The sequence below is a fragment of the Hordeum vulgare genome, chromosome 4H (assembly GCF_904849725.1).
Source record: "Hordeum vulgare subsp. vulgare chromosome 4H, MorexV3_pseudomolecules_assembly, whole genome shotgun sequence".
In the NCBI taxonomy this organism is placed as follows: Eukaryota; Viridiplantae; Streptophyta; class Magnoliopsida; order Poales; family Poaceae; genus Hordeum; species Hordeum vulgare.
Genome location: NC_058521.1, coordinates 165,499,038 through 165,571,126, shown reverse-complemented (window position 1 = coordinate 165,571,126; position 72,089 = coordinate 165,499,038).

Here is a 72,089-nt window from a genome sequence, read left to right as displayed (position 1 = left end):
CGTTCCTTTTGCAGAAAGAGCAACACCAAAAGGCAGCAGAAAGCGATGAGTCGTCACAGCCGTCGGCGAGGCCCAAGTGGGACACCCCATTCAACCGGGCCCTGAACATACTGAAAAATGTCCCGGTGGATAAGCCGTCATCCTATGGACGTGTGCACGGCGTCAGAGATGGCGCTTCGTGGAAGACGTGCTACCCCAGGGGGCCAGAGGATAGAAGGAAGAGACGATTGGTCGTCACTTGGGAGAACATCGACGAGAAGGTCGCGATTGCGGTCAATAAGACCAAAGATGAGACCGAAGAAGAGTTGGTCGACGTAGTAACTGGGTTGGTCACTGACGCGGTGGCCAGCTTGATTCCGGCAATTTTCAATTGGTCAAAGAGGAATCCAAATGCACGGCCAGAGGACTACCCAATTCCCAGCTTTGGCACAAGAAACTCGGCGAACACCACAGCACCAACGCCTTCCCAAGGAACTGCAAAAAGGTCCCATTCCTGTTCATAGCAGCCCGACCTCCGTCTCTGGCACGCTCGGCCGGCCTTCCTAGCTGGCTGAGCTCGATGCCCTCACGGTAATTACACGTCATACCTTTTTCACTAGCATGTCTATAATATTCGGTCTTAGTTGCCTTTTAGATGTTTGATGTCGCAGACATGTCTCCTTCGTAAGCCGACGACACCCCGTGCACCCTACTTTACGACATGAAGGGCCAGGGGTGGCTATGGGAAAGGAAACCATCGTGAAGCCGCAAGACCACATGTTCCACAACCGACAGATGCCCGATGGCATCTTCAAGGTTAACGTGACCAGTGTCTTAAAGGGCTTCGAGAATTTTCCTCCTCCGATACCAGCCGGTGAAGACGAGAACACTATGCTTATTGGCGGATGCAAGAACTGGTTCTTGACTTGGCCGAAGTCTCTTATTCGTCTCGAGGAGCCAAGTATCACGCTAACGCCAAGTTCTCAAGAAGGTATGAACACCACCCCACCTTCTAAATTACCTGCACCTGTCGTGGCGGATGATGGTAGCATACGGCGCGAGGGAGAGCCTCCATTAGTGCCAGATCATGTCTCCCCCGCTGTCGAAGAAACGAATGTTGATGATGACACGAGGGATGATGATGAGTACCCGAACCGGTATTTCAATACCGCCTATGATGGATTGATGGCTCAGGACGCCGAAGACTCAAGATATGACCGTGGAGATGATGACTTGATGTTGCCTGATTTGCCGGAGCCGGAACTTCCTAAGGCAGAATGCAAAAAGTATCTCTTCAAGCCATCCTCGCAGGAGACGCCTCCAGATGCCGCCTCTACCCAGCAACCCCCCGAGGCCCGTCCACTGTTTAGCCTGAGGACACTTGGGGTGGTGGTTAGGGAAGGTATGGTGGGCTCACTACCGCCACCCCCAAGAAGCAAAGGAAGAGACCGACCAAGAGACCTAAAGGCGCCATAGGTGCTTCAAGCACCCAGCTGCCTCTCAAGCCCCTGGTGGTAGACACAATACGTGTCCAAGGTAAGCCACGTGTCCACATTGCCGGCGAGCCGATCCTACCTGCCAAAGCGCTAGATCACATACTGAACAATGATCTAAAGAGACCTCATGAAGACGTGCTGGCCAGAGAGAAAAACCTTCTCGCCGCGAAACATCCAGGATACCCACTTTACATGGCTCATGTGTCGGGTGGGAAGATGTACGTCGATATCTGTCCCACGAATCAGTTTCTCCTACGATTTGACTACATCTACAACATGTTCCACATGACCAAGATGGATTTACAGTTCATCCGCATGTATGCGCTGTATCTTGATGACCCACAAGTATAGGGGATCAATCGTAGTCCTTTCGATAAGTAAGAGTGTCGAACCCAACAAGGAGCAGAAGGATCAGACAAGTGGTTTTCAGCAAGGTAAAATCTGCAGGCACTGAAATTGTCGGTAACAAGTGATTGTGTGGTGAGATGATTCGTAGCAAGCAACAAGTAAAAAAGTAGCAACGGTGCAGAAAAGTGGCCCAATCCCTTTTGTAGAAAGGGACAAGCCTGGACAAAGTCTTATAGGAGGAAAATCGCTCCCGAGGACACACGGGAATTTCTGTCATGCTAGTTTCATCATGTTCATATGATTCGCGTTCGTTACTTTGATAGTTTGATATGTGGGTGGACAAGCGCTTGGGTACTGCCTTTACTTGGACAAGCATCCACGTATGATTAACTCCTCTCGGAAGCATCCGCAACTACGAAAGAAGAATTAATACAAAGTCTAACCATAGTAATAACTAGTGGATCCAAATCAGCCCCTTACGAAGCAACGCATAAACTAGGGTTTAAGCTTCTGTCACTCTAGCAACCCATCATCTACTTAGTACTTCCCAATGCCTTCCTCTAGGCCCAAATAATGGTGAAGTGTTATGTAGTCGACGTTCATATAACACCACTAGAGGAAAAACAACATAGAACATATCAAAATACCGAACGAATACCAAATTCACATGACTACTATTAGCATGACTTATCCCATGTCCTCAGGAACAAAAGTAACTACTCAGAAAGCATAATCGTAATCATGAACAGAGCGGTAATGAGTAGCATCAAGGATCTGAACATAAACTCTTCCACCAAGTAATCCAACTAGCCTCAACTACAAAGAGTAATCAACACTACTAGCAACCTTACAAGTACCAATTAGAGTCACGAGACGGAGATTAGTTACAAGAGATGAACTAGGGTTTGGAGATGAGATGGTCCTGATGAAGATGTTGATGGTGACGAGTCCCCTCGGATGAGAGGAGTGTTGGTGATGATGATGGCGATGATTTCCCCCTCCGGGAGGGAAGTTTCCCCGGCAGGATCGTCCTGCCGGAGCTCTAGATTGGTTCTGCTCAAGTTTCGCCTCGTGGCGGCGGCGAAACCACGAAAAAGCTCCTCCCTGATTTTTTCCTGGACGAAACCGTTCATATAGCAAAAGAGGGGGGCTAGTGGGCCAGTGGGCTGCCCACAAGCCCCCATGGCGTGGCCTAGGGGGGTGGCCGCGCCGTGTAGGCTTTTGGGCACCCCCTGGTGCCCCTCTGGCACTTCTTTGGCCCCGTATTTTTGATAAATCAGGAAAAAATCCCCGTTGATTTTCACGGCGTTTGGAGTTGCGCAGAATAGGTATCTCGACTTTGCTCCACTTTTAGGCTGGAATTCCAGTTGTCGGTATTCTCCCTCTTCATGTAAACCTTGCAAAATAAGAGAGAAAAGGCATAAGAATTTTACCGTGAAGTGAAATAACAGCCAAAGAAGCGATAAATATCAACATGAAAACATTATGCAAAATGGACGTATCAACTCCCCCAAGCTTAGACCTCGCTTGTCCTCAAGCGAAAGCCTAGCTCAATAAATATGTCCACATGTTTAGGGAGAGAGGTGTCGACAAAACAAGATACGAACATGCATGCATCATGATCAAGATCAGAACAGCAATACCAACATATAATCTCTCATGCTAAAGTGATAATTTCTTCACAAAGTAAAGCCTGGATCAAGAACCTTACTTAGAAGTAACAACCTATAGACTTTAGTCATTGAAGCAATTGCAATTTATCACAACATCAGAAAGAGTCAAATAAGAGCTTGTAAAGCAAATCCACATACTCAATCATTCTTTCGTTCTCTACAATTGCTACAACTCTCGTGGTACTCATGAGATCAAAGTTTCAGCTGGACACAGAGAAAGATAGGGGCTTATAGTTTTGCCTCCGAACTGCTTACCTCAAGGGTAATGTCAACAATAATAATTCATGAATACTTACCTCCAAGTTGACATATGAATATAGATCTTTTCCAAGCATATGACGTTAGCCAAGATAAAGGCGAAATAAGGAATGGGTGAAGATCACCATGACTCTTTCAGGGGCAAGAAGTAAACGTACAAGATAGGCCCTTCGCAGAGGGAAGCAGAGGTTGTCATGCGCTTTTGAGGTTTGGATGCGTGTCCTCTTAGTGCGGAGGAATGTCACTTTATATTGCCCCCTGCGATAAAGAACTTTATTATGCAATCTATCGCTTTTATGTCTTCCTCATCACAGGTTCGTGTACAACTTATTTTCCACACACTAATAGATCATACATGTTAGAGAGCAATTTTTATTGCTTGCACCGATGACAACTTACTTGAGGGATCTTATTCAATCCATAGGTAGGTATGGTGGACACTCATGGCAAAACTGGGTTGATGGTTTATGGATGCAAAAGTAGTATCTCTACTTGGTGCGGGAGTTTTGGCTAATATGAGGTGGAAGCAATCGTCACATGCTAAGGGATCTCTAATCATATAACATTGTTCAGAGCCAAGCAAACACAATTCATTATGCTGTCTTCCTTGTCCAAGATCTACTTCTAGGCATGCAATAGTTTGGTGAGTGTTCACAATCATAGATGGTGTTAGAAATGATATATTTATATGTGAACCTCTCCTTCTTTATCACTTCCTAGTAATTGCAACAATGACCAAGGTCTACGTTTGCCGACCCTCAACAAGTTTCAATCCTCATTCTTTTTATATGTGAATCCATCACTTCCCATAAGATCATTACATGATCTTTGATGCTTTTGTTCTATTCTCACTCTTTTGATCATGGAAAGAGGCAAAGCCCTTCAACTAAGACACTCTTTATTATATGGCTCACGAGCAAGAATACATCGGGGATGACACAAAACAAAACTCAAGACTAAAAAACTAAGACTTTTAAACTACTAGAGAAAGAGGAAACTGAAAAGGAAAACTAAAACAAAGGTAAAGGCAAAATATGTGATGGTGATACGATACCGGGGCAATTCCCCCAAGATTGGCACAAGCCAAGGGGATTGCCCATACCAATGCCCAGTTGTCTTCCTTTGGTGGTGATGGTGGAGTTGTTGCAGTCTTTGACTCCAAGAGGGCCATTAATCTTTGATTTATGCCTTGGGAATCTGCGATATGTTTTTCCAGCAAAACAACTTCACGAGTGAGACAAGTATTGCGAGCACGAGTTGTTTCACAAAACCTCAAGAGTTCAATCAAAGATGGAGACAATAGGTGGAGGTAGGGTTGGAGGAAATCCACTTCTTCAACTTCTTCCTTGTTGAGCATAGATTGCACTTCGTTCCATGCCTGATCCTTCTCCTTAGCTTTGTCCTTGGTTTCTTTAGGTATCCTTTCCTTAGCCTCCATGACCTCCATCCTTTTTAGATCAGCATGAACTTCTCCATATATTTGACGGAGGTGGTTCTCCCCCACAGATTCCTGGGATGACATCTTGACCTAGATCTGCGGTAGAAAACATGCTCGAAACAAAAAACAGAGGAAATCTGCGTGATGCAGGGGTCAGACCAAACGAGAGTATATATAATGATTTTTTTCAGACCAGAACATCAGGGGGCTTGTGGGCCAAGCCAGGAGGGCTACAGGGAGCCCACAAGCCCCCCATCCGCCACCAGGGGGGCGGCAGTGGGCAGACATGTGGTCTCCTTGGCGCCCCCTGACCTAGATCTTTCGCCTATATATTCCCTAAAATACAGAAAAAAAATCAAGGGATCCACAAAAATACTTCTCCGCCGCCGCAAGCTTCAGTTTCCGCGAGATCTCATCTAGAGACCCTTCCCAGTGACCTGCCGGAGGGGACTTTCGAGTTGGAGGGCTTCTACATCAACATCATCGCCCTTCCAAGGACTCGTGAGTAGTTCACTTCAGACCTACGGGTCCGTGGTTAGTAGCTAGATGGCTTCTTCTCTCTCTTGGATCTTCAATACAAAGTTCTCCATGATCTTCATGGAGATCTATCCGATGTAATCTTCTTTGGCGGTATGTTTGTCGAGACCCGATGAATTGTGGATTTGTGATCACATTATCTATGATATATATTTGAGTCTTTGCCGATTTCTTATATGCATGATTTAATATCCTTGTAAGTCTCAGCGAGTCTTGGGTTTTGTTTGTCCAACTAGATCTATGATTCTTGCAATGGGAGAAGTGCTTGGTTTTGGGTTCTTACCGTGTGGTGACCTTTGCCAGTGACAGTAGGGGCAACAAGGCACACATCGCGTAGTTTCCATCAAGGGTAACAAGGTGGTCTCTGTCGTAGATATGAGATTGTCCATCTACATCATGTCAGCTTGCTTAAGGCGTTACTCTGTTCCTTTGGACTTAATAAACTAGATGCATGCTGGATAGCGGGCTACGTGTGGAGTAATAGTAGTAGATGCATAAAGTATGGGTCTACTTGTCTTGGACGTGATGCCTATAGATATAATCATTGACATAGATGACGTCGCAACTTTGCGCGGTTCTATCAGTTGCTCGACAGTAATTTGTTCACCCACCGTATACTTGCTTTCGTGAGAGAAGCCACTAGTAACGATACGGGCCCCCCGGGTCTATTCATACCTACCGTTTCCACTTTTTCTTTTACTTTGCTTTGTTACTTTCTTGCTTTCAGTTCTCACTTGGCGAACAATCTATAAGGGATTGGCAACCCCTTCATAGCGTTGGGAGCAAACTTTTCGTGTTTGTGCTGGCACTTGAGATACTCCTTCACTGGATCGATACCTTGGTTCTCAAAACTGAGGGAAATACTTACCACCGCTGCGCTACATCACCCTTTCCGCTTCGACGGAACAGCAACGCAAGGCTCCAAGGCCACGGGGGAAATCCTTTGCATATTTGCCTAGGAAGTCCCTTAAGGCGTAGCCGTAGCAAAAGGATTCCTGGTGCCGTCAACACACTTATTTATGGCGCCGTTGGAAGGTCTTTTGTTGTAGTAGCAGAAGTATTTCTGGCACCGTTGCCGGGGAGGGAGAGATCTATCCAAGTAGGTCTCACAAGCTCATCTCTTGCATTAACCTTTTCTGCCAGTTGCCTCTTCTTTTCCTCTCCCCCACTTCACATTTGCCGTTTTCATTTGCCTTTTTCGTTTGCCTTTTTCGTTCGCCTTTTCGTTCGCCCCTTTTCTCGCTTGCTTTCTGTTCGCTTTGTGTGCCATGTGCCTTCAATATGCTTGCATCTTCACTTGCTGAAAATCTAGTGATATGGATCCTCATCCACTTGCTAATCTCTTTAAGAGATCCAATTATGTTGATCCAATTGCTAGAGAGTTGAGTGCACTTGACTATCTTTATGGAGTTTTGCTTGAGATGTGTGAATCTAAAAATTGTGAGGAAGAAATTTATGAAGTGATTCACGAGGGCTCCTTGGATGAAAAAAATGATTGCAATGGTTTCACTACAAATTTTATTAGTGACAATCATGCAAAAAATATGCAAAACCCTAAGCTTGGGGATGCTAGTTTTGCTATGTCCACTACTTGTTGCAATAATCATGATTGGGGTGATGATCTTTCTTATGATCTTGAAAATTTGTTCAAACCTCATGACGAATATGATATTTGCAATAATATTGAAAATGGGTTTGGAGAAGTCATGACTTTAGTTGATGATAATCCCACTATTTTTGAAGAGCGTCAACTTTGCATGCATGTGGATCATGAAAATAATATCCTAGGGGATAGCTATATTGTTGAATTTGAATATGATCCCACATGTAATTGCTATGAGAGAGGAAAATATTTTGGCAGAAACTTTCATGTTACCAAATTACCTCTCGTTATGTTGGGATTGGTATTGTCTCTTTCTTCTTCCTTGCATTTGGTAACTATTGGTTGTTTTGCCAATTTGTTCTCCTATAAAATGCCTATGCATAGGAAGTATGTTAGACTCAGATGTGATTTTCACATGCTTTATGATGCTCTCGTTGTGCTTCAATTCTTGTCTTTTGTGTGAGCATCACCTTATGCCTAGCTAAGGGCGTTAAACAATAACGCTTGTTGGGAGGCAACCCAACGAATCTATCCTTTTTCTTTCTGTTTTGTGTTTTCCACACTTTCATAATTCTGTTATGATTGTGTCTTTTGTGTTTCTTTTTGCGTTTGTGCCAAGAAAAACCGTTATGATTAGTCTTGGGGATGATCTTTTGGTCATGCTGGAAAAGACAGAAACTTTCTGCTCACGAAAAGAATTGTCATTTTATTTCTGTAAGAGCTTTTGAGTTGATTCTTTTTGCTGCTGATTTCAACGCAAATTCTTCAGATTGTCGTAAGTTTTCAGAATTTTTGAAGTACCAGAATTATACTAAATATACAGATTGCTACAGAATGGTCTGCTGTTAACAGATTCTGTTTTTGTTGTGTTGGTTGCTTATTTTGATGAAACTATGGATAGTATCGGGGGGTATTACCCATGGAACATTGAAAATACAGTAACCCAACATCATCATAAGTAGAATTTAAGTTTGCTACAGTACCTAAGGAAGTGGTGGTTTTCTTTCTTATAGTAATGTTATCACGAGTTTCTGTTCAAGTTTCGTGTTGTGAAGTTTTAAAGTTTTGGGTGAAGTTCTTATGGACAAAGAGATAAAGAGTGGCAAGAGCTCAAGCTTGAGGATGCCCAAGGCACCCCAAGAGATTCAAGGATGCCGTAAAATCCTAAGCTTGCGGATGCCCCGGGAAGGCATACCCTCTCTCGTCTTCAATCCATCGGTAACGTTACTTGGGGCTATATTTTTATTCACCACATGTTATGTGTTTTTTCTTGGAGCGTCTTGTATCGTAGGAGTCTTTTATTTTTTTTGTGTCACAATCATCCTTTCTGCACACCTAGAGAGAGAGACATGCACTCACCGTGATTTTGTCCAGCCTCACTTATATCTTTTGGTAGACAATTCAGCTCACATGTGCTTCACTTATATCTTTTGAGCTAGATACTTTTGCTCTATGTGCTTCACTTATATCTTTTAGAGCGCAGCGATGCATGGCTTGGTAGTTGATCTATGCTTTGAAAGTAGTCTCAAAAGGGGTAGTTATCCAAAGGGATACGAAAACTTCCACCTTCATGTGCATTGAATAGTTAGAGAAGTTTGATTCATCTCAATTAGTTTTGAGTTGTGGTTATGGTAATATTGAAGTTATGCTAGTAAGGTGTTGTGGATCTAGAAATACTTGTGTTGAAGTTAGTGATTCCTGTAGCATGCACGTATGGTGAACCGCTATGTGATGAAATCTGAGCATGATTAGTCTATTGATTGTCATCCTTTGCGTGGCGGTCGGGATCGCGCGATGGTTTTTACCTACCAACCCTTCCCCTAGGAATATGCGTTGAATGCTTTGTTTCGATTACTAATAAAACTTTTGCAACAAGTATATGAGTTCTTCATGACTAATTTTGAGTCCATGGTTTAGATGCACTTTCACATTCCACCATCACTATCTTCTTAGTGCCGTGCAACTTTCGCCGGTGCACAAAACCCACCATTAGCCTCCCTCAAAACAGCCACCATACCTACCTACTATGGATTTTTCAAAGTCATTCCGAGATATATTGCCATGCAACTACCACCATGACATGTGCCATCACGTCTACATTTCCATTGCATGATCGTAAGATAGCTAGCATGATGTTTCCACTAATGTCTATGCCATGCTAGATCATTGCCACGGTACACTACCAAAGGCATTCCATATAGAGTCATCGTTGCTCTAAGTTTTGAGTTGAAAGTGTGATGATCATCATTGATGGAGCATTGTCCCATGTGAGGAAATAAAAGAGGCCAAAGAAGCCCACCAAAAAAAAGAGGCCAAGGAGCCCACCAAAAAAAATGAGAGAAAAACACAGAAGGGACAATGTTACCACTTTTCCACACTTGTGCATATTACGCACCATGATCTTCATGATTGAGAGTCTCTCGTTTTGTCACCATCATATAGCTAGTGGGAAATTTTCATTATATAACTTGGTTGTATATTCCAATGATAGGCTTCCTCAAAATTGCGTTAGGTCTTCGTGAGCAAGCAAGTTGGATGCACACCCACTAGTTTTCTTTAAGAGCTTTCACATACACTTAGCTCTAGTGCATCATTTGTATAGCAATCCCTACTCATTCACATTGATATCTGTTGATGAGCATCTCCACAGCTCATTGATATGCCTAGTTAATGTGACCATCTTCTCCTTGTTTTGTCTTGCAACCTCCACCAGACTCCACACCATCTATAGTGCAAAAACCATGGCTCACGCTCATGTATTGCGTGAGAGTTGAAAAGGTTTGAGAAAGTAAAGGTGTGAATCAATTACTTGGCCAATACCGGGGTTGTGCATGATTTAAATTCGTTGTGCAATGATGATAGAGCATAGCCAGACTATATGCTTTTGTAGGGATAACTTTCTTTTGGCCTTGTTATTTTGAAAGTTCATGATTACCTTGCTAGTTTGCTTGAATTATTATTGTTTCCACGTCAATAGCAAACTATTGTTTTGAATCTAATGGATCTGAACATTCACGTCACATAAGAGGATTACAAACGACATCTATGCTAGGTAGCATGAAAGCATCAAAAATTCATTCTTTATCACTTCCCTACTCGAGGACTAGCAGGAGTTAAGCTTGGGGATGCTTGATACGTCTCAAACGTATCTATAATTTTTGATGGTTTCATGTTGTTATCTTGTCATCTTTGAATGTTTTATGTACCTTTTAGATCTTTTCTGGGACTAACTTATTAATTCAGTGCGAAGTGCCAGTTCCTGTTTTTTCTGTATTTTTGGCTCTTTTCAGAGTCCAAACGGAATAAATTCCCCGAAATGATTTTTTCCCGAATGAAAGAAGATCACGGGGCTTGTGGGCCAAGCCAGGAGGGCTACAGGGAGCCCACAAGCCCCCCATCCGCTACCAGGGGGCGGCAATGGGCAGACGTGTGGCCTCCCTGGCGCCCCCTTGACCTAGATCTTTCGCCTATATATTCCCTAAAATACAGAAAAAAAATCAAGGGATCCACAAAAATACTTTTCCGCCGCCGCAAGCTTCCGTTTGTGTGATCTAGTAGCTAGATGGCTTCTTCTCTCTCTTGGATCTTCAATACAAAGTTCTCCATGATCTTCATGGAGATCTATCCGATGTAATCTTCCTTGGCGGTGTTCTTGTCGAGATCCGATGAATTGTGGATTTGTGATCAGATTATCTATGATATATATTTGAGTCTTTGCTGATTTCATATATGCATGATTTGATATCCTTGTAAGTCTCTCCCAGTCTTGGGTTTTGTTTAGCCAACGAGATCTATGATTCTTGCAATGGGAGAAGTGCTTGGTTTTGGGTTCTTACCGTGTGGTGACCTTTCCCAGTGACAGTAGGGGCAGCAAGGCACACATCGTGTAGTTGCCATCAAGGGTAACAAGGTGGGCTCTATCGTAGATATGAGATTGTCCATCTACATCATGACATCTTGCTTAAGGCGTTACTCTGTTCCTTTGGACTTAATACACTAGATGCATGTTGGATAGCGGTCGACGTGTGGAGTAATAGTAGTAGATGCAGAAAGTATCGGTCTACTTGTTTTGGACGTGATGCCTATAGATATAATCATTGCAAGAGATGACGTCACGACTTTGCGCGGTTCTATCAATTGCTCGACAGTAATTTGTTCACACACCGTCTACTTGCTTTCATGAGAGAAGCCACTAGTAAACGCTACGGCCCCCGGGTCTATTCACACCTATTGTTTCCACTTTCGCTTTTAATTTGCTTTGTTACTTTGTTGCTTTTAGTTCTCACTTGGCGAACAATCTATATGGGATTGACAACCCCTTCATAGCGTTGGGAGCAAGCTTTTTGTGTTTGTGCAGGCACTTGAGATACTCCTTCACTGGATCGATACCTTTGTTCTCAAAACTGAGGGAAATACTTATCACCGCTGTGCTACATCACCCTTTCCGCTTCCAGGGAACACCAACGCAAGGCTCCAAGGCCAGGGGAAATCCTTTGCATATTTGCCTAGGAAGTCCCTTAAGGCGCAACCGTAGCAGAAGGATTCCTGGTGCCGTCAACACACCTATTTCTGGCGCCGTTGGAAGGTCTTTTGTTGCAGTAGCACCCCTCTGGCACTTCTTCGGCCCAGTATTTTTGATAAATCAGGAAAAAAAAATCCCCGTTGATTTTCACGGCGTTTGGAGTTGCGCAGAATAGGTATCTCAACTTTGCTCCACTTTCAGGCTAGAATTCTAGTTGCCGGTATTCTCCCTCTTCATGTAAACCTTGCAAAATAAGAGAGAAAGGCATAAGAATTGTACTGTGAAGTGAAATAACAGCCAAAGAAGCGATAAATATCAACATGAAAACATGATGCAAAATGGACGTATCATATCTCAACTCCATCATCAATATGGAGAGCATCACATATATGTGCGTCGCGGACCCATACTATATGCACGAGGACTTCTTGGGAGTTTGCAAAGAGCACCGTGACTATGCGAGCAAGTACCTGAACGATTTCATGATCGCTAATAAGGACAAGGAAGCGATTCTCTTGCCTTATCATCCCTCCTAAGTCATCCGCGCATATCCTTTCGTACATGTTTCATTCCTTTGCAAGCATGGAGGCTAATTTGAGGTGTACTTAATTTGCACAACGGGGGTGGCGCCGTCCTCATCATTATCTACTCCCATGCTATCTACTCCCGTGCTATCTACTTGGACTCGACGAAGAACCTCAAGAAAAAGGATGACACGCACGTAAAGAGTGTTCTCGACTCTGCCCTGTGGACCTTCAGCCTGACTAGTGGATATATCAAGGTGAGAAAGACCAGGAATAAAGCACCGGCTTTCGGCCATAAGACCGAGTTCTACTGCATCCAGCAACCAAACAACAGTATGACTGATGGATTCCACCTCATGCATCAGTTGATGGAGTTCAGAAGGGATAATCAATGCCTTCGCATGTCAGCTACTACCGAAGATGCCGAGATTGTCAGTTGGGCCACAAGCATAGGAACGACACTGGATCATCGAACCCGAGCTGAGTTTTATCACCTACAGTGTGACCTAGCCCAAGTGATCATGAAGCAAGTCATCGAACCAACAGGGAAGTTCTACAATGGGGCAATCACGCGGATTGATGTCCGAGCACTGCTAGTCGCTCAGCGTCTGGACATGAACCCTTTCATGAAGCTCGGGTGCGTCCTCGCTGACTATGAAGATTGGGACGAGGACCTGAACGATGGATTTTCAATGAAAAGGTGATGTAACTAAACCGTGGTCCTGAACTAGCGTGCCTTATCACTACTGTCTTTCTATGGCAAAACTTTGAAATTATGCACGGCGAAACTATGAGATGTAACTAAACCGTGGTCCTGAACTAGCGTAGATCGTTCTAGTTAATTAGTTTGGGTATGAGGACCTTCGTCATTTATGTTTACTATTGGTTGCTTTTATTTTGGTAATCATGCCTCTTTGTTTTCTTAAGTACATTATGTTGCATATTATCGTTCAAATCAAAAACTCACGATTGAGGTACCTATATCTGAGATGGTGAAGCACTACTACGTCATGTATGTTGGGAGGGTTCTAGGAGTCTATGACCACTGACTAGCCGCTCAGGCCCAGGTGCACAGGTACCCAGGTCCTACCCACAGAGGGTTTGACACCAGAGCTGAAGCGGAAAGTAGTTACTTCAGGTGGACACTCCAGCATGAGCACGGGCGAGATCGTCGGTACTACATAGTCGCGCTCTTCCTCATGCTCATTGCTCTTCTCTTGTACATCATGTTGTAGATAGAGATTATGAAACTTATGGGTGTGCCATGACCATGCAGTTGCACTTATTCGAGACATGACATGATCGCACTTATGTATCGCTATTTTTGAGATTATGTGATGATATTTTGTGTTGAATGATGATGGTATGACGAGACTATTGTATGTCTATGATATGTGTGAATGGTGTATGTTTAATATGATGTGATGAAACTATTGTATAGAATCTGTATAAGTACATCACAAATACGTAGAGGGTGCAAAGCTGTGAAAGCAGCACAATTTAGCAGTAGTGCTGGTAAATACTTACCAGTAGCGCTGATGCTACTATGGGCAAACGCTACTACTATACTTAGCAGTAGCGCTGGGAAGGCAAGCGCTACTAATAATACTACTTACCAGTAGCGATGTCCATACCTGCGCTACTACTAGGATTTAGCTGTAGCGCGATAGCAGTAGCGCTCGACCCAGCACTACTGCTATGCATATTTCTAGCGCTACCAGTAGGGTTTTCCCTAGTAGTGAGCCCCCTTGTGCGCTTCTTTTGTTCGCTTTTCGAGAAGTGAGGACCCCCGCCTGCCTGTGGAGCGTGTTGCAGATTCGCCCGCCACACACTGGGGCTTGCTCCGCACCACTGCGTACGCGCTTCAACGTCTGGGGGAGGAGCTTGCCAGTCACGAGGCCCGCCGGGAAGGTGAACGCCAGTACCTTACGTCGGGGTGGCGCCAGCTTGAAGTCGCCATGAACCTCGGCCGTCTGCAGCGGGAGCGCGCCCGTGTAGAGGCAGAGGCATCCCTTGTTGTGGTGGTAGAAGCCCGCGAGCGCGCCCTTGCTGAGGCTCTCGAGGCTGATTGTCAAAGCAGGGCCTCCGAGGACTACCGCAAGGAGCTATGCGCCCTCATCGCCCGCCTCGAAGCGCAAGCTCCACCAACGGTTCCCCATGGGGCCCACCGGCGGAATCCTTCCTTGTCGGTCCTTGAGAATCTGCCGACTCGCTGGTGCCTGAAGGAGTGGAGCATTGTTTGGAGCAGGAGTGTTTAGAGAAGCGGGAGCGCGTGTTGTCACTTGCCGAGGAGTCCCTTGCCTCTCGCGAGGCGAAGCTTGAGGAGGAGGTAGACATGAGGGTGGCAAAGGCCCAACATTCCCTTCTCCTTGATTATTCCACGAAGTTGAGGCTCCAGGAATCCCGCTTCCTTAGGCACCGTGACTGCCTACAAAATGAGATCAACGCCCTTTGGAGGAGGTTGGATCAGGAAATGGAAAGCCGGCAGGCCGCGCTGGATGCGCAGGCCATTGCCGAGGGTAAGCTCTCGAACATCTGCAAACAAGTGAAAGGTGCATCTTCCTTCGTTGGAGAGGCTTCCGAAGAGGCCGCCCATGCTCGTAGCCTCCAACTTGAACGCTCCAAGATGTTCCAGTCCCTTGAACGGAGGGCTTCCCGCACCAAGGGAGACATGTGTGAAGAAGGCGTTTCTGGTCCCCTCATTCCCGACGACTCCGGGTACTTGGGCTTTTTCAGCCGCGGTGTGGAGCGTATTGAGGCGAGCGCTGGGAAGGCCCTTGCGTTACCGGAGGAGAAGAGACGCGACCTTTTAGGCCAGGCTGCCTCGGACGTCTTCAGTCATCTTCTTCGCCTTGACCCTGATTTCGACTTCGCTTCAGTGTTGGATCCGGTGCCAGATACGATCCGCGCTGGCTTGGCTGAGTAGGTCGAGGTTCACGTGGAAGACCTGGTGGCAAGGCTTGCTCCAGAGGGCCGCGGCATGGACCCCGATGAATACGTGCCGCGATGATCCTCAACCATGCACTCCTGATAGGTTCATGTGTTAAGCTTAGCATCAGCTAGGTCGTGTCGGGTGGGTACCTTTTGACATGTTTCCTGGTGTCGAGGTACGCCTGTCGCTTCTATTCTGGCCGTGATCGTTGCCAGCCTGAGATGTTGCAATGTTAATGTTTTGTCCTGCGAGAGTGGGCTCGTTCGCATGTCTTCTTATTGCTTTTGGGGTGGTTTGAAGACCCTTTCGGCACTCTGTGTCTGCAGGTCCTGGTCCCGCACATCTCTCTACGGTTATGTGGTGCAACCCGTTTCCAAGGATACTCCTCACGGGGCAAAGCCCCGACGCCCTGGGGGTGGCATTGTCACCAGTGGGGCCCCTGAGGTGTGCTGCTGAGGATCCCCCTTTGACACACAAGCCGCTCTATGTCATCAGGCCCCAGTCCCGCACGTATCCGTGCCACCAAGTCTTCGCCGATAGCAACGAGTGGCATTATGACCGGTAAGGCTCCTGAGGTGGCACCCAGAAGCCTCCTTTCTGGCGCTCGAGCGATTGCGCATTCCACACCTTTTTGGGATTGCCCCGGAAGGACCGAAGTTCCCTAAGGTTCCCGCGAAATATCAATCAAAGCAAAGGGAAAAGGGAACACGAGTCCAACGAGATGAGAGAACACAAAAACGAAATCCCCACCCTCCTTTTCTTTTCAAAACGTCAAACTAGGGAACTCGTGAGCCATTGACAGATCAGGATACAACAGAAAAGGAAATGCCTTAGAGGGCCTCAACTTAAAACACAATCAAGGAATGAGAAGAAACCGCGTCCAGCATCCTAGCTATTCATCGCCTCCGTCTCCCCCCACCGCTGAGCATAGGGCTTCCACTAGGCATGGGGTGGACCCGTTCCGCGTCCTCGAGGGGCCCTGGGCATATACAACCTCGGCTCGTTATTACGTGAGAGTGTCACGGTGGGGGTGTAAGTTGGAGGTTGCGAGGACACTTTGGCCTCGCGAGTGTCCCTACCCCCGAGGCATTAGGCGCGTGATTTCGGAAGTCATTTGGGGACTCTGTTGATTCCTTCGTCTTCTCCACTAGGTGTGGTGTGGACCCCTTCCGCGTCCTCGGGGGGCCCTGGGCGTGTACAACCTCGGCTCATTATTACATGAGAGTGTCAGGGGATGAACTAGGTTCCGGAATAATTGTAGGACGATGCAGAGTTGATGCAGTGGTAGCGCTGGGGCGTTGTGGAGCTGCGCCGAGGTGCTACGGGTTGCTGCGGAGCCCGGGGATGCTTTGAGGGCTCCATGCCTCATGGGCGTGCGCCCCGCTTGTGGTCCCTAGGCTGGTAGCGTCACCCACCCCGAGCGAGCCCCCAAGCGTGGGTGGATCCACCTGCACCCATCAGTCGGAAGACTCGCCCAGGCGGCGGGTGCGGGATCCCAAGGTTGATGACCCAGCACGCCTTGCTGGAGCCCCCGGGATTCCGTGGCCGATACCCTGGGCCACGCCCCCAGGCCGGTTTGGCCCAGCCTAAGGGCAGCGACGGGTATCCGAACACATGCTGGTAATCTAATGAAGCCTGCACCGGCGACATGGGCTTGTGTTCCACCCTCCATCCCCAAGTGAGCATCGCGTGCCCAGGGGGCGGGAGAGGGTATACCACTGCGGCCCCCAGGTTGGGTTCGTCTTACCCGGGAACATGGGCGTATGTTCCACACTCCGTCCCAGGCTGGGGCCCCTCGACCTGGACATGAGGGTGCATCCACCTTGTCCAAGGGGAGAGGTCCCGGGTCCTGATAACCCACAAGTATTGGTGATCAATTGTAGCCTTTCTCGATAAGTAAGAGTGTCGAACCCAACAAAGAGCTAAAGGCAGGACAAATATTCCGTCAAGTTCTATCGACCACCGATACAACTCAACGCACACTTTACGTTCGCTTTACCTAGAACAAGTATGAAACTACAAGTACTTTGTAGGTGTGAAAGCATAGGTTTGCAAGAAAATAAAGAACACGTAAATAAAAACTAGGGGCTGTTAGATAAAGAAACAATTACGTTAGTTTAACGAGTGTGCAAAAAGTGGTGGTAGGAGTTGCGGAATTGTCCCTAAGCAATTGAGTACGTTACTAGATCGATAGCAAGTTTTATGTGGGAGAGGCCACTGCTAGCATGTCATCCCCTACTTGGAATTCTATGCACTTATGATTTGAACTATTAGCAAGCATCCGCAACTACTAACGTTCATTAAGGTAAAACCCAACCATAGCAATAAGATATATTGGTCCCCCTTCAATCTCGTATGCAACAATTTCTATGCTAGGCTGAAGCTTATGTCACCCTTGCCCTCCAATACATAGTCCTATCAACATACTACTAACCCTATGGTGTGATCCACGCGCACTCTCATATGATGGGCAACAAAGGACAGCAACATAACCACAAGCAAATTAAACCAACCATAGCAATTCATCAATCACCGATAGGACAACGAAAATCTACTCAAACATCATAGGATGGCAACACATCATTGGATAATAATATGAAGCATAAAGCACCATGTTCAAGTAGAGGGTACAGCGGTTTGCGGGAGAGTGGACCGCTGAATATAGATGGGGGAAGGTGATGGAGGTGTTGGTGAAGATGACGGAGGTGTTGGTGTAGATCGCCGTCACACGGTGATGTCCCAGGCGGCGTTCCGGCGCCGCCGGGAGAGAGGGGGAGAGAGCCCCCCTTCTTATTCTTCTTCCTTGACCTCCTCCCTATATGGGAGAAGGGTTTCCCCTCTGGTCCATGGTCTCCATGGCGGCGGAGGGGCGAGAGACCCTCCGAGATTGGATCTCTCTCTTTGTGTCCTTCTGTTTCTACACTCCCAGATTTTGCCTTTCACCGTTTCTCAAATTCCCGGAGATTCGTAACTCCGATTGGGCTGAAATTTTAAGACGATTTTCTTCCGGATATTATCTTTATTGCGGCGAATGAAGGGCCCCAACCGCCTTAGGGATTGGTCACAAGCCTGCCAGCCGCGCCGTAGGGGGGTCGCACCTCCTGGCCTTGTGACCTCCTCAGGCATCGTTTTGCATAGATTGTTCTTCCGAAAAATCATAAATATTCCAAAAAATCCCTGTAGGTTTTTTATTGCGTTTGGAATTCGTTTAGTATGGATAATCTGGAAAACAAAAGACATGCAACAAACATGAACTGGTACTGGGCACTGGACCAATATGTTAGTCCCAAAAATAGTATAAAAAGTGGCCTAAAGTATATGAAAGTTGTAGAATATTGGCATGAAACAATCAAAAATTGTAGATACGACGAAGACGTATCAGCATCCCCAATCTTAATTCCTGCTCGTCCTCGAGTAGGTAAATGATAAAAAAGATATTTTTTGATGTGGAATGATACCTGGCATAATCTTGATCATATAATCTAATCATGGCATGAATACTAAAACACGTGTGATTCGAAGCAATAGTCTATCATTTGACATAAAGACAATAATTTTTCAGGCATACTAACAAAGCAATCATGTCTTCTCAAAATATCATGGCCAAAGAAAGTTATCCCCGCAAAATCATAATGCTGGCTATGCTCCATCTTCCCCACACAACGTATTTAAATCATGCACAACCCTGGTTTTAGCCAAGCAATTGTTTCATACTTTAGTGTTCTCAAACTTTTTCAACTTTCACGCAATACTTGAGCGTGAGCAATGGACATAGCACTATAGGTGGAATAGAATATGGTGGTTGTGTAGAAGACAAAAAGGAGGAGATAGTCTCACATCAACTAGGCGTATCAACGGGCTATGGAGATGCCCATCAATAGATATCAATGTGAATGAGTAGGGATTGCCATGCAACAGATGCACAAGAGCTATAAGTGTATGAGAGTTCAAAAAGAAACTAGTGGGTGTGCATCCAACTCACTTGCTCACGAAAACCTAGGGCAATTTGAGGAAGCCCATTATTGGAATATACAAGCCAAGTTCTATAATGAAAACTTCCCACAAGTATATGAAAGTGACAATATAGGAGACTCTCTATCATGAAGATCATGGTGCTACTTTGAAGCAGAAGTGTGGTAAAGGATAGTAGCATTGTCCCTTCTCTCTTTTCTCTCATTTTTATTTATTTTTTTTTCTCCTTTTTTGGGTGGTCTTCTCTGGCCTCTTTTTTTTATTTGGGCTTCATTGGCCTCTTTTATTACTTCCTCACATGGGACAATGCTCTAATAATGATGATCATCACACTTTTATTTACTTACAACTCGATATTTAGAACAAAATATGACTCTATATGAATGCCTCCGGCGGTGTACCGGGATGTGCAATGATCTAGTGTAGCAATGACATCAAAAAACGGACAAGCCATGAAAACATCATGCTAGCTATCTTACCATCATGCAAAGCAATATGACAATGATGGTGCGTGTCATAATAAACGGAACGATGGAAGTTGTATGGCAATATATCTCGGAATTTCTATGAAAATGCCATAATAGGTAGGTATGGTGGCTGTTTTGAGGAAGGGTATATGGTGGGTGTAATGCACCGGCGAAAGTTGTGCGGTACTAGAGAGGCTAGCAATGGTGGAAGGGTGAGAGTGCGTATAATCCATGGACTCAACATTAGTCATAAACAACTCACATACTTATTGTAAAAGTCTATTACTCATCGAAACAAGGGACTACACGCATGCTCCTAGGGGAAGGGTTGGTAGGAGTTAACCATCACGCGATCCCGACTTCCACACAAAGGATGACAATCAATAAATAAATCATGCTCCGACTTCGTCACATAACGGTTCACCATACATGCATGCTACGGGAATCACAAACCTTAACACAAGTATATCTATGAATACACAATTACTCACTACCATGACTCTAATATCACATCTTCATGTCGCAAAACTATTGCAAGGAATCAAACATATCATATTCAGTGATCTACAAGTTTTATGTAGGATTTTATGACTAACCACGTGAACGACCAACTCATGTTAACTATCTAAATAGGTATAAGTGAAGCATGAGAGTTTAATTCTTTCTACAAAAGATATGCCCCGCTCTAACAAATATAAGTGAAGAAAAAGAGCATTCTACAAATGGCGGTTTTCTATGTGTAGGGAAACAGGCAATCCAAACTTCAAATGATATAAGTGAAGCACATGAAGCATTGATATACGTGAAGTGCAAAGAGCATTCTACAAATCAACCAAGGACTATATCATACCAGCATGGTGCATAAAAAAAGTAAAAATAGACACAAAAGACCCTCCAAGCATTTGCACATATCATGTGACGAATAAAAATATAGCTCCGAGGAAAATTACCAATAGATTGTAGACGAAAGAGGGGATGCCTTCCGGGGCATCCCCAAGCTTAGACGCTTGATTCTTCCTTGAATATTACCTTGGGCCTCGGGTATCCCCAAGCTTAGGCTCTTGCCTCTCCTTATTCCTTCATCCATCGTGATCTCACTGGAAACTTGAAGACTTCAATCACACAAAACTCAACAAAACCTTCGTGAGATCCGTTAGTATAATAAAGTAAATCACCACTTTAAGTACTGTTGTGAACTCATTCCAAATTCATATTAGCATTATATCTAATGTAATCCAACTTCACCATGGTTCATACCCCCCGATACTACCCATAGATTCATCAAAATAAGAGAACAATGCATAGAAAACAGAATTTGTCAAAAACAGAACAGTTTGTAGTAATCTGAACTTATACCATACTTATGATACTCCAAAAATTCTTAAATAATTATTCTAATTAAGGAAATGTGTATGTAAATCAGCAGCAAAAAGAATCAACTCAATAGCACTCTCTGTATAGAAATAAGAAATGATTTTGTGAGTGCAAAGTTTCTGTCTTTTTTAGCATGATCAAACAACTATCACCCAAACTAATCATAAAGGCTTTACTTAGCACATTATTTTTACAATACAATGTAATTGTACAAGGGGATAATTATTTTTGCGAGAAACTTCCATGAAAAATTCTACATTGTTTCCATGAGCATAAACACAAGTGTTCAAGGTCGACCCTCACTTCCGCAATGCATCACCTTTCAATCGCTTCTCTTTTTGAAAAAGTTTTAAGTTCCCCTCTATTTTTTTTGTTTTTAAACTATATAAATGCACTCAATAGAAATAAATGACTCTCTAAAACTTCCGGTTTGTCTCCCAGGCAGCGCTTTATTTAAAGCCATTAACCTAGGCATAAAGTTCTCAAGTAATGGATCCACCCGGATCCCAAGGTATATCAAAGCCAATTTTAATTAACAATGATTTGTAATTTAGTAGTGAGAACAAGGTAACATATATCATGAAATGACGAAGTCTAACTCTCTTCCTATGCATTGGCATGTCATAAAAGAACAATTCATGCACATCATGTAAAGCCCAATACATAGCATAAGCAGTTTCTTGCAATTTTATCGTATTGGAAACACACAAAGGTGGAGATGTAGTTCCTCTCTCATAATAATTGCAAGTAGGAGAAGCAAGCACATGCATATTATATTCATCAAAATCATCATGTGTAATAGTAGAAGGCAACCCATCTGTGTAATCCCTAATAAGAGTTAACTTCTCCGATATAGTGTAGTTTGGAGAGTTCAAAAAGATAATAGGACTATCATAAGTGGGTGTGATAGCAACAAATTTATGTTTAATATAAGGAACTATATCAAGTTCATCTTCATAAGCATCATTCATATTGGCATCATGGCCACAAGAATAGCAAGCATCAAGTTCATGAAAAACGGATATTTCAAACGAATCCAAGAGATCATAGCAATCAACATAGCATTCATCCTTCGAAGGGAAATTAAACAATGTATGAGTTGAAGAGTTACTCTCATTAGAAGGTGGGCACGGGTAGCTAGTCCGCTCTTCCTCCTTTTGTTCTTCGCTCTCCTCGTCATCTTTTTCATCTAATGAGCTCATAGTTTTGGCATTTTCTTCTTCCATAGTTTCCTGCAAAATATTAGTCTCTTCTTGGGCAACGTAGAATTTCTCCATAAATCGATAAATATGGGCATTATATTCATAATGAGTATAACAATAACAAAGCATAACCAAATTTTCAGATCGGTAAGCAGCATCATCATTATCATCACACCCTTTAAATAGAGCTTCAATTTCATAAGCACCCATAAAAGCAACAAACTCTTCTGTTTGTTCCACATCATAGTAATCATATATACCATTAGCTTAAGAATCCAAGGTTTCATTAGCATTAAATTACAAGAAAAGGGATGGTGTTGAGCCTTCATCCTAGAGCAACAAGTATTATCATATCTCGAGCATAGCTCCCAAGCATACCATTTCAACATATGAATTTGATCCCATAATAGTTTCCCTTTTTGAGTCAAGCGATAAGCCCTAAAGTATTCACGTTGATCCAACGTGTATCCCATTATATAATTTAATGGGGTTTTCTCTGGATTATTAGAGAAGTGCATAATATTTTCCACATAATGAGCATTGGGGGTTTTAGGAGGTTCCCCATCTCCATGAGTAGCAAGTACAGCTAATTTTTTTGGTATTTCGTGTTCCATATCCATAACTAAAGATAGAGAAAAACTTAGAACAGCAAATAAATCAACTTAGTGATAAAGCAAACAAGCACACACGAGAATATTCACCCCACGCTATTGCTCCCCCGCAACGGCGCCAGAAAAAGGTCTTGATAACCCACAAGTATAGGGGATCAATTGTAGCCTTTATCGATAAGTAAGAGTGTCGAACCCAACGAGGAGCTCAAGGTAGGACAAATATTCCCTCAAGTTCTATCGACCACCGATACAACTCTACGCACACTTTACGTTTTCTTTACCTAGAACAAGTATGAAACTAGAAGTACTTTGTAGGTGTGAAAGGATAGGTTTGCAAGAAAATAAAGAACACGTAAATAAAAAATAGGGGCTGTTAGATAAAGAAACAATTACGTTAGTTTAATGAGTGTGGAAAAGTGGTGGTAGGAGTTGCAGAATTGTCCCTAAGCAATTGACTACGTTACTAGACCGATAGCAAGTTTTATGTGGGAGAGGCCACTTCTAGCATGTCATTCCTTACTTGGAATTCTATGCACTTATGATTGGAACTATTAGCAAACAACCGCAACTACTAACGTTCATTAAGGTAAAACCCAACCATAGCAATAATATATATTGGTCCCCCTTCAATCCCGTATGCATCAATTTCTATGCTAGGCTGAAGCTTCTGTCACCCTTGCCCTCCAATACATAGTCCTATCAACATACTACTAACCCTATGGTGTGATCCACGCGCGCGCTCATATGATAGGCACCAAAGGAAAGCAACATAACCACAAGCAAATTAAACCAATCATAGCAATTCATCAATCACCGATAAGACAACGAAAATCCACTCAGACATCATAGGATGGCAACACATCATTGGATAATAATATGAAGCATAAAGCACCATGTTCAAGTAGAGGGTACAGCGGGTTGCGGGAGAGTGGACCGCTGAATATAGATGGGGGAAGGTGATGGAGGTGTTGGTGAAGATGACGGAGGTGTTGGTGTAGATCGTCATCACACGATGATGTCCCGGACGGCATTCCGGCGCCGCCGGGGGAGAGGGGGAGAGAGCCCCCCTTCTTATTCTTATTCCTTGACCTCCTCCCTATATGGGAGAAGGGTTTCCTCTCTCGTCCATGGTCTCCATCATGGCGGAGGGGCGAGAGCCCCTCCGAGATTGGATCTCTCTCTGTGTGTCCTTCTGTTTCTGCGCTCCCAGATTTTGCCTTTCACCGTTTCTTAAATTCCCGGAGATCCGTAACTCCGATTGGGCTGAAATTGTAACACGACTTTCTTCTGGATATTATCTTTCTTGCGGCGAAAGAAGGGCCCCAGCCTCCTTAGGGATTGGTCACAAGCCTGCCAGCCGCTCCCTAGGGGGGGAGGCGCCTCCTGGGCTTGTGACCTCCTCGGGCATCGTTTTGCGTAGATTCTTCTTCCCAAAAATCATAAATATTCCAAAAAAAATCCTCGTAGGTTTTTTATTGCGTTTCGAATTCGTTTGGTATGGATAATCTGTGAAACAAAATACATGCAACAAACAGGAACTGGCACTAGGCACTGGATCAATATGTTAGTCCCAAAAATAGTATAAAAAGTTGCCAAAAGTATATGAAAGTTGTAGAATATTGGCATGAAACAATCAAAAAATATAGATATGACATAAACATATCAGGTCCCCATACCCAGACGCCTGTGTGAGGCAGCTCCCAGCCAGCAGGTGTACCCCACGAGCGTACCCGCACTGGGCACCCTAGCGGAGCCACCCCCTTGGATCACCCCCACAACGTTGTTCATACCTGTTCGTGCGGGGGAGGTCCGTAGGGTTGTGATCATGCCTCCTCCTATAGTGATGGCCCGCGCGGTCTCCTGCGTAGTGCGTAGACGGGCCGGTGTGGTTGTCGTCGGCTCGCGTGAGCCCTCGAGGGTTGATTTAGTCGGGCCTTTGATGGTCTCTCCCTGCTCCGGGAAGCACGCCGGAGAATGCTGGATGACGCCCTCCAAGCGGAGCCTGGTCTTGCTCCCTATCTGCTCGCACCAGATCACCTGCGGGGGCGAGCCCTGATGGAGGTTTGAGGCGCGCTCGCACGATCCTTCTGTTGCATGTCCCAGCGTCGCAGACTGGTGGGCACGGTTCGCGCGGGGACGACGTCGGGCTTCTCCGGCGGCGGAGAGCCCGAGATGGCGCGCGTGACCTCTCACGCGGCGGTCACGTGCGGTGCGCTGGCACCTGAGCTCATATGCCACCAGCTGTGCGACATGCGTGTGCTTCGGGTGTTGGCAGGCTCGGAAGAGGGGAGGTGCCAGCGGGACGTGCGGAGGAGCCGAGGCGATGCAAGGATGCCGCACGGTTGGCAACGATTGCAAACCCTGACGCTCGCCTGAAGTCTGTCCAGGATGGCCGTCGGGCGCCGGGATGGCTGGGGGCAGCTGGGCGCCGTGGCCTACCCACGCCGTCCGCGCCACGCGGGCAGCACGTCTCTCTGTGTGGACTCATTGTTTCCCTGCCATGGACGCGATCAGCTGTGGCGAGATGAACTTTGGGGGAGACCTCGACACGCCCCTACCTGGTGTGCCAATTGTCGGATTTTGGGCTCCGCAAAACCCTAAGGATTCGAACACTGGGGCGTGTACGAATATCTCCCCTGCTTCGCCTCGCCTAACCCACTACTCGAGGGAAACACAGAACACAACAGTTTACCCAGGTTCAGTCCGCTGCAAAGCATAAAACCCTACTCCTGCTTTTTGTGGATTGCCTCTCACGGAGGTGGTGGATGAGTTAATATAGTGTTCCTGTGCCTTCAGAAGCTGAACGACTAAGTGTGTTGATTTGCCGTCCGAATGAATTCCCCCTCTCAAGTACCCTACCTACTTTATTTATAGCGGAGGCCCGGGTCCTCTTCCCTCGTAGTTTAGGCGCGAAGGGATCCCACAACGGCCAATTTTGAAGGGGAACACGGGAACATGCTCCCCTGCCCAAAGGTGATCTTCGCCTGGAAAGTATTTGTCCGCGCCGCAGAGACGGGCCCGTGGATGACGTTTGCCCTACAGGTGGGGGGCTGCAGCTTTGTTGCACCAGAAGGGAAATCTTTGGGAGATGCCTTTGGAAAGCATGTACGCTCCCGCCTCCTTTGCACCAAAGGGGGAACTGTCCCGTCCTGCCACCTGCTGCTCGCTTGTTCTTTCATAGCGTCACCCTTGATTCCTGAGGCTCGGCCTTGCCTCGAGATATCCACCGCTCAGGAGGGGTCCTGACGAGGCCCCCTGCGGGTCTTGATGCTGCTCCTCCTCGTGAGGCTTGGCCCCTCACGGGGGCCTGGTTCATGGTGGTGCTTCTCCTTGCTGATCTTGCGCTGATGAAGTGGGCTAGCCCTGGGCCGCATGCAGGTAGGTCTGGGTACCCCGGTTCCCAGAACGCCGACAGCGGCTAGCAGGATTAGGAGAGGGGAATGCCGACGGGGCTAGGAGAAAAGAATCGGGGGCTCACAACGGATGCGTAGACGTCGACGGCGTGGTCGGAGAGGACCAGGACAAAGCGAATCGACGACGTCAAGACATGATGGCCGGCGGTGGTGAGAATGGAGGCGTTAATTCGGGGCCTTGGGGCTCGATTCCTCCTGCTAGGGACGGCGTACTCGACGGTGAAGCTGCAGGACACGGAGGAGGGCCTCAGAGCTGGCTGTGGCGGCGGCTGTCACGGCGTCTTGTCCATGGTGGTATCAGCGAGTAGAAGAGAGCGAGGGAGAGAGAGGGAGAAAATGAGCCGGAGGGCGGGATGGAACAAGATGGCTTCGGGGTCCTCGTGGCACTCTTAGCTACTTCCAGTGCAACCGACAAGCAGGCGGTAGCCGAGCACGTGCTTGCACGCTGCGGGCACATGCCCACTTGCCTGCTTGTAGGAGGTTGAAGACGGTGGATTTGGCTGGGCCAGCTGGGCTTCCCGAGGTGAGTTGGCTGGCTCCTTCTTCCCTTTTTTTCTTTATTTGCTTTTTTCTATTTTTTTAGTTTATTTTAATTTAGTTTAGGCACTAAATCATTTTGTAAAGATATGGAACTTTTTCTTGGCACTAACAAAAATATTTCGGAGGCCCTAGCCAAGTTTCATATTTATTGGAGCTATAAACTTATTTATAATATTTTATAACTCCAATTCAAACATTTATTAGTTTAACTCAATAATCAAAAATGTCATGTGAAAATATAAGTCACCTCTACTTGATGTTGCCACATTTTTCCATGGATGATGAACATTTTACAAGGCAAATTTGGATTCTTGGAAAAATATTTTAGCTGAACCTATTTTGATTCAAATAGTGCTAGGGTTTTGATCAACCCCATTTCAGGTTTAAAGAAACCAAGGGTTGTGAGAACTAACCGCCACTAGAAAGAATCTTGTCACGTGATTGAGGAGTCGTCAGAAAGATGGTGGGGTACTCAAGTCGAAGATGATCTTCTCGCTCCCACATAACTTCATTCTCTGAATGACGAGGCCACCGAACCTTAAGAAACTTGATGTTTCTACGCCGAGTGACATGCTCGGATTGATCGAGAATACGAACAAGATATTCTTGGTAGGTGAGGTTATCTTGGACATTAAGCGTTTCGTGGTCCACTTCACATATAGGATCCTTGAAGCAACGCGTGAGTTGAGAAATGTGGAAGACATCATGAACTTTGGAAAACTGAGGGGGCATGCCTAATTGGTAGGCAACCTCTCCTTGTTTAAGAAGAATGTGAAAAGGACCAATGTAACAAGGAGAAAACTTGCCCTTGATACTGAAACGATGGGTACCCTTCAGAGGAGTAACCCAAAGGTAAACCTTCTCTTCAACCTCATAAGTTACTTCCTTATGATGGCGGTCATACTAGCCCTTCTGATGAGACTGGCTGTCTTGAGATTCTCATGGATAATGTGAACTTGCTCTTCTGCCTCGTAGATCATATATGGTCCAAAGAATTGTCTTTCATCTGTTTCTGACTAGTTAAAACGTGTTCAACATCTTCGTCCATAAAGAACTTCAAAAGGAGCTTTGTCCAAGATGGATTGGTAGCTGTTGCTATAAGAAAATTCTACAAATGGAAGGCACTTCTCCCAATCCATTCCAAATGAGATAACACAAGCTCTAAGAATATCTTCCAGAATTTGATTGACTCTTTCGATTTGACCACTTGACTAAGTGTGGAAGGCAGTGCTAAATGAGAGATGAGTTCCCATAGCATTCCGTAAACTTTCCCAAAATCGAGAGGTGGAAATACTTCCACGGTCTGAATTGATCTCTAATGGAACAGTATGAAGAGAAATTATTCGAGAAATATATAATTCGGCTAACTGGCTAGCAGTGATACTCTCTCAGACAAGAAGGAAATGAGCTACTTTAGAAAGACAATCAATAACCACAAATATAGTATTATTACCTTTCTCGATCCTCGGAAATTTAGTGAAATCCATTTCAACTTTAGTCCATTTCCAGTTAAGAATAGCTAAAGGTTGAAGGGTGCCAGCATGCCTTTGATGCTCTGCCTTGACGCGACGACAAACATCGCAGTTAGCAATGAACTCAGCGATTTCAATCTTCATTCTGGTATCCACCAGAACCTTTGGCGTAGGTCCTAATACATATTTGTGCTGCCAATGTGAATTGTGAGAGATGATTCATGAGCTTCCTTAAGGATCAACTCTCTAAGTTGTTGCTTCTTTGGAACTACCAAACGGTTCCCTAAGTATACTACTCCTCTAGCATCCATGGAGAAACTACCAGCAACAACCTTTGCAATATTATCCTTGATCCAGGTAATACCCACGTCATACTGCTGGCTAGCTATAATATAATCCTCCATAGTAGGTTTCGCCACCAAAGTAGAAAGGGATCCACGAGGAACAATGTGAAGATTAAGCTTGCGGGATTCCTCATGAAGGGGTGGTTGACCTTATTGCAGCATGAGATTATTGCAGTAGGACTTACGACTAAAGGCATCAGCCATGACATTTGCCTTCCTAGGGTGTAAGTAATTCCTAAGTCGTAATCCGTAATCAGCTCTAACAATCGTCTTTGTGTGAGATTCTTATCTGGTTGGGTGAAGATATACTTCATACATTCGTGATCAGTGTAAATCTCGCAATGACTACCAAGAAGGTAATGTCGCCATGTTTTTAGTGCATGGACTACTCCTGCAAGATCCAAATCATGTGCTGGATAATTTTCCTCATGTCGATGCAATTGTCAGGATGCATAGCCGATCACCTGTCGCTCTTGCATAAGAACACATCGAAGTCCTTGTCTTGAGGCATCACAATAGATGACAAAGTCCTTGGAGAAATCCGGTGGCACAAGAACGGGAGTAGAAGTTAGACGTCCTTTTAGTTCCTACAAACTATGCTCACATTGTGGCATCCACTCGAACTTCTTATCTTTATTGAGGAGTTCTGACAAGGGCTGGGCAACTTTGGAAAAGTTCTCAATGAAACGACGACAATAGCTCGCTAAACCAAGGAAACTCCTAATTTTCTTGACTATTTTAGGTGGAGTCTAGTCAAGTATGGCCTGAACTCTCTCGGGATTGACTGCAATGCCCTTACCAAAAATCACTTGGCCTAGATAGGTCACCTGCAGTAACCAAAATTCACACTTGGAGAACCTGGCATAAAGACGATCCTCTCTAAGTTTTTCATGCACAAGTCTAAGATGCTCAGCATGCTCTGCTTCATTATTTGAGTAAATCAGTATATCATCAAGGTAAACCACGATGAACTTATCCAGGTACTCCATGAAGATTGAGTTCATCAGACAAGCGAATGTGGTTGGAGCATTGGTTAGACCGAAAGACAAGACTGTGTACTCATATTGTCCATAACGAGTGACAAAAGCTGTCTTGGGAATGTCTCCATTCTTGATTTTGATTTGATGGTAGCCTAACCTCATATCCATTTTGGAGAAGACGGAGGATTCAACAAGTTGATCATATAGATCGTTGATCCTCGGAAGAGGATACTTATTTTTTTTTACTTTGACCAGATTGACGAGTTGGTAATCTACAACCATCCGATTCGTTCCATCCTTCTTCTTGACAAAGAGAACAGGACAAGCCCAACGAGATGAGCTAGGTCTGGTGAAACCCTTCTGCAAGGACTCATCAAGTTGTTTCCTAAGTTCGGCTAGCTCCAAGGGTTCCATCTTATAAGGTCTTCTGGAAATTAGAACAGTTGTTGGGATGAGATCTATCACAAACTGTACATCCTGTGAGGTTGAATGCCTCGCAATTCTTGTGGGAAGATATCCAAAAAATCTCGGTCTACTGGAATATCTTCAAGCTCAGGAAGAGGGTTGGCATTGAGTGAATAGAGCTGACACTCCGGAAGTCATGTTGAAAGATTGACTATCTTGCTAGATGGGTGCGTAAGCTAAACTGACATGGTGGAACAATCCATCTTGGCACGATGAGGTGTCATCCAACCCATACCCAAGATGATGTTAATATTTGAAGACTTGAGGGATATCAATAAAGCAAGGAATACCAGTCTATTAACAAGATTTCATTTCCATAGCTTATTCTTGTGGTGTGCCATCTAGACCCTGGAGTTTGAATTTCAAGAGCAGTTGGTATATCACAAAATGACATGTCATGCCACCGGTCATAGCTTTCTGAGATGAAAGAATGTGATGCCCCAGTATCGAACCACACCGATGCTGGATGACAATCGACAAGCAGCATTCGAAGGACGACATCTGGGACCTCATGAGCTTCTTCGGTTAAGACGAGATTCACACATCCATGTTCACTGTTGGCTGGCTTGACATGGGTCGTCTAGATTGATGTCTTGTCATGACCAATAGACTTTCCAGACCGAGTGCACTTTCGAGCAACGTGTGTTGTCTCTCCAACTTGTAACATATCACTTGGGTTGAATGTGGAACCGCATTGAAAGACAGTCCACCATTAGGCTTGGGTGGAGCATACAATGGAACTGGGCGAGGCGCTACACAAGAGGGCCTCAGTACATATCCGGGTGGAAGTGCCTAGTTCGGAACCCCAATCCGACGCATCTGAGATCCAGAACCAGAATAAGAACCATTGTCACGGTATGCTTAGGAGACTTTGCATAAGTTGTCTGAGCTGTCTCTGCATTGATGGTCGTGTTCACCAGAACTTGGAAGGTAGCGCAATCGTGTAAGTGAAGCTCACGACGCAACTTTGGGTTGGGACCCTTCTTGAACCTACTTGCTTCTTGGCATCAGTGGACACTTGTTCCCGGGCGTAACGAGCAAGGTTCCCAAACTCTTGAGTGTAAGCATCAATAGGCATAGTACCTTGGATGAGATTATATAAGTCCTCTATCTTGCGATCAATAAGATCCTGAGAAATGTGGTGCTCCCGAAAAGCCTCAAAGAAATCTTTCCGAGAAGTGATCTGCCAGCTGGACGCATAGCCTCATAGTTTTCCCACCATAAGCTACAAGGACACCATCACACTGCGTGACATTTCCCCATAGGGACATATAGAACAACAAACAAGGATACATGTCGGTCAATCAATATGTCCGGAGAAGTAGCAAGCTACCAAGGCTCAGTGGAAGCACAAAGAGGCATTTCCCCACAAAGATGGCTACTACAGGCATACAAAACTAGGTGTCGAGTCCCACACATACAATGCATTTCAAAGCATTCACACAATATGCACGATATGTCTAGATACAACATGGCATCACAACATAAATCTATGACTCAAGTATTTATTAGAGACTCATAAAAGTCAACATAGTGTGATATTACAAATAGGGGTCACAAGACCCAACACTCAAGTCATGCAAGGAACAAGTGGAATGATAACATGTCTAGGTACAGACATCTAAGAAGTAACAAAAGGCTGAGAAAGCCTGTCTATATACAAGACCCTCCATAGGAACCAGACCTTTGTCTGCGATTCCCTAGCTACTCGATCAACATAAATCTTATCGTCGAATCCACTAGCACGACAGGAGTCTGCGCTACAAAAACATAAATTAAGCAACAGTGAGTACATACGCACTCAGCAAGACTTACATCAGAACTAACTACATATGCATCAGCATCAACAAAGGGGTTTGTAAGGTTTAATGCAGCACGCCAGCTTTGACTCAGCGGCTATCCTGTACTACGACTACCGGCGGTTTAATAATGTGTGAAAGCGCACAAGGGTCCACTAGCTAGTCACCACAACAATACACCACTATGCATCCACTTTCGTCTCCCTACCAGAAAGCCATCCCTAGCACTCACTCTTATCTTGCACATTTTGCAATAGCCACTTCAATTTGTCTATGACTATATAAGTTTCCAAGTAATCCATATCCGCAGACGCTGCTATTCGAATAGATGATTACCCTACTGGGGTGTACTTCTACACACACGCTCTCACCACTTATCACCATATGCACGTCATGCATCTTGGGAACCTTCATGGGGAAGCACTGGTGTCAGCTTCGGCCATGACCTGACTAACCACACAAGACTCCAGTCCAGGTTTATCTCACAAGGATGTCCGACGAAGTTTCCTCTACGGCCCCAAATGATGTGTACACAGTTCCCAAGCCCATCTCGATGGATGGTACTATGCTTAGTACACCGGGCCATGATGCCTAGTATATCCCAAGCCTACCTATACGGGGTGCCACTCGGTAGACTACTAGCTTGATCTACAAACACCAGAAACTAGTTGCAACTCCTGGAGAGAGGTCTAGGCGATTAATAAGTTGAGAGAGTCAATTAAGGATCCCAATGTGCGGTAGTAGCTTGTCTTGAATAACATACATGGGACTCAGTTCTTAAGGACGATCTCAATGCGACAAACCCACCATGTACTCCTACATGGCCTGTCATCGCTACATTTACCAAATCGGGTTCACACAATTAGCTTTCATCATTAGAACTTGATCACATTCATTCGAAACCATCAGCTAGATGGATCAGACCTGACACGACTATAAACATAGAAAGCATGGAAGGGAACAGGCATAACATGTCTCAAGCATCTACCAGGTATGCTAGGTTGCTTGGTTCAACTATTTACTGTGACAATAACAGGTCATGCAGAGGAATGGGTTCAGCTACCATAACAGGTAACGGTTGAAGTGTATTGTCCTAATGCAATAAATGGGAGCAAGAGCGAGCAAGTGGGATTGTATCAGAATGCTCAAGGGGATTTGCTTGCCTAATAAAACGTCAACACCTTACATCTTCTCGGATGGAAACTCGACAGTACCCTCCGGAACACGTCCTAACACGAAGAAACAACCATCGAAGGGGAACAAATCAATGAACATAAAATTCAACAATATTATGCATGAATATGACATGGCAATCTTATGTGGTTTGGCATAATGCACCTAGCAACAGATTTAAATGAAGTAGTTTGAACCCAACGTTCAAATTCAACTCCATATGTGAGGTTACATATTGCAATTTGAACAAAATGTCCAAATTATCCTATTTAGGTTGGTCTATCATGCATGAAAATAGTACATATAGATTTTTTGGATTTTTCCGATAATTTTTCATATATAATTTATTTCATTTGGAGCTACGGTTGAATTTCTATGAATTATACAAATTTTAGCAATTTCGGGAATTATTTAAAATCCGGAAATGCATTAACTACGTGAGCTATACGTCAGCACAACATCATGTGGCCAAAGGCACTAGCCGAGGTCAAACCTGGTGGCTGGGCCCCACGTGTCATAGGCACAACTTGCTAATGATCTTTTTAATTAACCTAACATGACTTAATAGAATCGGCCCCATATGTGAGTGGTTCAGGGCTAATCAATTGGGTGATCAGCTCTAAGCTAATCAGCTTAGGACATGGCCCCACCGGCTAGTGGCACAGGCGGTCGTGATCGTCGCTGGCGACCTGTGGTTGTCTCGGTGTCCATGCTACCTGTAACTGGAGCGAAGGGAGAGGCCACTAGGGCATAGCTCCTTCTTGCCCGCATCCAAAGCAGCAGGTTGGGGGCGTTCGGAACGCCGGAGCTGACGGCAACGATGCCCGAGGCAGCGACCGGAGGTCGGCTAGGTCAGGCTTGAGACGACGGCATCGACAGGATGGAGCTGAGGAGGCTACGACATCGTGTCATCTCGCTGAGCACGTTGGTGTGCTCGGTAGAGAGCGTAAGGGGCGCTGGCCATGGTTGTGAGATGGTCGGTGGCGAGAAGCTCGAGGGCATGGCGGCTGTCAGATGTCGGGCACCGCAAAACCGTAAGGATTCGAACACTGGGGCATGTACGAAGATCTCCCCTGCTTCGCCTCGCCTAAGCCACTACTCGATGAAAACGATGAAGGACTCACTCGATGGCGAGGGTAAAACAGAACACAAAAGTTTACCCAGGTTTGGTCCGCTGGGAAGCATAAAATCCTACTCCTGCTTTTGGTCGATTGCCTCTCACGGAGGTGGTGGATGAGTTAATACAGTGTTCTTGGGCCTCTGGAGGCTGAGCGACTAAGTGTGTTGATTTTCCATCTGAATGAATTCCCCCTCTCAAGTACCCTACCTACTTTATTTATAGCGGAGTCCCGGGTCCTCTTCCCTCGTAGCTTTTGCAGGAAGGGATTCCACAGCAGCCAATTTTGAAGGGGAACAGGGCAACATGCTCCCCTGCCCAAAGGTGTTCCTCACCTGCAAAGTATCTGTCCGCGCCGCAGAGACGGGGCCGTCGATGATGTTTTCCCTACAGGTGGGGGGCTACGGCTTTGTTGCACCAAAAGGGCAAACATTGTGAGATGCCTTTGGAAAGCCTGTACGCTCCCGCCTCCTTTGCACCAAAGGGGGAACCGTACCATCCTGCCACCTGCTGCTCGCTTGTCCTTTCCTAGCATCACCCTTGATTCCTGATACTCGGCCTTGCCTCGAGATATCCGCCGCTCCGGAGGAGTCCTGAGGAGCCCCCTATGGGTCTTGATGCTACTACTCCTCGTGAGGCTTGGCCCTTCACGAGGGCCTGGTTCAGGGTGGTGCTGCTCCTTGCTGATCTTGCACTGATGAAGTGGGCCAGCCCGGGGCCGCAAGCAGGCAGGTCTGGGTACCCCGGTTCCTAGAACGCTGACAGTAGCCCCTGGGCCCAAGGCGTGCTTGGGTTGGCTTCTCGGCAAAGCCTTGGAGGCGGCCTGAAATGCCACAGGCCCCATTCACCTGTGGGCCGAGCCTTTAAAACGGAGAGCCGATTCCATCTGCACCGTATCTCCTGATCTGAATCTGTCGCCCGTCTCCGATCCTATCCATTTCACCACTGGTTCTTCCTCCTGTTCCGTGTGCGTCGCGTCGTCTTTGCCTTGTTCTCACCGTCATGCTTCAAAAAGGAGGAGCTGGAGGGGCTCGCGAGGCACACTTGTCCCGCTGATGCCCCGTCCCACGATGGAGCGGTCAGCTGGTTCGGTGGTAGTTGCCGCCAACTCCAATGAGTGGGGGCCACCTAGATACGGCTGGGCTCATGACCTCGGGGTCAGAAGGTGTCTACCGCGGTTCCTCACCATTTCCATGCCCTCCTTTCGGGTGCGCTGCCGCCTTTCTCGGGATTCCTCGACGCGATGCTATCGCACTACCAGATCCACGTCCATCATCTGGCCCCTGCTCTTTGATCCTCCTCTCTGCCTTCGAGTTATTGTGTGAGGCCTTTGTCGGCATCACTCCTTCCAAGGCATTGCTCCGCCACTTTTTCTCTCTTGAGTTGTCCTCCGAGATGTAGTGCTCTGGGTGTGCGTCCTTGAAAATTGATGATGCATCAACCCTCGGGATTCCAGGCGTCGAGCTCCTCCCCGAGGCGGAAGGGTTCCGACGGCAGTGGGTGCTGGTTGAAGCTGCCGGGGCAGGAGCTCTGTTCCAACCTCCTCTGTCCCCGGCGATGCCAAAACGGTAGTGGGAGCGCAAAGAGCTCGGCGACCCTTAGCTCGTGCCGGTCTTGACCCGGCTAGGACAACTGAGGCGCGCGGGGGTGTCGATGGCGATGGTGGCACGTGAGTTCGTCTGTAGGAGGATTGCTCCCCTTCAAGGCTAGTCCTGCCCCATGTGGGTTTATGCAGGGCCCATTGACTCAACGGGGACTCAAGCTGCCCCCTTTTCCTCTGATGTTCTATGTGAGCAGCTTCGTCGGTTGACCGGCGGCAATCCTGATGAGTTTCCCCCGAACGGCCAACCGTTGTACCGCCTCAAGGCTCCGAAGGATCTCACCGCAGAGATGTCGCTCTTCGACGAATGGGGTCTCCTCCCCGAGGGGAAGGAACATTCCCAGGGGTCCGTGCCTCGTGGGGTTCGGACCCTGATTGTGTGGTTGCCTCCGGGATCATGGTGGGCGTCGCACCGGCGCCTGCCCCCCAGCCCTCGCTCCACGCGGGGCCGGGGTTGGTGATGACGATTGGTCGACAATGGAAAGTGCCGCCCCCGCTACTGAGCCTCGCTCGAGGGCTGCCGAGCCCCTGGTCAGGGCGCCCCCGCTAGCCGGCAGAGGAGGTCGTCCAAGGGCGGCCGGCCCCCGACACGCGGGGCTCTGGCGAGGAAGAAGTGGATGGCCATTGACGAGTAAGAACTCGCGTCCCTTTCTGTCCTCATTTACGCGCCCGTCTTCTAAGTCTCCGTTCGACGGCCAGGGGGCAGATCTGCCTTGCCCGCTCCGGAGGCCCCTGGGCATCCCGTGGCTTTTTCCCTCGCATTCCGTGTAGCATGGTCCTCGGACCTTCCTGCCCGTGAACCCCCCGCGGTCTTCTTCGCTGGAGGTCTACAGTTCTTCGAGGGGGGGGCTTTCCCCTCACTCGTGGCATCTCCCCTGGCCATGCCGCACCTTACCTGTGGGCCCCTCTAGCACGGTGATGAGGGGCCTCATGGGATGCTTGACATCGATGAAACGGGCCTAGCGGAGCCCCCAGCAACTACTAGGAAAAACCTTATTGGCAGGACCTCAGTAGTAGCACTGGAATAAAAAATGATGCTCATAGTTAGCAGCAGCGCTGATCGAGTAAAGGAGTGCTAATCACACATTAGCTGTAGCGCTGCAAATTGAGAAGGCGCTACTACTATGCGGAACCAGACGATGCCACCGTCGGTAGCTATAGTAGCAGCGTCGCCCAAAATTGAGCGCTACTGCCAAGTGTTTAGCGGTAGCGCGTTGTTTTGCAGCATCGCTACTGCTAGTTGGCCCCACTTAGTAGTAGGGCTCGCTGGTATGCAGTGCTACTACTAAAATAATAGCAGCAGCGCTCCCTGTTATCCAGCGCTACTGCTAGTTGCGGCTGCTACCTTTTTACCCCCCCCTCCCCTCCCCACTTTCACGTCTCTCCCCTCTCCACACTCTCCACACCATTGTTGCTCTTCTTCTCTCTTCCTCCTATCTCTCTTCTCTCCTCATTAGTGTACCCCTCCACCATAAATGTCCTTCATAAATGACTCCTCTCACAACTCTCTTTGTCCCACCTCTCTCTTCCTCTCCCCATTATATTAATCCCCCCTCCACCATAACTCCCTCTCCATTAGTTAGATAGCTAGATTCACCTCTCCTCCCCAACAACTAGATCTAGCTAGCTATTTAGCCATCCACGCGTGCTCTTTTGATCGGTCTCTCTCATCATCTCACTCGATCGGTCTCTCTCGGGAGATATATAGGTGAGTAAAAAGTTGTTCACTTAAAGAATGGGAATATGTGTGTGAATGAGAATATGTGTGTTTGGGATATATATATATATATATATATATATATGGAGAGATTTGTGCGAGTGTGACATGCCCTCCGATCGAGTTGCTTATGTTTTGCCAAAATGTCGATTTATTTCCGTTTCGATGAATTTTGAGCAAACTAAATATGTCCTATTTTTAGGCAAGGTCATGCCAAAATTTTATATGACTTTAAAGCATGCATGCATTATTTATTTTATAACCCTTTTGTTTGTTATACCTTGCTGTCGGTCATGAAGGTGAGTGGATGGAAGGTGCAGCGGTATATGCAATCCATGTAGATGGACATGCATGCAAATAATCGGACCAGGATTAGATGCCTGTGTGCAAGATACAAGGAAGGAGTCCTTTTTGACCCTTTTGATCGTGGCACTTTGAAGGTGCGCCTGCTGATGAATGGTTTCATGGATGGCTATACTTGGTGGATAAGTGAAGAAGATGATGATGATGATGAGGACCTCCAAATGGCAGGGAATAACGAGATGGGGCTCGACGAAGAGATGACCATGAAGACGATGGTGCCGGACATGGCAGTGGGGAAGATTCCGGAAATGATGGCGGCGGAGAAGATTCCGGACAAGGCGAAGAAGAGTCCGAACATGGAGGAGAAGAGGCGGTGGTCACGCCGCAGCCTTCGATGCTACTAAGTGCAGTCGTGCAAGACCCTCATGTTCAAGACCTCCTTCGCAAGAGTACGACTGTCGCGGAGGCCAAGAAAATCGTTTGCCCTTTTGATTTGCCACACATTTGGTACCACACATGCATCAAAGATAGCATCATTTCTCAGGGGGAGCACGCGGAAAAAACTAACTGTCCAGCGTGCAATGCTTCTCGATACAAGTGGGTAGGAAGGAAAGCTCCTTAGAAAGTTGTATGGTACTTTCCGATCACTCCCCATCTACAGTGCTATTTCATAGATCCTAAGGAAGAAAAGATCATGTGCTGGCACGCGGAGAGGAAGAAGCTTGACGATGGAGATGATCCAAGGATGAGACACCTCGTAGATGGTAGCCAGTGGAGAGCATTCAACACCGTATATGGATTTGCTAAAGAAGATCCAAGGAACATCGTGCTTGGTGCGAGTACCGATGGCATGAATCCGTTTGGAAACCAGAACACCAACAACAGCATATGGCCCATGTTTGTATGGATGTACAACCTCCCCCCATGGAAGTGCATGAAGACAAAGTACATACACATGTGCATGTTGATTCAAGGGCCGAAACAACCGGGAAATAGTATTAACCTGTATATGTGGCTTCTGCAAGAGGAGCTAGACACGTTATGGAAATCACCGGCATGGACATGTGACGCCAGCAAAGCAGAGTATTTCCATATGAGAGCGGTGCTGATGACAACGGTACACGACTATCACGGTTATGGGTACACCTCAGGCAAGGTGTGCCACGGATACGGCGGATGCACGAGGTGCATGGATGATACAACGTCTCAGCAGCTTACGTCAACGAGAGATGGCGGGTCCGGGAAAATCGTGTACATGGGGCATCGTAGATGGCTCGAGAAGGATGACCCATGGAGAAAGCATGGAGATCTATTCAATGGGTTAGCTGAGCTTCGAGGACCTCCACATAAGAGGAGCGGCTCCGAAATCAACGAGCTGTTGAAAAACTGGGAACAGTGCCCCGTGCTGGGAAAGATCAAAAAGGCTCTAGAGCCGCTGCTGAAGTTATGGAAAACGAGGTCTGTTTTCTGGGACTTGGAGTACTGGCCCAATCACGACGCGCCTCATTGCCTTGATCAAATGCATATCACGAAGAATGTCCTCGAGAGCTTGCTTGGCACACTGATGAACATGCCGGAGAAGACCAAGGATGGGCCGAAGGCAAGGAAAGACTTGGAAGATTTGAAGATTAGGAAAGGCATCCACCGTAAAAAGTTGTTGGAGGAGACGGAGACCGAGACAGAGTAGAGGGAAAGGGGCAGAAAAGCCAACTAGAAGGAGTAGAATTATTGCCCCCTTCTTGCTTCACCTTAAGTCCGAAGGAGATCGATCAATTCATCAAGTGCCTTATGGGAATCAAAGTCAGTTCTGGTTACTGTGGGAAGATAAGCAAACTTCTAGACCCCAAGAAGAAAAGGTTCTGCGGGATCAAGTCTCGTGACTGTCACGTGATGATGACGCAGATACTCTCGGTTGCCATTAGAGGGATAATGGGCAAGCACGTCTGTGACACGCTTACTGGTCTCTGCAACTTCTTCGACGTTATCTCTCAAAAGTCCATAAGTCTGAAGCAGCCCCGAAGGCTAGAGGAAGATATCGTTGTCATACTATGTGAGGTTGAGATGTACTTCCCGCCCACGTTCTTTGACGACATGGTCTATCTATGTGCCCACATCATGGAGGACATCATCGACCTCGGGCCAACATTCCGTCACAGCATGATGCCGTTCGAGAGGATGAATGGGGTCATCAAAGGATTTGTTCGTAACAAGTCCCGTTCCGAAGGGAGCAACGTCCTGGGGTATGTGACGCATGAGTGTGTCTCCTTTTGCGAGAATTATATAAGCGTCGGAAACCATGTTGTTGGTTTGCCCGTCAAGAAGCACGATGGGAAGCTCGAAGGAGATGGTCACAACAACGGCCGAAGGGAATTGCACGTGGACTACTCAGATCGACGGAACGACTTTGACAGGGCTAACTTAGTAGTGCTACAACATCTAGATGTGGTAGATGATTATGTGGCATGACACAAAGAAAGCATCGCATAGAAGTACAGTGATAAGGGGATGCTCAAGACGGACGATGAAGTTACTATAGAGCACAACGCTACTTTCTTGCGTTGGTTCAAAGATCAAGTTCTTGAAAATCCCCGGAAGAGGGCAGTTTGGACGGATTGCTCATACACGACTTTGCACATGGCCCTGCGCCCAAGCTCGCAACCTGTAAGTCCTAGGGTATCAATGGGTACACATTCTACTCGGAGGCCAAAGACATGGACAGTGATTACCAAAACTCTGGGGTGACAATTCAATGCGTGACCGACGTCAACGGCACAACTAAAAGATTCTATGGAAGGGTCGAAGAGATCTAGGAGCTTGACTATGCTAGAATGCACGATGCGACGATGTTCCGTGCCAGATGGGCCAACGACGTCATAAGAGAAAACAAGTATTTCACCACCATGTCTATACCCGACGCGAAGAGCACTCCCGTGAATGTTAACATCATTGCCAAAAATGAGCCATGGGTGCACGCTAAGCACGTGACACAATGCTTCTTCATAACCGACCCCGCCAATCCCAGATGTGCTGTCGTGAGAAGATCCAAAAGGAGCATCGTCGGAATGGATGGAGTCGCTAACGAGGAAGACTAACACCAATACGGCAAGTTGATGAGGGAAGATGATGACGACGATGAAACATACGTGAAAATAAGAATCAAGACTACATGGCGGCGGAAAGATCGTACTCCATGGCTCCAGAAAAGTCACAAGGAGGGGCTCAATTACTCAACAACGAAAAAGAAAGGGAAGAAGCTCAATGTGAAACGTCGTCGACGCAGATGATCAGAAACCTACATTTATATATTGTATCTATTTTGTGTACGCACTTAAGTAACCGTTATCGGTCAACTGATATGTTACCAGATGCATGGTTCCGGTGATATTCGCGCATTGGGGGAGAGGGAGACGCCGTCGTCGTCGGGAGAAAAACAAATGATAAAAAGAAAAGAAAAGTAAACAGAAACGGAAAGAAAAATAATAAAAAGAAAACAAAATTAATAAAAAGAAAGTAATAAAGAAAATAAAGGAAACTGCTATAGTAGTAGCGCTGGAACTAAACCAGCGCTACGGCTAACTGCTATAGCAGTATTGCTGGAACTAAAAAAGCGCTACCGCTAGTTTGAGTTAACCGCCGCGCGCGCTAAGTCCCCAATTCCTCCCTGCCGCCCATGTTTCTTCCCCAATTGCTCCCCCCGCCGCCCGTGTCCACCCATCATTGTCGTCACCCCCAGCGCCGCCCTGACTCCTTCGCGCGCCGCCCCTGACTCCACCCAGCGTGGTCGTCGCCGCCCCGAGCTCTCCCATCGGCGCCGTCGCCCCTCCTTGTTGGCTAGGGTTGAGGTGAGGCCCCGACAGGTACGGGACCCCCCCACCTTTCTCTCTCTCTCTCTCTCTCTCTCTCTCTCTGAGAGTGCTCTTCGGCAGCAGGTACTCGAACCAACCCAGCAAGGTGCTCTTCGGCAGCATGCTTTGGTATGCATTTTGATAAAAACCGTAGTTTGATACACTAATTTTGAACTAGGGGGCAGAAAGTTTGATGTTTTGAACTAGTGGGCAGAAAATGTGGCAAGAAAATATTTTTCCCTAGTGAAACAATTTGCCTTTCTCAGAATCGGCGTAGGTCATTGCATCCCTTTGCTAGTACTTGTGATGTTGTCAAGAGAATTCCATTTATTATTTTCTGTTTATAATTGTATAATTAATCTTGTGATGGTATTAAGAGAATTACATTTATTATTCTCATGGTATCCGAGTGGCCTATGTTTTTCCGGAATGTTAATTCATTTCTGTTCTGGCAAATTTCAGGCGCTCCATATGTCCACTTTTTAGCAAAGGTCATGCCGAAATTTTCGGCATGACTTGTGCTACAAACTAGGACATATGGAGTACCCGGGATTTGCCGGAAGGGGAATGAATCAACATTCCGACCAAATGTAGGCCCCTTTTTTCTCTTCATTATATCTTTTATTTACAATTGTTGCATAGGAAACATGTGTATCGACGACGAAGTCGTGGGTGGTTCTGCTCACTCCGCAGACCCCATGGAGGCAACAAATCACTATTTCGATTACCTCGACGAACACCAGATGGGATTGCATGGTGGCGGCAATGTTCCCAACCCCGACCATGACGCCGACACCGGCACCAGCACCGACACCACCCCCGAGACCGGCAACGATGATGCGGTAGCCGGTAAAGCACCGAAGAAGAAGAGGACACGAAAACCAAACGAGCTTGGCATCGGACAAATTGTGGTCACGGAGATTCACCCCTTGAATTTAGAGCCAACGGCGCCAGAGGAAGCGTGCAAGTGCTGGGGCAATCAACTTGGATGCATCCTCAGGGAAACCGCCAACATCAACAACGAGAGGTTGAAGCAGATACCACATATGGAGCACATGCTCCTAAAGAAGTTTCTCAATAGGTTCATGTTCCCCGTACGGAATGAAAGGAATATAAAGAGCCATGGGATGACCCCGTCATGACAAAGATAAATGAGAAGGCAATGGTGACGTTCACCAACGACTTGTCCTCTTGGAAAGTTCAGGTGAAAAAAGCGGTTGGGAAGGGTGAAACATGGTCCAAGATTCATGTTGATAATCCAACATTAACGGAAGAGCACTTTGCAAAATTCCTTTTGAATTGCAAAAAATGAGAGGTCAAGGCATAGTCGAAGAAAATGAAGGCGCTCCAGGCCAGGAACACGCCTCACCACCACCTCGGAAGCCATGGTTACGAGGGCAAGAGGCACATATGGGCCAAGGAGGATGCCGAACGTGAAAGTCTCGGGATCCCAGACCCCTTGGCGGAGTTCACTGACCCGCTGGAGCATGACTGGATCAGGGCCCGGTACAAGTTGGACGAAGTCAAAAAGATCTTTTACACAGACCCGAACACGAGGGAGTTCATGAGACTTCTGGTAATTGTTATATTACCACATTATCATATTAGCTTCCAATCAACTTGACTGCAAGTTTTGTCACATTAGTAAACCTCCCACATTCTTTTGCACAAAGAGCACCACAAAAATGCAGCCGAAAGCGACGAGTTGTTACAGTCGTCGGCGAGGCCCAAGTGGGACATCCCATTCAACCAGGCCCTGAACATACTGAAAAATGTCCCGGTGGACAAGCCGCCGTCCTATGGACGTGTGCACGGCGTCGGAGATGGCGCCTCATGGAAGACGTGCTACCCCAAGGGGCCAGAGGATAGAAGGAAGAGACAGTTGGTCATCACTCAGGAGAGCATCGAGGAGAAGGTCGCGATTGCAGTCAATAAGACCAAAGATGAGACCAGAGAAGAGTTGGTCGACGTAGTAAGTGGGTTGGTCACTAATGCGGTGGCCAGCTTGATTCCGGCAATTTTCAATTGGTCAAAGAGAAATCCAAATGCACAGCCTGAGGACTACCCAATTCCCAGCTTTGGCGCGAGGAACTCGGCGAACACGACAACACAAACACCTTCCCAAGCAACCGCAAAAGGTCTCGTTCCTATTCATAGCAGCCCGACCTCCGTCTCTGGCATGCTCGGCAGGCCTTCCTCACTGGCTGAGCTCGACGCCCTCACGGTAATTATGCGTCATACCCTTTTCACCAGCATGTCTATATTCTTCCGTTTCAGTTGCCTTTCACATGTTTGATGTCGTGGACATGTCACCTTTGTAGGCCGGCGACACCCCGTGCACCCTACTCTACGACTTCAAGGGCTAGAAGGTGGTTGTGGGAAAGGCAACCATCGTGAAGCCGCAGGACCACATGTTCCACAACCGACAGATGCGCGGTCGCGTCTTCAAGGTTAACGTGGCCAGTGTCTTAGCGGGCTTCGAGAATTTGCCTCCTCCGATACCGGCCGGTGACGACGAGACCCCTACGCTTATTGGCGGATGCAAGAACTGGTTCTTGACTTGGCCGAAGACTCTTATTCGTCTCGAGGAGCCCAGTATCACGCCAACGCCTACCAAATTACCTGCACGTGTCGTGGCGGATGATGGTAGCGTACGACGCGAGGGAGAGCCTCCATTAGTGTCGAGTCATGTCGCCCCCTCTGTCGAAGAAGCAAATGTTGATGATGACACGGATGATGATGATGAGGACCCGAACCGGTATTTCAATACCGCCTTTGATGGATTGATGGCTCAGGACGCCGAAGACTCAGGCTATGACAGTGGAGATGATGACTTTATGTTGCCTGATTTGCCGGAGCCGCAACGTCCTAAGGCGGAATGCAAAAAGTCTCTCTTCAAGCCATTCTCGCACGAGACGCCTCCAGATGCCGCTTCTACCCAGCAACACCCCGAGGACCGTCCATTGTTTAGCCCAAGGACACTTGGGGTGGTGGTTATGGAAGGTGTGGTGGGCTCACTACCGCCACCCCCCAAGAAGAAAAGGAAGAGACCGACCAAGAGACCTAAAGGCGCCATAGGTGCTTCAAGCAGCCAGGCGCCTCTAAAAACTCTGGTGGTAGACAGAATACCTGTCGAAGGTAAGCCGCGTGTCCACATCGCCGGCGAGCTGATCCTACCTACCAAAGCACTAGATCACATACTGAATAATGATCTAAAGAGACTCCATGAAGATGTGCTGGCCAGATAGAAAAACCTTCTCGCCGTGAAACATCCAGGATACCCGCTTTACGCGGCTCATGTGTCGGGTGGGCAGATGTACGTCAATACTTGGCCTGCGAATTAGTTCCTCCTACGATTTGACTACATCTACAACATGTTCCACATGACCAAGATGGATTTCCAGTTCATCCGCATGTATTCGTTGTATCACAACTCCATCATCAATATGGAGAGCACAAAATATATCTGTGCCGCGGACCCATACTATATGCACGAGGACATCTTGGGAGTTTGCAAAGAGCATTGTGACTATGCGAGCAAGTACCTCAGCAATTTCAAGATCGCTAATAAGGACAAGGAAGCGATTCTCCTACCTTATCATCCCTCGTAAGTCATCCGCGCATATCCTTTCGTACATGTTTCATTCCTTTGCAAGCATGGAGGCTAATTTGAGGTGTACTTAATTTGCACAACGGGGGCGGCGCCATCCTCATCATTATGTACCCGGAATACTCCCATGCTATCTACTTGGACTCGTCGAAGAACCTCAAGAAAAAGAATTACACCACGTAAAGAGTGTTCTCGACTCTGCCATGTGGACCTTCACCCTAACTGGTGGATATATCAAGGTGAAAAAGACCAGGAATAAAGCACCGGCTTTTGGCCATAAGACCGACTTCTGCTATATCCAGCAACCAAATAACAATACAGCTGATGGATTCTGCCTCAGGCATCACGTGATGGAGTTCTGAAGGGATAATCAACGCCTTCGCATGTCAGCTACTACTGAAGATGCCGAGATTGTCAGCTAGGCCACAAGCATAGGAACGACACCGGATCATCAAATCCGAGCTGAGTTTATCACGTACAGTGTGAACTAGCCCAAGTGATCATGAAGCAAGTCCTCGAATCAACCCGGATGTTCTACAATGGGTCAATCACACGGGTTGATGTCCGGGCACTGCTAGTCGCTCAGCGTCTGGACATGAACCCTTCCACGAAGCTCGGGTGCGTCCTCGCTGACTATGAAGATTGGGAAGAGGACCTGAACGACTAATTGTCAATGACAATGTGATGTAACTAAACCCGTGGTCCTGAACTGGCGTGCCTTATCACTACTGTCTTTCTATGGCAAAACTTTGAAATTATGCATGGCGAAACTATGTGATGTAACTAAACCGCGGTACTGAACTAGCATAGATCGTTCTAGTTAATTAGTTTGGGTATGAGGCACTTCGTCATTTATGTTTACTATTGGTTGCTTTTATTTTTATGATCATGCCTCTTTGTTTTCTGAAGTACATTATGTTGCATATTATCGTTCATATCAACATCTCACGATGCAGGTACCTAGATCTGAGATGGCAAAGCACTACTACGTCGTGTACGTTGGGAGGGTTCCAGGAGTCTACGACCACTGGCCAGCCGCTCAGGCCCAGGTGCACAGGTACCCGGGTTCTACCCATAGAGGGTTCGACACCATAGCCGAAGCGAAAAGTAGTTACTTCAGGTGGACACTCCAGCATGAGCACGGGCGGGACCGCTGGTACTACATAGTCACGCTCTTCTCTTGTACATCATGTTGTAGCCAGAGATGATGAAACTTGTGGGTGTGCCATGACCATGCAGTTGCACTTATTCGAGACATGACATGATCGCACTTATGTATCGCTATTTTCGAGATTATGTGATGATATTTTGTGTTGAACTATGATGGTATGACGAGACTATTGTATGTCTATGATATGTGAGGATGGTGCATGTTTAATATGATGTGATGAAACTATTGTATAGAATCTGTATAAATACATCACAAATACGTAGAGGGTGCAAAGCTGTGAAAGCAGCAAAATTTAGCAGTAGCGCCGGTAAATACTTACCAGTAGCGCTGCTTAGCAGCAGCACTTACTATGGGCAAACACTACTACTATACTTAGCAGTAGCGATGGGCAGGCAAGCGCTACTGATAATACTACTTACCAGTAGCGCTGCCCATACCTGCGCTACTACTAGGATTTAGCTGTAGCGCGATAGCAGTAGCGCTCAACCCAGCGGCGCTACTAGGATTTAGCTGTAGCGCGATAGCAGTAGCGCTCAACCCAGCGCTACTGCTACGCATATTTCGAGCGCTACCATTAGGGTTTTCCCTAGTAGTGAGCCCCCTTACGTGCTTTTTTTGTTCGCCGTTCGAGAAGTGAGGACCCCCGCCTGCCTCTGGAGCGTGTCGCGGATTCGCCCGCCACACCCTGGGGTTTGCTCCGCACCACTGCGGACGAGCTTCCACGTCTAGGGGAGGGGCTTGCGAGTCACGAGGCCCGCCGGGAAGGTGAATGCCAGTACCTTGCGTCGGAGTGGCGCCAGCTTGAAGTCGCCATGAACCTCGGCCGTCTGCAGCATGAGTGCGCCCGTGCAGAGGCAGAGGCATTCCTTGTTGTGGCGGTAGAAGCCCGCGAGCGCACCCTTGCTAAGGCTCTCAAGGCTGATTGTCAAAGCAGGGCATCCGAGGACCGCCGCAAGGAACTATGCGCCCTCATTGCCCGCCTCGAAGCACAAGCTCCACCGATGGTTCCCCAGGGGGCCCACCGGCGGAATCCTTCCTTGTCGGCCCTCGAGCATTTGCCGACTCGCAGATGCTTGAAGGAGTGGAGCACTGCTTGGAGCAGGAGTGTTTAGAGATGCGGGAGCGCCTGCTATCGCTTGCCGAGGAGTCCCTTCCCTCTCGCGAGGCGAAGCTTGAGGAGGAGGTAGACAGGAGGGTGGCGGAGGCCCGACGTTCCCTTCTCCTTGTTTATTGCACGAAGTTGATGCTCCAGGAATCCCGCTTACTTAGGCACCATGACTACCTGCAAAATGAGATCAGCGCCCTTTGGAGGAGGTTGGATCAGGAAATGGAAAGCCAACAGGCCGTGCTCGATGCGCAGGCCATTGCCGAGGGTAAGCTGTAGAACATCTGCAAACAAGTGAAAGGTGCATATTCCTTGGTTGGAGAGGCTTCTGAAGAGGCCGCCCACACTCGCAGCCTCCAAGTTGAACGCTCCAAGATATTCCAGTCCCTTGAACGGAGGGCTTCCCGCGCCCTGGGAGACATCTGCGGAGAAGGCGTTTCTGGTCCCCTGATTCTCGACGACTCTGGGTACTTGAGCTTTTTCTGCCGCGGTGTCGAGCGTATTGAGCCGAGCGCTGGGAAGGCCCTTGCGTTCCTGGAGGAGAAGGGCCATGACCTTTTAGGTCAAGCTGCCTCGGACGTCTTCAATCATCTTCTTCGCCTTGACCCTGATTTCGACTTTGCTTCAGTGTTGGATCCGGTGCCAGATACGATTCGCGCCGCCCTGGCTGAGTGGGTCAAGGTTCACATGGAAGACCTAGTGGCAAGGCTTGCCCAGAGGTCCGCGGCATGGACACCGATGAAGACATGCCCTCATGACCCTCAACCCTACACTCCTGATAGGTTCTTGTCTTAATTTTAGCATCAGCTAGGTCGTGTCGGGTGGGTACCTTTTGACATGTTTCCTGGTGTCGAGGTACGCGTGGCGCTTCTATTCTGGCCGCGATCGTCGCCAGCCTGAGATGTTGTAATGCTAATGTTTTGTCCTGCAAGCGTGGGCTCATTCACATGTCTCCTTCTTGCTTTTGGGGTGGTTTGAAGACCCTTTCAGCACTCTATATCTGCAGGTCTCGGTACCGCACATCTCTCTACCGCTGTGCGCTGCAACCCGTTACCAAGGCTACTCCTCACGGAGTAAAGCCCCGATGCCCTAGGGGGCCGGGTGGCATTGTCACCAGTGGGGCCCCTGAGGCGTGCTTCTCAGGAGCCCCCTTTGACACTCCAGCCGCTCTACGTCGTCAGGCCCCAATCCCGCACATATCCCTGCCACCAAGTCTTCGCCGATAAGACGAGTGGCATTATGACCGGTAAGGCTCATGAGGTGCTACCAAGGAGCCTCCTTTCTGGCGCTCGAGCGATTGCGCATTCCACACCTTTTTGCATTGCCTCGGGAGGACCAAAGTTCCCCGGGGTTCCCGCGAAATATCAATCAAAGCAAAGGGGAAAAGGGAACACGAGTCGAACGAGACGACAGAACACAAAAACGAAATCCCCACCCTCCTTTTCTTTTCAAAATATCAGACTGGGAAACTCGTGAGCCGTTGACAGATCAGGATAGAACAGAAAAGGAAATGCCTTAGAGGGCCTCAACTTAAAACACAACGAAGGAATGAGAAGAAACTGCGTCCGTCATCCTAGTTATTCACCGCCTCCGTCTCCCCCCATCGCTGAGCATAGGGCTTCCACTAGGCATGGCGTGGACCCCTTCCGCGTCCTCGAGGAGCCCTGGGCGTATACAGCCTCGGCTTGTTATTACGTGAGAGTGTCATGGTGGGGGTGTAAGTGGGAGGTTGCGAGGACGCTTTGGCCTCGCGAGTGTCCCTAACCCCGAGGCATTAGGTGCATGATTCTGGAAGTCATTGGGGGACTGGGTTGATTCCTTCATCTTCTCCACTAGGTGTGGTGTTGACCCCTTCCACGTCCTCGGGGGGCCCTGGGCATGTACAACCTCGGCTCGTTATTACGTGAGAGTGCCAGGGGATGAAGTAGGTTCCAGAATAATTGAAGGACGATGCAGAGTTGATGCGGTGGTGGACGGGGCATTGCGGAGCTGCACCAAGGTGCTACGGGTTGCTGCGGGTCCCGGGGATGCTTTGAGGGCTCCACGCCTCATGGGCGTGCGCCCCTCTCGCGATCCCCAGGCTGGTAGCGGGACCAACCCCGAGTGAGCCCCTGAGCGTGGGGGAGCCCCCTGCAGCCTCCGGCCGGAAGACTCGCCCAGGCGGCGGGTGCGGGATCCCCGGGGTGATGCCCCACAATGCCTTGCTAGAGCCCCCGGGGTTCCCTGGCCGATACCCTGGGCCGCGCGCCCAGGACGGTCTGGCCCAGCCTAGGGGCAGCGACGGGTATCCGAACACCTGCTGGTAATAAAATGAAGCCTGCACCCGTGACATGGGCGTGTGTTCCACCCTCCGTCCCCAAGTGAGCGTCGCGCGCCGTGGGGGCGGGAGCGGGTATACCACCCCGGCCTGTAGGTTGGGTTCGTCTGACCCGGGAACATGGGCGTATGTTCCACCCTCTGTTCCTAGGCTGGGGCCCCTCGACCTGGACATGAGGGTGCATCCACCCTATCCAAGGGGATAGGTTCCGGGTCCCCATACCTAGACGCCTGTGTGAGGCAGCTCCCAGCTAGAAGGTGTACCCCACGAGCGTACCCGCACTGGGCACCCTCACGGAGCCACCCCTTGGATCACCCCCACAACGTTGTTCATACCTGTTCGTGCGGGGGTGGTCCGTAGGGTCGTGCTCAAGCCTCCTGTTGTAGTGATGGCCCGCGCGGTCTCCTCCGTGGCACGTAGACGGGCCGGTGTGGTTGTCGCTGGCTCACTTGAGCCCTCGAGGGTTGATGTAGTCGGGTCTTTGATCCTCTCTCCCTGCTCCAGGAAGCACGCCGGGGAATGCTGGATGAGGCCCTCCAAGCGGAGCTGGGTCTTGCACCCTATCTGCTCCCGCCAGATCACCTGCGGGGGCGAGCCCTGATGGAGGTTTGAGGTGCGCTCGCGGGCGCGCTCGCGCGATCCTTCTGTTGCAAGTCCTGGCTGCGCGGGCTGGTGGGCACGGTTCGCGCGGGGACAACGTCGGGCTTCTCTGGCGGCGGACCTCTCGCACGACGGTCACGCGCGGTGCGCTGGTGCCTGAGCTCATATGCCACCAGCAGCGCGACATGCGTGTGCTTCGGGTGTTGGCAGGCTCGGACGAGGGGAGGCGCTAGCGGGACGCGCGGAGGAGCCAAGGCGACGCAGGGATGCCGCACGGTTGGCGACGATTGCAAACCCGGACGCTCGCCTAAAGTCTGTCCAGCATGGCCATCGGGCGCCGGTGTGGATGGGGGGAGCTGGGCGCCGTGGCCTGCCCACGCCGTCCGCGCCACGCGGGGAGCACATCTCTCTGTGCGGACTTGTTGTTTCCCCGCCATGGACGCGGTCAGTTGCAGCGAGATGAACTTTGGGGGAGACCTCAACATGCCCCTACATGGCATGCCAATTGTCGGATTTCGTGCTCCACAAAACCCTAAGGATTCGAACACTGGGGCGTGTACGAAGATCTCCCCTGCTCCGCCTTGCCTAACCCACTACACGATGGAAACGATGAAGGACTCACTCGATGGCGAGGGGAACACAGAACACAACAGTTTACCCAGGTTCGGGCCGCTGTGAAGCATAAAACCATACTCCTGCTTTTGGTGGATTGCCTCTCACGGAGGTGGTGGATGAGTTAATATAGTGTTCTTGGGCCTCCGGAAGCTGAGCAACTTAGTGTGTTGATCTGCTGTCCGAATGAATTCCCCCTCTCAAGTACCCTACCTACTTTATTTATAGCGGAGGCCCAGGTCCTCTTCCCTCGTAGCTTCGACAGGAAGGGATCCCACAACAGCCAATTTTGAAGGGGAACAGAGGGAACATGCTCCCCTGCCCAAAGGTGATCTTCGCCTCCAAAGTATCTATCCGCGCCGCAAAGACGGGCCCGTGGATGACATTTTCCCTACAAGTGGGGGGCTGCAGCTTTGTTGCACCATAAGGGAAACCTTTGGGAGATGCCTTTGGAAAGCCTGTACGCTCCCGCCTCCTTTGCACCAAACGGGGAACTGTCCCGTCTTGCCACCTGCTGATCGCTTGTCCTTTCCTAGCGTCACCCTTGATTCATGAGGCTCGGCCTTGCCTCGAGATATCCACCGCTCCGGAGGGGTCCTGAGGAGGCCCCATGCGGGGCTTGATGCTCCTCCTCCTCGTGGGGCTTGGAGCCTCACGATGGCCTGGTTCAGGGTCCGGTGATGAAGTGGGCCGGCCCTATGCCTCAGGCAGGCAGGTCTGGGTAGCCCGGTTCCCAAAACGCCGACAACGGCTACTAGGATTAGGAGAGGGGAATGACGACGGGGCTAGGGGAAAAAGAATCAGGGGCTCACAACGTATGCGCAGACGTCGACGGCGTGGTCGGAGAGCACCAGGACAAGGCGAATCGACGACGTCCAGACATGATGGACGAGGCGGTGAGGATGATGGAGGCATTAATTCGGGGCCTTGGGGCTCGATTCCTCCTACCGGGGATGGGGTGCTCGACGGGGAAGCTGCATGACACGGAGGAGGGCCTCAGAGTTGGCTGTGGCCACGGCTGTCACGGTGTCTTGTCCATGGCGGTCTTGGCGAGTAGCAGAGAGCGAGGGAGAAAATGAGTCGGAGGGTGGGATGGAACAAGATGGCTTTGGGGGTCCTCGTGGCACTCTTAGCTGCTTCAAGTGCAACCGACAAGCAGGCAGTGGCTGAGCGCGTGCTTGCGCATTGCGGGCACATGCCCTCTTGCGTATTTGTAGGAGGTTGAAGACGGTGGATTTAGGTGGGCCAGCTTGGCTTCCCGAGTTGAGTTGGCAGGCTCCTTCTTCCCTTTTTTTTCTTTATTTGTTTTTCTGTTTTTGCAGTTTATTTTAATTTAGTTTAGGCATTAAATCATTTTGGAAAGATATGGAACTTTTTCTTGGCACTAACAAAAATATTTCGGAGGCCCTGGCCAGGTTTCTTATTTATTGGAGCTATAAACTTATTTATAATATTTTATAACTCCAATACAAATATTTATTAGTTTAAAGAAACGTAGGGACGTGAGAACTAACCACCACTTGAAAGAATCTCGTCCCGTGATTCAGGAGTCGTCGGAAAGATGGCGGGGTACTCAAGTCGAAGACAATCTTCTTGCTCCCACATAGCTTCATTCTCGGAATGACGAGGCAACCGGACCTTAAGAAACTTGATGTTCCTACATCCGGTGACACGCTCAGCTTGATCGAGAATACGAACATGATATTCTCGGTAGGTGAGGTTATCTTGGACATCAAGCATTTCATGGTCCACTTCACATATGGGATCCTTGAAGTAACGCGTGAGTTGAGAAACGTGGAAGACATCATGAACTTTGGAAAACTGAGGGGGCATGCCTAATTGGTAGGCAACCTCTCCTTGTTTAGGAAGAATGCGAAAAGGACCAATGTAACAAGGAGCAAACTTGCCCTTGATATTGAAAGGACGGGTACCCTTCAAAGGAGTAACCCAAAGGCATACCTTTTCTTCAACTTCATAAGTTACTTCCTTATGTTGGCGGTCATACTAGCCCTTCTGACGAGACTGGGCTGTCTTGAGATTCTCACGGATAATGCAAACTTGCTCTTCTGCCTTGTGGATCATATGTGGTCCAAAGAATTGTCTTTCACCTGTTTCTAACCAGTTCAAAGGTGTTTGACATCTTCGTCCATAAAGAACTTCAAAAGGAGCTTTGCCCAAGATGGATTCGTAGCTGTTTCTATAAGCAAATTCAGCAAATGGAAGGCACTTCTCCCAATCCATTCCAAATGAGATAACACAAGCTCTAAGAATGTCTTCCAGAATTTGATTCACTCTTTCGATTTGACCACTTAACTGAGGGTGGAAAACAGTGCTAAAGGAGAGATGAGTTCCAATAGTATTCTGGAAACTTTCCCAAAATCTAGAGGTGAAAATACTTCCACGTTCTGAATTGATCTCTAATGGAACAGCATGAAGAGACATTATTCGAGAAATATATAATTCGGCTAACTGACTTTTAGTGATACTCTCTCAGACAAGAAGGAAATGAGCCACTTTAGAAAGACGATCAATAACCACGAATATAGTATTATTCCCTTTCTCGATCCTCTGAAATTCAGTGATGAAATCCATTTCAACTTTATTCCATTTCTAGTTAGGAATAGCTAAAGGTTGAAGGGTGCGAGCAGGCCTTTGATGCTCTGCCTTGACGCGACGACAAACATCCTAGTTAGCAATGAACTCAGCGATTTCTCTCTTCATTCTGGTCCACCAGAACCTTTGGCGTAGGTCCTAATACATATTTGTGCTGCCAATGTGAATTGTGAGAGCAGATTGAGCTTCCTTAAGGATCAACTCTCGAAGTTATTTCTTCTTAGGAACTACCAAACGGTTCCCTAAGTATACTGCACCTCTAGCATCCATCGAGAAACTACCAGCAACAACCTTTGCAATAGTATCCTTGATCCACGTAATACCCACGTCATACTGGTGGCTATCTATAATCTGATCCTCCACAGTAGGTTTCGCCACCAAAGTAGAAAGGGATCCACGAGGAAAAATGTGAAGATTAAGTTTACGGAATTCCTCATGAAGGGATGGTTGACCTTATTGCAGCATGAGATTATTGCAGTAGGACTTACGACTAACCGCATCAGCCATGACATTTGCCTTCCTAGGGTGTAAGTAATTCCTAAGTCGTAATCCGTAATAAGCTCTAACCATCGTATTTGTGTGAGATTCATATCTGGCTGGGTGAAGATATACTTCATACATTCGTGATCAGTGTAAATCTTGCAATGACTACCAAGAAGGTAATGTCGACATGTTTTCAGTGCATGGACTACTGCTGCAAGGTCCAAATCATGTGCTGGATAATTTTCCTCATGCCGATGCGATTGTCAGGATGCATAGGCGGTCACCTGTCGCTCTTGCATAAGAACACATCCAAGTTCTTGTCTGGAGGCATCACAATAGATGACAAAGTCCTTGGAGAAATCCGGCGGCACAAGAACGGGAGTAGAAGTCAGACGTCCTTTTAGTTCCTACAAACTATGCTCACATTGTGGCGTCCACTCGAACTTATTATCTTTCTTGAGGAGTTCTATCAAGGGCTTGGCAACTTCGAAAAGTTCTCAACGAAACGACCACAATAGCTCGCTAAACCAAGGAAACTCCTAATTTGCTTGACTATTTTAGGTGGAGTCCAGTCAAGGATAGCCTGAACTATCTCGGGATTGACTGCAATGCCCTTACCAGAAATCACATGGCCTAGATAGGTCACCTGCGGTAACCAAAATTCACACTTGGAGAACTTGGCATAAAGACGATGCTCTCTAAGTTTTTCATGCACAAGTCTAAGATGCTCAGCATGCTCTGCTTCATTCTTTTAGTAAATGAGTATATCATCAAGGTAAACCACGACGAACTTATCCAGGTACTCCATGAAGATTGAGTTCATCAGACAAGCGAATGTGGCTGGAGCATTGGTTAGACCGAAAGACATGACCATGTACTCATATTGTCCATAACGAGTGACAAAAGTTGTCTTGGGAATGTCTCCATTCTTGATTTTTATTTGAGGGTAGCCTAACCTCAGATCCATTTTGAAAAAGATCGAGGATTCAACAAGTTGATCATATAGATCGTTGATCCTGGGAAGAGGATACTTATTTTTTTATTTTGACCAGATTGACGAGTTGGTAATTTACAACCATCCGATTCATTCCATCCTTCTTCTTGACAAAGAGAACAGGACAAGCCCAACGAGATGAGCTAGGTCTGGTGAAACCCTTCTGCAAGGACTCATCAAGTTCTATCTTAAGTTCGGCTAGCTCCAAGGGTTCCATCTTATAAGGTATTCTGAAAATTAGAACAGTTGTTGCAATGAGATCTATCACAAACTCTACATCCCGGTCAGGTGGAATGCCTCGCAATTCTTCTAGGAAGATATCCGAAAAATCTCGGACTACTGGAATATCTTCAAGCTCAGGAAGAGGGTTGGCATTGAGTGAATAGAGCTGACACTCCGCAAGTTATGTTGAAACATTAACTATCTTGCTAGATGGGTGCGTAAGCTAAACTGACATGGTGGAACAATCAATCTTGGCATGATGAGGTGTCATCCAACCCATACCCAAGATGATGTTAATATTTGAAGACTTGAGAGATATCAATGAAGCAAGGAATACCAGTCTATCAACAAGATTTGATTTCCATAGCTTATTCTTGTGGTCTGCCATCTAGACCCTGGAGTTTGAATTTCAAGAGCAGCTGGTATATCACAAAATGACATGTCATGCAACCGGGCATAGCTTTCTGAGATGAAAGAATGTGATACCCTAGTATTGAACCAAACTGATGCTGGATGACAATTGACAAGGAGCATTCGAAGGATGACATCTGGGACCTCATGAGCTTCTTCGGTTGAGACGTGATTCACACATCCATGTTCACTAATGGCTGGCTTGACATCACTCGTCTAGACTGATGTCTTGTCATGAACAATAGACTTCCCAGACCGAGTGCAGTTTTGAGCAACGTGTCTTGTCTCTCCAACTTGTAACATATCACTTTGGTTGACTGTGGAACCGCATTGAAAGACGCTCCACCATTAGGCTTGGGTGGAGCATACAATGGAACTGGGCGAGGCGCTACACAAGAGGGCCTCGGTATATATCCGGGTGGAAGTGCTCAGTTCGGAACCCAAATCCGAAGCTTCTGAGATACAGAACCAGAATAAGAACCATTGTCACGGTATGCTTACGAGACTTTGCATAAGTTGTGTGAGCTATCTCTGCATTGATGGACATGTTCACCAGAACTTGGAAGGTAGCGCAATCGTGTAAGTGAAGCTCACGACGCAACTTTGGGTTGGGACCCTTCCTGAACCTAGCTTGCTTCTTGGCATCACTGGACACTTCTTCCCTAGCGTAACGAGCGAGGTTCCCAAACTCTTGAGTGTAAGCATCAATAGGCATAGTACCTCGGATGATATTATATAACTGCTCTATCTTGTGATCAATAAGATCCTGAGGAATGTGGTGCTCCCGAAAAGCCTCAGAGAAATCTTTCCGAGAAGTGATCTGGACAGCTGGACGCATAGCCTCATAGTTTTCCCTCCATAAGCTAGCAGGACCTTCCCGATGGTATGCAACAAAGGTGACCTTGTTAGCTTTGGCTACGCTAGAAGAACGTAGCTTACATGTGATACTACAGAGCCAGTCATCTGCATCAAGTGGCTCAATGGAGTGATGGTAGGCTGGTGGGTATGTTTTGATGAAGACATTGATGGTCACCGACTCATTATGTTTATGTGCGGTGTTCTCCTCAATATGTGCCAATAGGCGGTTGGAATCATGCTTGTTCCTCTTAATGTCTAGCATAAACTGTGCCAAAGAGGGTGAATTAGGCAAAACTTCAGCATCCTTTGTTCCATGTCTCTGGCCCTTCTTGCGGCCAATGGAAGCTTGGGTACTGCGTGACATCCTTATGATCAGAAACTAGGACTAAATCAGGGTGACAACGAGATAGATAGAAAGGAATGCAAAAGCAGTATATCTTTAAAGAAATCCTAGGGAAAATTGGACAGCATAACAGGTGTGAATGCTAAAAAATGATACATCCTGCAAAAGATTTAGGTGGTACGTGATACGTCCCAAACGTATCTATAATTTCTGCTTGTTCCATGATCTTTTGGGTGACAATATTATATGTTTTGCTACACTTTTATATCATTTTATACATATTTTGACTAACCTACTAACTCAGTGCACCCAGTGCCAGTTTCTGTCTACTGATGTCTATTTTGCAGGGGCTTTTACCCAATTTTCCAAAGCTCAAAAAAATCCAAAAAAATATATCAAAAAAATCAGCGAAACAAAAGCTTCCGGATCACCGAAGAAGGGCTACAAGGGAGCCATAGGCCTCCCACGCAGCCTGCTAGCGCGGCCAGGACCTAGGCCGCGCCAGGAGGTCGCCTGGGTGGGTCCCACCTCCTCCGGTGCCCTCCTTTCACCTATATTTAGAGTCTCGAGAGGAAACCCTCGCAGACTTTTTAGAATCTTGAATTTCTCCATCGTTCCACCGCCGCAGCGCTTTCGAGATCGGGAGCGTTAGGAGAACTCTTCCCGGCACCCTGTCGGAGGGAGGATTGATCTCCAGGAGCTTATCCACCGCCATGGACGCTTCACGGACGTGCCGTGGGCAGTCCTCCTTGGAGAATGAGTCCATGACCAGTAGCTATGTGATGTCTTCTCTCCAATCTTGTGCTTTAATGGTTAGTCCTTGTGAGCTGGCCTACATGATCAAGGCATCTATGTAATTCTCTTCCTATTGCTATGCTCGGTTTTTTGGGATCCGATGGATTATGAGATTATGTTCAGATTGTTATGATTTATATATTTGATTATCCTTTTATATTATGTTCCTTAGTGATTCATGCATGTTCTCCGTTCCTATTTATTGCTTTGGACGAGTAGTAGATTGTAACTCCAAGAGGGAGCGTTATGCATGATTGTGGGTTCATGCCCCTCGATGTCTAGCTTGAGTGACAGAAACATGAGACTAGGGGATGTGCTTGTTGCCACCAGGGAGAAAACAACAGTGCTTGTGACCAGGTTGCAGGGATTGTTTACCTTACGCATAGTTCGTTAATTCAGTTGTCCGTTCCTTTGAGTTTACACTTTGGGTGGGGTTTGCAACTTAATACCGGAGAGATGTTCTAGATAGATATCTCAAGGTCGATGATTAGTAAGTAGATCCTGATGAATAAATGGTCTACTTGTCTTGGCGTACTGCACATTTCTATTGAACCTCTAACTATCAAGGAGCATAATTAGCATTGCGGTCTGATCATAATTCGGTCAATTGCCCAACTGTGATTTGTTTACCCAAGCATAGTTGTTTATCGTCTTTTCAGAGAGAGACATCACTAGTGAACATCATGTGACTCCGGTCCATATCACCATCATTGTTTACACTTCCATGATTCACCGCTTTCATTTAATTTTCCGTTGCAATAACTATGACCTTCCCGCTTGTGTTTTGATCCTATGCAAGCTACAAGGCCGAAGAGATTGACAACTTCTCTGTACTCGTTAGGAGCAAATTTATTTGTTATGTGTGTAGGTCCACGTCTTCTGCTAGCGCCAGGGTGGAAGACACCTACTTGTTGATCGTAGGAGACCTCGTGGTTCGATAGACCTTACAGTCTCCGCGTAAGGGAAATTTGCTGCTGACTACATCTCTACCTTCCACTTGGTGTAACCAACGAGGCGCGAGAAGTATATCTATCAACTCGTCATCAAGCGAATTTCTAGCGCCGTTGCCAGGGACTCCATTCTTCAAGATAGGGGAGTTGCATGCTATCTTTTACCTTTGCTTTTTAGTCTTGTTCGTTTGGTTTCTAGTTTTTGCTTTAGAGTCTTATACCAAAAACCAATTTTTTTACTTGCTTTGTTCTTGCTTGTGGCTGTTGCTATGGGTTCCACCAAAAACACCAAGTTGTGTGACTTCACTAGTCACAACAACAATGACTTTATCTGGACTCCTATTGCTGCTCCATCCATTGGAGCCACGTCCTATGAGATTAAACCTGCTTTACTGAACCTTGTTATGAAAGATCAATTCTCCGGTGCTGGAGATGATGCTGCCTTGCACTTGAACAATTTTGTTGAGCTCAATGATATGCAAAAATATAAAGAAGTAGATGGTGACATGGTTAAACTTAAGCTTTTTTCCTTTCTCCTTGAGAGGAGGAGCTAAAGTGCGGCTTCAATCTTTGCCTAGGAATAGCATAGATTCTTGGGATAAGTGCAAAGATGTTTTTATTGGGAAGTATTACCCGCCTGCTAAGATTACCCAGTTGAGGAGTAACATTACGAATTTTAGGCAATTGGATACTGAACATGTTGCTCAAGCTTGGGAACATATGAAATCTCTTGTTAACAATTTCCCTACACATGGTTTGACTACTTGGATGGTTATCCAAACTTTCTATGCAAGATAGAACTTTACCTCGCGGAATCTGTTAGACTCGTCCACCGGAGGAACCTTTATGTCAACTACACTTGGTGCTGCCACAAAGCTATTCGATGAGATGATGACAAATTATTCTCAATGGCATACCAAGAGAGCTCCAACTGGTAGGAAGGCAAACTCTGTTGAGGAGATCTCCTAACTTAATGATAAGGTTGACATGATCATGACTCTACTTACTAAGCAAGCTCATATTGATCCTCATGATGTTCCTTTAAATTCTTTGGTTGCTCAAGAAAGAGATCAAGTGAATGTTAATTTTATTTCTAGGAACAACTTCGATAACAATGCTTATAGGAGTAATTTTGGTAGCAATCCTAGACTGTTCCCATCCAACAACTACGGGACCAATAACAATTATCCTAGCACCAAAAGCTCCACTTATGAATTAGAGAGCATTCTTAAGGATTTTATCACTTCTCAAAAAGACTTCAACAAGAGTGTAGAAGAGAAACTAGTAAAATTAGATAGTCTCTCTTTCAAGGTGGACAACATAGCTCATGATGTAGAGATGCTTAAAATTATAACTTCCCCACTTGAGGAAAGGAACACCACACCCATGAGTGCTATCCAAGTCCAAATTAATGCGAACATAAGAATGCTATCGAAACTTAAAGATATATGAGCTAGAGAAAAGGAAGAGGAAGAGAGAATTAATAGCCTTCCTACACACACTACCATTGCTACTATACAAGTTGTTGAGGATCTCGAAACTTTTAGCACCCATCTCACTCCTAGTCCAAATGCACCTATTAATGGTGATGCTAATACCTCAACTATAGGACAAGAAGGTCCTATGAATTTTGAAACTACCAAAAGAATGAGATTAGATGACATTACTAACACTTTAATTAATGGTAGTAACCTTGATTTTGACACTTGTAGTCTCTCCGAAGTTAACACATTTTTGCAAAGAATGGCTAAAGACCCCCACACTAGTACACTCAATATTGCCTTCACCGAGCATATTACCAATGCTCTTATCAAAGCTAGGGAGGAGAAGCTAAAGCTAGAGACTTATATTCCTATAATACTAGAAGATGGTTGGGAACCTATGGTAAAAATAAAATTGAATAATATCTCTTGCTTTGCTTTGTGTGATGTTGGAGCTAGTGCCTCCATTGTGCCCAAAATAATGTATGATATGCTTGATTGGAAACCTTATGATCCATGTTCTTTTGGTGTTCGTCTTGTTGATTCTTCCATAAGAAAACCTTTAGGGAGAATTGATGATGTTATTATTGTCAATGATAATTATGTACCCATTCATTTTCTTATTATGGACATTGAATATGATCCTTCATGTCCAATTATTTTGGGTCGTCCTTTTCTCCTCACTGTTGGCGCTATCATTGACATGAAAGAGGGAATTATTAAATTACAATTTCCTCTTAAATAGGGAATGGAACACTTCCCTAAAAAGAAGATTAAGTTACCTTATGAGTCCGTTACTCGGGCAAGTTATTGTTTTGGAGTTGATAACACTTGATCTTCTTGCATTATACCTAGCTCAAAGGCATAAAAGAAAGCGCTTGTTGGAAGGCAACCCAACTTGTTTTTACTTTCTGTTTTAGTGATCTTGATGTGTGTTACTACTGCAGCAACATCATTGTATCTTTATTTTTATGCTTTGTGCCAAGTTCTAGACTCCGATTGCAAGAATGTTCAAAAATTGTGACATGTTGTCCGGAAACATATTCTGTCTGCTTGACGGAAAAATTCGCCAAAAATCAGCAGATGCTCATTTTGATATGAAATATTTTGACAACATGATCTATATAATTGCCTTTCTCACATCTGTTCTGAGCTTTTTGATTTGAGTTGCAGAAGTGCCCCGAGTAAATTATTTACTACCTATTGTTTTGTTTTTCACAGATTCTGCCATGTTTTCGATTTCATTGTTTTGCGAATCCTAAGCTTGCTTTTTATTTGAAAAAAACTTTTGGCATTCATAATAAGCAGTAGATTTTCATGAAAATCTTTATTTCCAGTAGGTAATGAATTATTTTATTAAGGGAACTAACCACTCTAATCAGTTTCTGATGAGTTTCATATGGAGGGAGTTTTCAAGTATGCGATGGGAGAGATGATGAAAGAAGATACAGGAACGTCAAGCGCTCAAGCTTGGGGATGCCCCCATGCACCCCAATAAATATTCAAAGGAGACTCAAGCGTCTAAGCTTGGGGATGTCCCCGTGCATCCCCTTCTCTATCAACATCATCTGTTGTCCATCTCCATGCTATATTTCTATCACTTCATATGATATGTGCTATGCTTGGAGCATCTTGTTCTTTACTTTTTAGTTTGTTTTAGTTTTGCTTGTTGTTCATAACAAGTCGGAACCTAGCCTACCTTGTTTGGGAGAGAGACACGCTCCATTCCACTCTAGAACACAACATAGATTTTCATGCTTATCTTTTTGTGTGTTCTTCATCTTTTCGTAGCTACTGTCATGCTTAGCTCTTAGTTTTGATGCTTATCTTTTTAAGAGCTATTATTTAGGTTTATTTTGGAACTCTCTTGAGTTATCATGCTTATCTTGTTTAGAGAGTTTGCTCGTTGCACTGAGTTGTGTGTCTTGCATGAGTAGGTAACTGAGATTGCTATTTAAGTATAGTAGTAACTTGCAATAGTTTTGAGGTATTGATTTGAGTAATGTTTGGAATATTGGTGCCAACAGATTGAGCCTATTAGTGATAGGTGTCGTATTTTGGGAAATCCGTGTGTTTTTTGAAAACTAAAAGTTAGTTGAGAACTCTAGATACTAAATTGATTGCGAACCTGTGGAGGGGTTGGAATATATGGACTACCCTCACGTTACCATGAGTCGAGGATGCACAAGTATAACCAAACCCCCAAACACTCCTCCTCGAGGTACTTGTCTCTTTGTAAATTTCCTAACTAGATAGAGAGTTGCTGATAATAAGTGTATGAGTTCTTCGGACTAATGTGAGTATTCGATTGTTGGCACTTCCACCATCCATATTTTGCTAGCCTCTTCGGTACCGTGCATTGCCCTTTCTCACATTGAGAGTTGGTGCAAACTCCGTCGATGCATCCAAAGCCATGACATGATACGCTCTGGCATACATAAGCCTCATTATATCTTTCCTCAAAACAGCCACCATACCTACCTATTAAGGCATTTCCATAGCCTTTCTGAGATACATTGTCATGCAACATCCACCATCTCATGACTTGATCTTCATGTCATACATGCTTTTGCTTGATCGTAGAGCCGCATGCTAGTTGGGAGTTGCCCTTATTACTACTACATGATGCGCTAGTATCATTGCATATCCTGCTGCACTGGCAGAGGCATACATTTGCATACATCATGATAATTTTCACTTGTCTTTATGTTGAGTACTTCTTATAAAGTGTGATGATTTTTATTTTTATTCATTTAAAACATAGAGTGTTGCCCTTAAGTGAGGAAAAGATCCCAAAGTGGACAAAACAAAAGATCCCAAAGAGGACAAATTAGAGATAAAAAGAAAGAGACAAAGAGGCCACAAAAAAATAAAAAATAAAGAGAAAAGAAAAAGAAAATAAAAAGAGAGAAGGGGCCAACACTACTATCCCTTTTGAAAGATCCACACTCGTACTCCATTAATATATTGGTACTACATAGAGATTATCATTCATGCATAACTATGTGGAGACCTTACACTATAGAACTTGGTTTGCATATTCCAATGATGAGCCTCCTGAAATGAGCTCTATGTCTTCATGAGCAAACAAGTTGGATGCACCCCTGCTAGTTCCATTGGAGAGCTTACCTTAGCTCATATGTGCATCTGTTACATGGCAATCCCTACTCCTCACATCATATCTATCATTTGGCTTTCTCTCACCTATGATTGTCCTCATTGATGTGAGCCTTTCACACCTTTTTGTCTTCCTTCCCCATCATTATTCTATTTGCCATCCTAACTGCCAACATATCTTGCTTACGTCATCCATTGCATGAGTGCTCAAAGTCGAATGGGAGGGGATCATCTTTATTTGTGCCTGACTAGTGGTCTGGGGATGAGTCAAAATAAGATTCCGAAGGAGACCAAGTGTGAAATATTAGTAGATTGAGTTCTCAATTAAAAAAATATTCGATGATCTCAACCCATCTCCCACTTCTTGCACACAAACACCATTTGGAGACATTCGAGTCACGGACAGCGAGAGCTCTTGCACCTTTATGTTCTTACTTTTCTAAATTCAACACATGATATATACTCTTGCTTGTTATTGTCTTGACTTGAATTTCATATCTCACTTGCTTTACTTTGAAGTTCTTATATGTGTGTTAGCATGTCACCACAAAAATTATTGTGTTATCATTTATCTACTTGAGGACGACCAGAAATTAAGCTTGGGGATGTTGATACGTCCCAAACTTATCTATAATTTCTGCTTGTTCCATGATCTTTCGGGGGACATTGTTATATCATTTTACACATATTTGGACTAACCTACTAACTCAGTGCACCCAGTGCCAGTTTCTATCTGCTCATGTATATTTTTCATGGGCTTTTACCCAATTTTCCGAAGTCCGAAAAAATCCAGAAAAAATATGTAAAAAATTAGCGAAACAGAAGCTTCCGGATCACCGAAGAAGGGCCAGAGAGGGTCCAGCGGCCTCCCAGGTGGCCTGCTGGCGTGGCCAGGCCCTAGGGCACGCCAGGAGGTCGCCTGGGTGGGTCCCACCTCCTCCGGTGCCCTCCTTTGGCCTATATTTAGAGTTCCGACAAGAAACCCTCACAAACTTTCTTGAATCACGAATTTCTCCATCGTTCCGCCGCCACAGCGCTTTCGAGATCGGGAGCGTCAAGAGACCTCCTCCCGGCACCCTGCCGGAGGGAGGATTGACCTCCGTGAGCTTCTCCACCGTCATGGACGCTTCTCGGACGTGTCGTGAGTAGTCCTCCTTGGACCATGAGTCCATGACTAGTAGCTATGTGATGTCTTCTCTCCAATCTTGTGCTTCAATGGTTAGTCCTTGTGAGCTGCCCTACATGATCAAGGCATCTATGTAATTCTCTTGCTATTGCTATGCTCGGTTTTTTTGGGATCCGATGGATTATTAGATTATGTTCAGATTGTTATGAGTTAATATTTGAGTATCCTTTTATATTATGTTCCATAGTGATTCATGCATGTTCTCCATTTCTATTTATTGCTTTGGCCGAGTAGTAGATTGTAACTCCAAGAGGGAGCGTTATGCATGATTGTGGGTTCATGCCCCTCGATGTCTAGCTTGAGTGACAGAAACATGAGACTAGGGGATGTGCTTGTTGCCACCAGGGAGAAAACAACGGTGCTTGTGACCATTGTTGCAAGGATTGTTTACCTTACGCATAGTTCGTTAATGCAGTTGTCTGTTGCTTTGAGTTTACACTTTGGGTGGGGCTCGCAACTTAATACCGGAGAGATGTACTGGATAGATATCTCAAGGTGGATGATTAGTAAGTAGATGATGATGAATAAACGGTCTACTTGTCTTGGCGTACTGTCCATTACTATTGAACCTCTAACTATCAAGGAAAATAATTAGCATTACGGTCCGATCATAATTCTATTAATTGCCCAACTGTGATTTGTTTACCCAAGCATAGCTTTTTTATCCTCTTTTGGGAGAGAGGCATCACTAGTGAACATCATGTGACTCCGGTCCATATCACCATCATTGTTTACACCTCCATCATTTACCGCTTTCATTTACTTTTCCGTTGCAATCACTATTACCTTCCCGCTTGTGTTTTGATCCATTGCAAACTACAAGGCTAGAGAGATTGAAAACCTCTTTGTACTCGTTGGGAGCAAAGTTATTTGTTGTGTGTGCAGGTCCACGTCTTCTGCTAGCGCCAGGGTGGAAGACACCTACTTGTTGAGCCTAGGCGTCCTCCTGGTTTGATAAACCTTGCAGTCTCCGTGTAAGGGAAATTTGTTGCTCACTACATCTCCACCTTTCACTTGGGGTAACCAACGAGGGGCGAGTAGTATATCTATCAACTCGTCATCAGTACGACACCTTATCATCACAATCTCAAGATTCTGCTCCTACTAACAAGCTACACAGAAGACACTCGAAGATTGGAATGCGAATCAGATCAACCATTCCAATAAGTCTACAGAATCGCAACTCGAGATCCTGATAGATAGTTAAGAAGCCTAGTTCTTAGTCCCTGTAGGAAAGAAGAGGTGACTCAGAATTAGAATGACATGGGAAAAGTAGTAAAAAAAGCCTTACGTTCCCTTCCACAAACAATTCCCTTATATAACTAAAGAGTTGCTAGACTCAACATCGACCAGTTTAGCTTGGTAATCCTACAGTCAGTCAAGCTTGGATATCATCGCTGTCGGGACCCCGATCGTAAGCCATAAAGATCTATCCTGTAACACATCATATAGCTTTGCGGCCTCACGCACAGTGCACAACGGCTGCCACCTTACCTTGGCCCGACTGTTTGCGTCTTTTGGCTCACGTACATGAATATGTCGCTAGCATCCATATGTTAAGAACCCGGGTCCACATGACTAGTTATAGACCCAAGTGGGACAATCGTACACGGACATGCATACATAAACCAACAATGCAGGTGTTTGTACTCAGCATGTGTAGGCGAGTCATAGCAAGCTACAATGACTCCATTACACCACGCGACATTTCCCCGTAGGGACAGCCACAACAACAAAGAAGCATACATGTTGGTCAATCAATATGTACAGAGCAGTAGCAAGCTACCAAGGCTATGTGGAAGCACAAAGAGGCATTTCCCCTAAAGAAGGCTACTACAGGCATACAACTAGGCGTCGAATCCCAAACATACAATGCATTTCAAAGCATTCACACAATATGCACGATATGTGTAGATACAACATGGCATCAAAACATAATTCTATGACTCAAGTATTTATTAGAGACTCATAAGGGTCAACATAGTGTGATATTACAAACAGGGGTCACAAGACCCAACACTCAATTCATACAAGCAAAAAGCGGAAGCATAACATGTCTCGGTACAGACATCTAGGAAGTAAAAAGACTGAGAAAGCCTGTCTATATACAAGACCCTCCATAGGAACCAGACCTCTATCTGGGATTCCCAAGCTACTCGGTTAACATCGATCTTATCGTCGAAACCACTAGCGAGAGTAGAGTCTCCTATGCAAAAACATAAATTAAGCAACAACGAGTACAGAGGTACTCACCAAGACTTACATCAGAACTAACTACATATGTATCAGTACCAACAAAGGGGGTTGTGGGGTTTAATGCAGCAAGCCATCTTTGACTCAGTGGTTATCCTATACTACGACTACCAACAGTTTAATAATCTGAGAAAGCACACACGAGTCCAGTAGCTAGTGACCACAACAGTAGACCACTACAGATCCACTTCCGTCTCCCTACGAGAAGCCCATCTATAGCACTCACACTTGTCTTGCATATTTTACAATAGCCACTTCAAGTTGTTTATGACCATATAAGTTTCCAAGTAGTCCATATGTGCGGATGCAACTAATTGAATAGATGATTATCCTGCAGGGGTGTACTTGTTCACACACGCTCTCACCACTTATCACCATATGCACGTCATGCATCTCAGCAACATTCAAGCGGAAGCACTGGCGTGGATGTCCGACATGACCTGACTAACCACACAAGACTCTAGTCCAGGTTTATCGCCTATTTGAGACCGAACCCGGAAGGAAGCCCGGCCAAAGTTTCCTCTATAGCCCTAAACGATGTGTACAGGGTTTCCCAATCCCACCTCGACGGTTGTACTATGCTTGGTACACTGGGCCATGATGCCTAGTCTGTCCCAAGCCCACCTGTATGGGGTGCCACTCGGTAGACTACTAGGATGACCTACAAACACCAGAAACTAGTTGCAACTCCTGGACACGGGTCTAGGTGATGAATAAGTCGGGAGATTCAATTAAAGATCCCAATGTGCAGTAGTAGCTAGTCTTGGAAAACATAGACAACACTCAGTTCTTGAGGACGATCTCAATGATACAACCCACCATGTTCTCCTACATGGCTCTCATCTCTACCTTTACCAAATCGTGTTGACACACTTAGTTTTCATCATTAGAACATGATGACATTCATTCCAAACCATCACCCAGATGGATCAGACCGGACACGACTCTAAGCATAACTAGCGTGGCAGGGAAATGCATAACATGGCTCAAGCATGTACGAGGTATCCTAGGTTGCTTAGTTCAGCTATTTACTATGACAATGACAGTTCATGCAGAGGAATGGGTTCAACTACCGTAATAGGTAACAGTTCAAGCATATTGTCCTAATGCATTAAATGAGAGCAAGATCGAGATAGTTGGATTGTATCAGAGTGCTCAAGGGTGTTTTCTTGCCTGATAAAACGTCAACAAGTTACTGCTTCTCAGATGGATACTCGATCATACCCTTCGGAATAGGACCTAACACGAAGATACAACCATCAAAGGGGAACAAATAAATACACATCAAATGCAACAATATTATGCATGAATATGACATGGCAATATGATATGGTTTGGCATAATGCACCTAGCAACAGATTTAAATGAAGTAGGTTTGAACCCAAGGTTAAAATTCAACTCTATATGTGAGATTACATATTTCAGTTTGAACAAAATGTCCAAATTATCCTATTTAGGTTTCTCTATAATGCATGCAAATAGTACATATGGATTCTTTGGATTTTTCTGATAATTTTTCATATATAATTTATTTCATTTGGATTTATTGTTGAATTTCTGTGAAGTTTACAAGTTTTATCAATTTTTGCAATTATTTAGAATCGAGAAATGCATTTACTGTATCAGTTATACGTTATCATGATGTCTAGTGGTCAATTGGTGGATGGGCCCCACATGTCATAGCCACAGTTTTCTAAGGTTTTTTAATTAAACCTAACATCAGTTAATAGAACCGGTCCCATATGTGATTGGTTCAGGGCTAATTAGTTGGGTGATTAGCTCCCAGCTAATCACCTGACGACGTGGCCCCACCCGCTAGTGGCATAGGCGGCGGTGTTTGTCGCTGGCAACCTCTGGTCGCCATGGTGTCCGTGCTACCGGTAATGCCAGCGGCGGCAGAGACCATTGGGGCGTAGCCCCTGCTCGCCCGCATCCGAAGCAGCAGGTTGGGGGCGCAGGGAATGCCGGAGATGACGATAAAGATGCCGGAGGACGCGGTCGGAGCTCAGCCAGGTCGAGCTCGAGACCACGGTATCGGGAGGAAGTAGCAGAGGGCGGCTACGGCATCGTGCGAGATCACTGAGCATGCTGGTGTGATCGGCAGCGAGCCTAGGGGCACTAGCCATGGCTGCAAGATGGTCGGCGGCGTGAAGCTCATGCGCATGGCAGCTAGTAGGGTTAGGACAGGGGAATGACGATGGGGCTAGGGGGATAAGAACCGGGGGCTCATACCGGATGCGCAGACATTGACGGTGTGATCGGAGAGGACCCGGACGGGGCGAATCGACGGCGGCAAGACACGACGACCGGCAGCGATGAGGAGAATGGAGGCGCCGATTCGAGGCTTTCGGGCTCGATTCCTCCTGCCGGGGGATGGGATGCTCGACGGGGTAGCTGCAGGACATGGCGGAGGGCCTCAGAGTTGGTTGTGGCCGCGGCTGTCACGGCATCTCGTCCATGGCGGTCTCGGCAAGCAGCAGAGGGCGAAGGAGAGAGAGGGCGAAAATGAGCTGGAGGGCGTGATGGAACAGGAAGGATTGGGGGGTCCTTGTGGCACTCTTAGCTGCCTCCAGCGCAAGCGGCAAGCAGGAGGTGGCCGAGCGCGTGCTTGCTGGCTACGGGCACAGGCCCTCCTGCCTACCAGCAGGAGGTTCAAGACGGTGGAGCTGGGTGGGCGAGCTAGGCTTCCCCAGGTGAGTTGGCCCAGCTAGCTCCTTCTTCCCTTTTTTTTTTCTTTATTTGCTTTATATTTCTACTTTTGCAATTTATTTTTATTTATTTTAGGCACTAAATCATTTTGTAAAAATATGGAACTTTTTCTTTGCACTAACAGAAATATTCCACACGCCCTGGCCAAGTTTCATATTTATTGGAGCTATAAACTTATTTATAATATTTTATAACTCCAATTCAAATATTTATTGGGTTAATTAAATAATTAAAAATGGCATGCAAAAATATGAGTCACCTCCCATTGATGTTGCCACCTTTTTCTAGAGATGATGAACATTTCACAAGGCCACTTTGGATTCATTGAAAAATATTTTAGGTGAACCGATTTGGATTCAAATAGTGCTCGGGTTTTGATCATCCCCTTTGATGGTTTCAAATAGTTCCCTTCGTTTTGGACTCAAATAGTGCTCAATTTTGATTTCAACATGATGCAATCACAACCATGAACCTTAGTGCATGCTAAAAGTAGGGATGTGACAAGTTCCTCTTGCGGAATCGCTCCGCCGGAGGGCAAATGTGCTCTTGCCCAGGTTCCGCCTTGACATGGAGCCGATTCATCCCGAAAGTCCTATCCATAATTTTTTTAGGTCGAAGGTGAATATATACCAGAAGATGGGCGCCAGAGGTGGGCCAGGTGGCCCACTAGACATTAGGGCGCGCTAGGGGTGACTGGCGTGCCCTGGTGTCTACTGGCCGCGTGGTGGCCCCCCTCCGGCACTTCTTCATTCCAGTATTCTTTATTTATTATAAAATAATTCTTCATAAATTTGCAGCCAAACTGGAGGTGTGTAGAATATGTGTCTGTGATGTAGCTTTTTCAGGTCCAGAATTCCATCTGCCGATATTCTCCCACTTGATGTAAACCTTGCATATTATGAGAGAAAAGGCATTAGAATTACTCCACCAAGTGGCTAAAAGCATAAAAACACTGTAAATAATAGTAATAAAACATGATGCAAAATGGATGTATCAGGTGGTACTGCTAAAAGTAGGGGATTATTCAGAGATGAAGATATCCCCGGCCTTGACATTATCGCTCGTGACCAAGCGAGGTATCGATCCTTTTTGCGATCTCATAGCGGAACTCTCTATGAAAGCACAACATCGGTGTCAAAACTAGTTGATCTCATGTAGGGGGTGTGAACAATGGATCTAGGGTTGATGGGTAACTAGAGATGAAGAAGACGGTGTTTTACCGAGGTTCGCGCCCTCTTGATGGAGGTAAAAACCTACATCCTGCTCTTGTTGGTATTGATGGAGTAGTACAGAGTACAAAGTTGATCTATTGCGAGATCGGATTTTGTGGTCTAAACCCTAATTGTAGTGAGCTTAATGTGTCCCATGAACTATGCCCCTTGGCTTATATAGATACCAGGGGTGCTAGGGTTACACAAGGTTTGTTACAATAGGGAAGGAATATGTCGAACACTAGACCACCTTAGATTGTACGCCACATCTTCGGAAGAGTCCATCATGATTCCGATACTTCTAATGACGGTCTAACAGGCCCGGGAGTCCTCATCAGAGTAGATAGACGGGCCGAGGACCCCCTAATCCCGGACTCCCTCAATTACGGTGTAGTAGAAGGAGTGACAAGAGGAGTAACAACAGGGGAAAATACTCAGGGCCTGGACTGTGGCATATGCATGATGTTAATCTACGATTAGTGCTGAACTTCCTGCTAGTGGGTAGAGTCTCATCATCATCACTATCACCGACTTCTTCCACATCCCGCTTAAGCTCCTCTTCGACAGTCTTGATGTCCATCCCCTTTATATCTAGATCATGTATCTTAGTCTCCACCAAGCTCTTCTCAATCCTGTGTGTGGAACTAACAGTCTAGGCCATCTGGTCATTCTTCATCTCGAGTACTGGAGCACTAGCGGCTCTGGCTGCCTCAGCCTGGGCCTCAGCCTCTATCTTTGCATGTGTTGTAGCTAAAGTGGGATGGGAAAGATCCGTCATCACTATGTTATCCTCGATCTCAGGTTGAAGTGGCAAGTATGTTCTATCAAGTAGATATAACATACTCCCAATATTGGAGTTTATGAGCATCTGAATGTACGTGGCATATCCACAAGACATCTTCTGGTTAGCAACCGTACTGTTGATGGTCTCGACAATGATATCCATCACTTCAATCCTCGTGCTACAGTCAACATGATGCAACATATTGATATAATAGCCTCTAATAGTTTTATCGTCTCTTCACTTAGGCATCAATGTATACCTCATAATGATCTTTGAGGTGGGAGGGCTTGCAAGCAAGTAATACACTAAGCCAAATTTATGTGAGCTCACATATTCCTTGGGAATAGTTGTGTACATGTTGGCCATGGAGTTGTGATTCATCTTGGACTCTCCGTACATGTCCACATCTCCTTCTACCTCTGGGGATCCCATGAGCGTTACCCACTCATCAACCGTGGACCGGTATCTAGCTCCCTCGGCTATCCACACACTTCTTCTGTTAGGATAGAAGTGTGCGGTAGAGTAAGACTGCATGGTCAACTCATTATTCCAGGTTGTCA